Below are 52,637 nucleotides of genomic sequence, written 5' to 3' on the forward strand. Positions count from 1 at the left end.
TTTGTCAAAACACCCTGGTCCCAGCACGATAAAAACAAAACCCCACAAAATGGCAGCGTTTGAGAGATCTGTTGAAGTGCAAACAACTGACTTTGTTCAATCGGGCAATGAGTTGAAGTCCCACCTACACGACCTTCGCGTCCCATCGGTGGGACACGTCCCACTGGCTGAGAAACACTGGACTAGACGTGACCCCCGGGGGTCCCTCCCAACCCTCACTTTCTGTGACTCTAAGGTGCAGCAAGGGAGGTTTCAGTTGGATACTGGATATTAGGAAAAACTTTCTTGCTAGGAGGGAGGCGAAGCACTGGTACAGGTTGCCTAGAGGTGGTGGGATCTCCATCATGATCTAGTTGGGGTGATCTAGTTGGCTGGGATAATCTAGCTGGGGACGGTCCCGCTTTGAGCAGGGGGTTGGACTAGATGTGACCCCTTGAGGTCCCGTCCAACCCTAGCTGACCATGACGACTTGCCAGTGCTGTGCCCTGCTCCCCACCCAGGGACAGAGGTTGGGGGAGCTTGCTGAGCGCAGCCCGGCAGAGGAAACCTCTCCCCCTGGCTCCAGGCCACAAACGCAGCCGTCCTGAGCTGAACCCAGCCCAGCCCAGCCCGCCCCGCCCCGTGTGCGGCTCCGCGCGGGGCACGAAACACGCGCCCTCCTGCTCCGCCACCGCGGGTCCGCTCCAGTCCAGTCCTTCCCGGGGCATTTTGCCCTGCTCCAAGATGGCTGCCGCGGCTTCGCGAGGGTCTCGCGATGCTTGGTGCGGGAGTTGCGCGGCGCAGATGGCGGCGGCCGCACCATGGAGCACATCACCACGCCCAAGGTGAGGAGCCCGCGACAGCTCCTGCCCCGGCATGGGCCACGGCTCGGCCACGGCCCCGGCTCTCTCTCTCCCCTCCCTCGGCTTCAGGAGTCCCTCAGAGCTGCCCCCGTGCTCGGGGCCTTCCAGCTCTCCTCGGGGCTTCGGCCCCTGCTCCCACGCCCCGCACCAAGGCCCGGTTGAGAAGCCGGGCCGGGGCCGGGGCCGCCCCTCGCCTGCTCCACGTTTCCGAAACGTGCGCGTGTCAGCGACGCACGACACGGGCATCCCCGCGCGCTCCTGCGCCTCCCTGACAGCGCGCGTCAAAAAGGCAAATGCGCATTAACGTTACGGTTTAGAGACTTGTCTAAATCCGATTCCGGGATCCAGATTGTAGCCGTATGGGTCGAGAGGAAACGGCAATTGGGACTCATTGGCAATGAGTCCCGATTGCCTTGTCCTCTTGACCCATACGGCTACGACCTGGATTGCCTAAAGGCCCCGATTGCCTAAAGTAGATTTGATATTTCATATTTATTTTAATGAATGCCGTATTCTTGATCTCCTGCCTGACTCTCATTCATCTTCGGGTGATTTGCATCTAATGCCGGGGACTCCAGGACAACCCCCCGGAGTCCTTTCTGCGCAGGACGCTGTCCTTGCTGCTTGCTGACAGCTTACACGCGCCGTCCTTTCTAGCGGTAGCGTGCATCCTGCTTTAGAGCCAAGTTAAAGGATTGAAAGTTGGTTCGCAAGCTGGGGTAAAGCTAGCAGTGACTGGTAACTAGCTTATTTCAAGGCAAGTTAAGATCCATGCAGAATAATCAAGATTATTTCCTTATTTTTTAAAGAGGAGAGGTGTGAATAGAGTTAAAGGGTTTAACATGTATGTAGGTCCTGGCTTAGCTGTACTGTACTGTTTGCTTTGGGTTTTGGAGCTAGGCACAGACATTTCCACTTCTGGGTCACTTGCAAATGAATTCTGGTTACATCAGGTCAGGGTCCAGCTGATGATTTTGTGCTTGCTTTCACCTATTTGGAGTAAATGTACTTGCTATACAGGCCTGTCAATAGGTCTTGTAGAGGGAAGCTAAGAGATGTTGGTGGGATGAGGTAGATGCTCTTGAACTGCTGCTTCCCCTGTGGCCAGTCTGTAGGTAGGACTTGAAGCCTGTCTTACATTGGGTCACTTTGGAAGATGAACTTTCTCACAAAACATTCGAAAGATCAACATGTGTTTTCATGATTTTTTTTGGTGTTGATTGAAAATCTAATGTTTCAACAAAAACTTTCTTTAGAAGTTCTAAAAAAAAGATTTTTGGTTGAAAAGTTTGACCAGCACCTCTGGTCAGCCTGTTACAGCGTGTTAGGACTGATTCAATTTTAGATCCACATAAGTTCCAGGTAATGCTTTATGTCTTTGCTTTCACTTAAGAGTATATTTTTAAAGTCCCTCACATTTTGCTCAAAAGATTCACTTTCCAGTTTGGGGAAGTCAGTCAACTTGATGCAGCTTTCAGATATTTTCTTTGATCTGTGATGCAACAGCAAGAGGCAGTGGGGAAGTGGAAGGGAGCTCCTGATCTTTGATGTACATTTAAAGAATCCTCCTCCAAACACAACTGTTTCTCGCACTAGAAAGTGGTAGCAATCGGCAGGTAACTTAATTAGAGCAAGTAAACTCTCAGGATGGTGGATACTCTTGCAAATGTTACTGTTACCTCTCTCAGTTGCAGAAAGCGTATCCTGCCAGCCCCTTGTTCATTGATCTGGACTAGCCATTAATGTTAACGTTTTATTCTTATGTTCTATAATGTGGTGTGCAAGGATCCATTAACTACTGATGTTAGTCCTTTGGCACTTAATTCACATAGGGCTTGTTTTTATTGTACTGGTAAAGAACCATTATGAAGGTTATTGGTGTGCATTGAAACGCAGTGGGAAAGGATCATTCTGAATCTTCAGTTTCAGTTGCTTAGAATTTTACTTTCTACTGAAATTTTCAATCTTGTTTCAGGTCAGTGACTGTCTTTTACATGCATGCAAAGTTATTTCCTAACTTTTTGCCTTATTTTTTTACTCATCTGCTAATACTAAATTCTTTTATCTGCTTTGTGTCCTTTTTGAGAGAGAGATGCCTGAAGAAAAGATCTTAATTAATTTGTTTTTTCTCCATTATTATGTTGCAGGTAGAAAATGTTAAATTACTAGATCGTTATACAAACAGGAAGCCAGCAAATGGGACACTCTACCTGACAGCTACCCATCTTATCTATGTGGAAGCTTCAGCTGAAGTTCGAAAAGAAACATGGGTATGTTGTAGTGTGTGCGATTTTTTTTTTTTTTTTCAAATGCATATATAAAAATTGCTGATACTAGTTTTGTCTGTAATTGCAGGCTTTTAAATTCTGAAGACCCACTAATAGCATTTTTATAGCACTTTACTTCAAAGTGCTTTATAAAAATAGAATTCTTCACCAGGGAAATGGGTACAGAGGTAAAGTGACTCGATCAAGGTCACAAAGTGAGTCGGTGTTAGAACTAAAAATAGAATGTAGCTTGTCTGACTTTGTACTCCAAGTTTAGTACCTTGACAGCAGTTAAAAGTACTAAAGACAAAGACCTAGCAACTTGTTATTATTAGTAATAGTAATTGTGGTTTCTTTGGTTTTTATATCCAAAAAAAATAGGTGAAGGTACAGTTACAACTGTCTTCCCTTTGTAAGTAGCTCTCAAGTGCAGCAAACACGCATCTTAATTATAATTTCTTCTTATAAAATGAATTTACCTTGGGTTCTACAGAATTTTCAGCTGAAGATCTTTGAACCTTTTTTGTTTGAGTAGGTTCAGCATCTTCAGAGTTGTTGTTTTGGCTCTTTCTTAATGTAATTCATGAACTTTGGAAACGATGCACTAGTTGGTGTCATTTATACTGCTCACATATAATATTTTTCTAACCTTCCACATAAAAGTAATTTTCAGTGTCACAAATAGTTTGATCCACCATAGCTCTTATTTTCTTTCTTCATTTTTACTGTGTAAAGAAAATGCATTATCATCTCTCCCTTATTTGAATAACTCAAGTTGAATGACTGTAGTTTTTAACATGACTTGATAAAAAGTCGTTAATTAGTAGAGAACAAGCCTGTGTATTGCAAAATCTTCGTATCCAGTCTTAATCCTACAACCAGTCAGTGAAGTTTGAAAGACTTTCCCTTCCTGTTTTTCAGATTCTACATCATCATATTGCTACTGTCGAGAAGCTGCCTCTGACCACAACTGGATGTCCATTGCTTATTCACTGCAAGAACTTCCGCGTGGCACACTTTGTCATTGGACATGAACGGGACTGCCATGAAGTGTATACCTCCTTGCTTAAACTTTCACAGCCAGGTGAGTGTGAGTCTGTTTTGAAATCTGTGATTGTAATTAGCTGGCAGGTTTGTTTTTGCAGCAAGGGAAGTTATTATCAGGCTGTTGGCTTTCCTCAGTTGGGACTGGAAGGAATGATTTGAAAATGCAAACTAATTTCACTACTGCCAGCTGCTCTTTGTGCTACAGCAGTCTGCTGTGTAAAGTTCTGGCCCTTGAATAAGGCCACTGGCTTGCAAGCAAATACGTTTTGTGTAAATAAGGGTGCTGGGAAAGTCCTGAGGAAAGAATTGTCAGGTCCTGTGGAACAACTGCACAGGCTTTTGCACTCTCTAGGCATCCTGTTTTGCTTGCTACTCCAGGGCTTGCAAAACCACACTTGGAATTTCAGTCTCAACCCTTTACTTTCCTCTGGGATCCCTGAATAGCAATCTCCCATGAGAACCCCAAACAAATGAACATGTTAAATGTCATCTGTCTGCCCTAGTCTTGAATCCCTAGGATCTCTTCCATTTGTGCTCAGACTCTTGTTTTCTTGCAGAAAAGCAATCTACAGCATTTCTTCCTTGGGTTTTTCCTTCCACCTTCTTCTCAAGGCAGTTTTTCCATACTTGGGACTCTCCCTTAATGAGCTTTTCCAGCCCCTTGTTAAGGAAACCTAACTTCTATAGGGATGTCTAATAACTAACTGCCCCACTGTGAGATGAAGACATGAGGGCTAATTAAGCCAGATTCTTATTACCCCTTTCTGCATTAATGTGGTATTTATACATCCTATTATTCACTTTTGAAATGTTTGTCTGTGCTCTTTCAGAAGAACACTTCAATGATGTTGAAAAGACTGCATGATAAAATGGGGAGGGGAGGCAGGCCAAAGAAGCCTTCTGTATATGGGCAGCACCAGCAGGGACACTGCAGATGTGGATGGGCTGATTATAATTACTTTGTTTTTAAATGACTAATTTTAGTTATAAGCCAATAAGCGGGGACATTTTGATTCCGGGTATTGTTAAATTTAATCTGTGGCATCTCTATTTTTTTTTTTTTAGTTATTTTCCTAAAGAGAGGTTGATTCTCATAGTTTAATGTAATTTGGTGGTGTCTTTTTGCTAACTAGGGTGATGCATTTTGACTATATATATTTATTTAAGCAGTTATACCACTTCTTGGCCTTTCTGGCTCAAGTAATCTGTATTCAATTTCTTCCTCCCGCCTTTGTAAATTCCTTGTGATTCTTGTCAAGTGGTATTGGATAGAAACTGAAGTTCAGTTGGATTTTTTAGTTTAACTATATTAAATGTACTGAGTATGTGAGGGAAAACTTAATCAGGATATATTTTTTACACATAAAATTGTTATGTGAAACAAGTAATCATAGGGAATTAATCTCATCCTCACACTTTCTTTTTATTCATCGATTAGAAGAGGAGAGTAAGCTGTTCTGGTTTTTAACCCCCATGCAGTTTCTCATTGTCACTGAACTAGTCAGTTACACGTACAAACTGAATAAACTAAAACAGAGAAAATGTTCTCTCTGCACCTGCCGAAGAGATGTTGTCAAAGCTGGTTTAGTACTTCAGAAGACTCTGGTTCCAGTGCCCAGGCATTGGCTTTTAAAAGCTCAGTGGTTTGCCTATATCTACTTCAAGAGCAGCCGTGCTGCATGAACATCATCTTCAAAGGGTTTAAGAATTAAGCCTTACGCTTTAAGGCCTGGATGAGGCTTTCATCCTTTCAGAATTCTCTTTAAATGGGTTTCATTTTATAAAGTGAAATGTGGATTTTTTTTGCTTTTGTTACCCTGTTTTATATCCACTTAGGTGCAGACTTCTACCCTGCTTCCCCAGGAAAGTGCCCTATCCCTAGTACAGACCATCTCAAGGCATGAATTAATAAGTTGATGTTGGGTGCTCTCAGCAAGGGTGCCATTTGCAGTGGAATTATGTGGTATTGCCAGCTGTCTACTGGAAAATGAACATGGGACAGAGATTTGCTTTGTATTAGATGTCAAATAATAGTTATGACAATATGTTCAGCTGAAGTTTTGTTGACCTAGACTAATTTCAACAGCTGCATTCCCCTAACTTTTAAACTATCCAGTCTCCTCCTTTATGCAGTTTTAATTCTAATACAGCATGCAACATAGGATCATAAATAAGTTTCTGGTGTTGTGCAGAGTGCCCGTCACTGCTTATAGCTATGAAATGCTACAAGTTTACTGTAGCATCCCTATGAGTGGGGTAGCTGGAGCAATAAAGGAGGGAATTATTAGCCACTTTTCCTCTTCCAACCAGTCAGTGTCTGATTTGGTAAAGTAGAATTCAGTTATCTGGATTTATTTTCACTTTGCACTGGTAGGGATATGTAATCATGTTAACTTTATGCTCTAATGGACAATGTTTGTGTGCTTTCACTCATGAATTAGACTGAGTGCTTATTGTTACAGCAAGTGTATAAGGATTTCCTTAAGGCAAATATGAGAAAAGTCTTTAACAAACAACTTGTAAAGCAGCAGTTCTCAGTCAGGATATTGTGGCACCCAGATCCTTTGAAGGGTGCTACCACGTGTGAGGCAATAAGTAAGATGTGAGGTGCTAGTCACGTAAAACCAGCTCAGGTTTGCCCCTGCCTGGACAATCCCCAACATACTGCCCAGCCCCTGTTAGCACTGTAGTATATAAATTATTTTTTTTAAATTGGGTGACAATTACCAGGAGTTATAGAGGAGTGCCTTGTGTCCAGTGAAGGGTGCCTTTAGTCCAAAAAGGTTGAGAACCACTGAGTATGATTACTATATACCATAATCAACCAGTACTGCGTATGGAGTGATTTGCTTCTGTTTTTCGTCCCCTGGTATAATATAATGAAGTGTGTGTTTCTAAGCCTTCCAGTTACAGTACTGTTTTCCGAAGGCTTCAGCCAGTACTCATTCATTTGGGACACGTTTGCAGGATGGTGGTTTGCATAGTGACCCTAAGAAAACCTTTAAGACTAAGTGGCAAACCTCATTTTTCTGTGCAAGAATTTAAACTTTATCACTCTCTCATGGTTTAATGTTTTATTTTATTTCCACAGTGAAACCTGAAGAACTTTATGCTTTCTCTTACAACCCCAAAATGCCTAAAGATAACCGTGAAGTTGGATGGAAGATGGTTGATTTAAAAGTAGATTACCAGCGAATGGGGATTCCGAATGACTACTGGGAAATAACAGATGCTAATAAAGACTACGAGGTAATTCTGGTGCAAAGTAATTGCAGTTGGCACAGCAGTCCCTTCCTTTGTTCTGATGATGTGTGGCAACCTGGTGACCGCTACCTCGATGGTACTATGGAGGAGTGAGTCAATCAGATTTAGCTGAAGCAACAGCATCTTGTGAAATCTGATAGTGATACTGTAAAAGAACAGAGCTATGGGGTTACTTTGATTTGCTTGATCATACTGATAAAGTAGCCGATAGTCATTTTTCTAGAGAAGCCTCAAACCACTTCTCAGTCCACTAGAGAAGCCTCAGACCACTTCTGCCAGTCCTCAGGAAACTGATGTTTGTTAGCTTTCCAAAGTAAAAAGGGAATTGTGTCAACCCCCATCCCAGCATCTCTGTACTCTGGTGGGTGACTGACATGTGGAAGAAGAATGGAATAATGGTGTGTCCTGTAGGTGGTAGCAAAGGTGGTGTGGGGGAATAATAGCCAGCTGGCTAATTCTCTGTTCTACCTAGAAAAAAAGACCTCATGCCCTTGCTCTTAACAAAATGCCACTGCCATTTCCCTTCTTTGTTTCCACTCTTGAAGCAGCATAAAGCAAAAAATAGTTTAGGTTTGTAAAATATCATGTATTCAAAAATCATAACTTTCTGCTGCTTTTGATGTTGTAAAACCTTTTTTTTGGCTAAAAGGCATAGAAGACAGATCTGAGAGAGATGGAACATAATATATTACATTGTTACTCACCTTGAATCCCTTTCACATGTTCCTCTGCTACCTTGCCTTGGTACCCATCAAGGCACACAGGCCTCAGCTTTCAGAACTAAGTATTAATTTGAGACGTCTAAGTCTTTGGATTTCCATTTTGAGACCTTTTAAGGGACGCTGACATCTGAAGATGTGCACCCAGTAATTTTTGAAGCTTTAGGTCCCAGGGTGTAACTCTTACTATTTTTAAAAATTTTCTCACTTCTTTTTTTTCATTTCCTTAAGGTTTCTAGCTTTCGGCTTAACCCATAAAACCTCAAAGCCAAATGTTGAGAATAGATTTAATGTATGTGATTATACACGCTTAAGTGATTCACACCTCGTTTGAGGTGTTGAAAATTAGGTGCCAGAATAGCATTTGTTTTTGAGGATGTCAGAGATGTGTGCTGAGAGCTCATTCTAAGATGCATAGGATTCTGTAGGGAGCATTTTTATTTTCTATAATTTAAGAACAACCACTTCTTTGTATCCAGTCTTTGTTCCTACACACAAGCTGTTAATTTGCTGGAATACAAAGAGGAGATCCTACCAAAATGTGTTTGTTGTATGTAGTCTTGCTTTTTGCATGCATTGTTGCACTGTTTCATGATGTAGAAGAACAAATTGAAATCATACCACGTATTCAGGTACCACATTCATTTTATTTCATGGTTCCTGGTAAATTCTTGTTTTGCTGCTTCTGCTGAGAGATACAATTGAATCTATCAAGATAATCCATGGGTACTGTGTATAATGCTAAGAAACAAATATTTAATTTCTCTATTAATAGTAATAACTGATAAGTATTGTAATATCTGTATCTCTCTCTACTTCCTATTTAGGTTTGCAACACATATCCTCCAGAAATAGTGGTGCCTAAAGCTGCTAGTAAGGCAACTGTGCTTGGAAGTTCAAAGTTCAGAAGCAGAGGGCGGATCCCAGTGCTTTCCTACTTCTACAAACAAAATAATGTTAGTTATGTTCATTTTACTCTTTTATTTTTTGTTCTTGTTGCCCTATCAGCTTTCAAGTGGAGGAGGATTGTGCTCTATTTGGAGCAAGAGGTTGAGTGCTGCAACTCTTAGATTCTGTTCCAGTTTTCCTATTGATTTGTTCAAGGTCTTCGAGCAAGTTAGTTGAAGCAAATTGGCAGGTTATCCCAGAAGTGAGTTTGATGCAGGGTTTCCCCACCCATGGTATGTAGGTAGTAATAGTATATTTTCTAGGAAGTGCAGACTTAATTGCTTCTCATATGCCACAAGGTCCTTGTATGAAAAAAGCTATTCAAGTGTAATTAGTTTTAAACATTTAGAGGAGTTTCTGACTAAAAGACAGAGTTTTAAAAGTATTCAAAGTTTTCGGACCCTGTCTTTCCTCTGCTCCTCTTTCCCCAGCTTTCCAAAATTAAAGAATGCTTGATATGACCCTGTCCCTTAAACCTACATAAAAGCATGTGTGCTTCCTATCTTTTGAGTCTTCAAATTACCAAATTAGTTACTTTGGGCAATCTTTTACAAGTTGCATCTCAACTCGGCTAAATCTACCAAAGTCTGAACAGAAAGAAATAGCTTAGAAGAACTACCTGATTTTATATTAACTGAGAATAAGTGAATTTTAATCTCACTGAATAATAGTGTAAGTTATTAACTTTGTTTTCTCAGCAGTGTTTTTGGGGACAGAGGTTAGCAAATGCTTTTACAGTTAAATTGCTGACTCTTGGTCACTTCCTGAGGAAGTGTCCTCTGACCAAGAGATTGTATGGAGTTGTGTTGTTGGAAACAGCTGCAATTATATAATCACGTACAGTGTTCCCTCAAGTCTGGAACAGTGCTACCATGTTAAAGTCATAAAGAAGAACAGACAAAGCCACAGAAGGAAGTTGAGTAGAGGGGCAACAAGCAAATTGGTTAGGAGTCAGTTAGGAGAGGAGTGGACTTTAAGAAGGTGGTAAAGGAGGATGGGGAAGGGTGGATGGCTGTTTCCTTAGTACAATGTCCACTTCAGATTCCCAAAGCTCTTGTGAGGAGTAGATGAAAACACTGTTAGAATTATTCTTTCAGTCTCTCCATTTAATGGAAATTTTTCAATGAAACAGCAGAATCCTGGCAATATCCACATATATTGTTCCTTGATGCTATAAACATTGCTAGCTGTCTGTATTATAAACTGTGTAAATTATCTGTTTCAGGCTGCCATATGCCGCTGTAGTCAGCCCCTTTCTGGGTTCAGTGCCCGCTGTCTGGAGGATGAACAGATGCTGCAGGCGATTAGACAGGCCAACCCGGGGAGTCCGTTCATGTATGTTGTAGACACAAGGCCAAAGGTATCACTTGATATAGGATTTGTGGATGTTATTAAAGTTCATATTTGTGTTATGGCAACACAACTTTCATTGGATGCTGGTTTTCATATTTAACCTCATGAAGCATGAAGAAGCCTTTGTAAAAAGTATGTTAAAAGTATCAAGGTCAGTTCTTCCTTGCCCATGAAGCTGAATGGTGGATTTGGTATCCAGCTGCTTTTTTTGTCCTTAATGTGTCATCTGCCTTCCATTAATAAAACTGCATTCATGTTAGGAGCACATCTATTTCTGGAGTATTATGGATTATTTGAGATTATAGTTAAGTACTGTCCAAGGTTAACAACAATTTCATGGCTGAGTAGGATAGTGCATTGTTCCAGTCTGGAAGTTACACTCTGAATTTATCATTGAGATGGAAATGAGAATCTAAACTACTACTTGTACAAGACTGAAGTGCCCATATCCATATCAGCACTAACACCACTTCCTATCTATCTCCCTCCTCCCCCCAACACCAAATTCCCAGACCCATGGGGAGATTGGCCAGATCAGGCTGGCATGCGGGGTTTGTCCTTGGCTGATGTGCCGAGCCTGACCCAGCACGTTGCCCTGGACCCATCATGTGGAGTCTGACTCCAGTGCTGCATGCCAGGGTAGACCAGGTGAGCCAAGTCTGAGACCACATGCTGGCTCTGGGGTTGTGTTCTGAGTTGGACTTGGTGCAGAGCTCCAGAGCCAGTACAGGGCCCCAGACTCGGTGTGCTGGATCGGGCACTGCTTGTGTGGCCTGAATGCCAAATTAGCCCCCACTGCCCGTTTCCCCAACCGCAAATGCCTCAGACCTCAGTTACTTGCTTGCACTCCAAGGTAGCATTCCCTGCCCTCCCCTCTTCCCCCTGCCCTTCATCACCACCACTATCCCTTCAGTCCTTCCAAAAAAAAAACCCCACAGTGTGTATTATATTTAGGGGGACACGTTATACATGAGAAAAATATGGTATTTTGATGAGTGCCCCAGGGCACATGCTTTGGTTGGTGTTTCTGAGAGCTAATCCTATTGCACCATTTATCCCATAATTATCATTCACCTGGCATTTTAGTGCCCCTCGCTTGCACTTTCAGAGGTGTTCCACTGGCGTTTGTCTTGAACTGCTGTTAGTGATATGCCATGGCACAACAAAGGAGGGAATTATTAGCCACATTTCCTCTTCCAGCCAGTCAGTGTCTAACCTGGCAAAGTAGAATTCATAGATTCATAGATGCTAAGGTCGAAAGGGACCTCAACAGATCATTGAGCTCCGACCCCCCTGCCTAGGCAGCAAAGGGTGCTGGGGTTAGGTGACCCCAGTCAGATGCCTATCCAGCCTTCTCTTAAAGACCCCCAAGGTAGAAGAGAGCACCACCTCTCTTGGAAGCCCATTCCAAATTTTGGCCACCCTTACTGTGAAGAAGTTTTTCCTGATATCCAGCCTAAATCTGCTCTCTGTCAGTTTGTGACCATTGTTTCTTGTTACCCCAGGAGGCACCCTGGTGAACAGAGCATCTCCAATCCCTTACTGCATCCCCCTAATGAATTTGTAGGCAGCCACAAGATCATCTCTCAGCCTTTGATTCAGTTATCTAGATTTATTTTCACTTTGTGCTGTTAGGGATATGTAGCCATGTATATCTCCCCTCCCTCTCTCCCCCATCTGCCTGTTCTGTTTACTGGAGTTAAACTACTGTGTTTCCAAAAATCCATCATTTTGAGACTGGAAGATAAAAGTGAGCTACTCATTTGAGCATTAAAGAACTTTCAGTAGTTTTGGTAATAGCTCTGACTAATTGCTATTTGCACACTCAGCATTTTTGGTTCAAAACGGCTTCCTACATTTCAGTTGGGTACTATGTTCTTGCTGCTTTAAGTTTATCATTGCTGGGCGCTATTAAAAATCTGCAATGTTCTGCCCCCAAGGTGGCTATAGTTCGGTGACAAATTCAATGATCTCTTGGTAGGACTGTTTGTAAAATGTTTTGGAAACCTGTACTATTTCTATAGCACATGTATATTTATGGTGTTTCTGTACAGATGCTCCTACTAGATGAAGGAGCTAGGTCCATCTGTAACTAGCACTTTTACCTGATTCATTTCTCCCCAACCCCCTCCATACAGTTTTTCAGTTAAAAAGAAAATGAGTCAAACCTCTCTGTCTGATAACAGACCTGTCAATAGTAAGACCAGCATAAAAAGCTTGTCTAAAGAAGCCTGAAATTGGCATCCAGGTTTTTCATAGGCTTTTGCTTTGGGTTAACTTGCAGCTCGTGCCTATGTAATTGTAGTATAACTATTGGAAACAATTTATAAAGCAAAAAATACTTCTGTGAATGGCTTTACTTGATATTTGCTCTGGGAAATGAAAAGCGTTTCCAAGCCAGGTTTATTTATGCATTTTTTTCCATATAATTTCTGCAGTTAAATGCCATGGCCAACCGAGCCGCAGGAAAGGGATATGAAAGTGAAGATCACTATGACAAGATTCGTTTTAAGTTCATTGGCATAGAAAACATCCATGTGATGAGGAATAGTCTGCAGAAACTCCTGGAAGGTAAGTTTTTCACTTTTGGCTGCTCTGTGTAGTGCTGGTAACTGCTGCTTGATATAACAGCCTTACCCATTCTGGAATAAGTACAGTATATACAATGTGTGTACACTTTGGGGGCATGGAAAAGGAAACAGATTAGCAGAGGAATTCTTGCCTTTGTGCTCAATTTACTGAGGTGGATAAAAGTGGTCTCTTGTAAAACTAGCTGATACTAAAGTATTTTAAAAATGTCTGGCAAGAAAGAAATTCTTAATTTTATCCTAAAATTAGAATGAATATTAGTATTTAAAGATCCTACAACATATTAATCTCTTAACTGTTTATACAAATTAAAGCAAATTAAAAAAGGAATGCAGCATTTTGCCACTAGTACAGTTTATCAGTTAATTGGTGAAGTATTGAAATGTGACTAAAGTATAAGGGGTGTGTGTTTTTTTTTGTTTTTAGTTTGTGTTGTGGTTTGTGTGATATGAGACATTTACAGAGTTCTCTAGGAAGGCTGACACCTATATAGAAAGAAATGACAAATGAAAATGTGTTTGTTTGTGTGTCTGCATGCACATACAAGTACAAATCCAGACTGCTGTGTGAGGTTTTGAGCAATCAAAATTTAGGTAAGACTTTCAGGGGCCAGTGGGAACTGAGGACCTGATTCCTCTCTCATTTCTATGGTTGTAAATAGGAATAAGTCTTTTGAAGCTGATAGCTGTGCCTTGTTACAAAAGTGATGCTAGAAATGGTAATGAAAGAAGAGCATGAATATTATCATAGTACTCTGGCTGACTTATTGACAATACTCTTAGTATTATGCTGCTGGCAGGGGGTGCTTAGAAGCACTGTAAGCTGATGCTGTTAGTCCTGTTGCTCAGCCTTATAAGGCAAAGCATAGGTGCTAAGTACATGGGGCCCAAGGGCCTTGGCTCACCTTGGGAAAGGGACTGTCAGGGGCCCACACCTGAGGACAATTACATAATATTTCTATATTATTTTATATTGTACGAGTTGGATTCAGTTATGTTGAGCATGCTGGATGCAAGGTGTTGTGCTTAGGAGTGATGACTGAGGCCCTGAGCTATTACCAGGGATCCGGGTTTTCCGTTTGCTGCTGAAAAAAATGTGGCTTTTCTCCTTTAAATGAAAAAACCATGGGAAATGGTGGCCAGAGTTCTGGCCTGCAAGAGGCTGCTTGGGGCTGGAGGGAACAGGGAGGGTGACTGGCGCCAGGGGATGCCATGCAGATGTGTGCTTGCACATGCATGTGGTGGCCAAGCAGTAGTGCAGAGCGGCTCTTGCAGGTAAATCTATGGGGGTGGGGGCATGGGTGATGCAGTGGAAGGGTGGGAGGAGCTTGTCCCCCCCAAGATTTCTGTGCCGACAGCAGGGCACTGGGCTGCAGTGGGACCAGACCGTTTCTGGAGCAGGAGCTGCCTCGGTGGCTCAGTGGGTGGGACCCAGCATGGGAGGTAGAGCCATGCTGCCATGACCACCAAGGTGTCAGCGCGTGGAGTTGTCCCTGCTGCTGGCGAGCAGCACAGCGCTGTTTGTGCCCCCAGCTGCATCCTTACACACTACTGTGGGCACGTGTTCCCCATGCCCTCCACTGTGTAACCTGTGCTCCCTCCTGTCCCCTCACACATCTCCTGTGCCCATGCACCCATCCTGTGCCCCACACTGGTGGGCAGGGGACATATGTCAATCATCTTAGGCCCCCCCCAGCAAAAATAAGTAAGTGCCTATGAGTCAAAGGATAAGTACTTATATATTATTCTCATTTTGTTTTGCAGTCACTAATGTAATGGTCTAACTATGAAGTGATCAGATCACTGATGTTACAGATCAGCTGGCTTGGTAGTATCCACAATTTAGAAGTGACCTTGGGGTACAATCCAGCAATTCATGGGATGCAGAAGTTGACATGAGCAGAAGTACTGCTCCTAAAGCACCCTTTGCTGGGTGATTTATTTTGGGTTGAAGAGGCAGAATAAATGCTGCTCCTTTGCTACAAGGCCTTGACAGTAATAAAACGTCTGTCATAGTTGCTGAGGGAGAATTGCACTATAATGCTTTTCAACATAACATCTGAGCCCTTCTCAAGGTTAAGACATTATTTTCCTCTAGAAATTAGAGCTCTCCATCTTTCTCATAAGCCAGTTTCCTACAGTGATTACATGGTGGAAGTGATTGGATGTGAGCAGTGGCAGTGAAGGGCTGGAGAAAAACATAACACCTTAATCACCTGCCTTGGACTGAAGCATGCACTTTTTGAAATAAGATTTTGATTATAACGGTAGACAGCCAAAGGAGACCAGAGTTACTCCTTATTAGATCCTGGACCCTCTGCAGTCTAAAAAAATGGTTTGTACACACAATCCCTCAGGTGCAGAAAAAATTGGTGCCTATATTTCAGTATTCAGAAGAGTCACTTTAAGAAACAAAGCAAACTTCATGCTGTTATGTGGGAGAGAGTAGGAAGAGGAGAGAGATCTTGTGTGCTAGGGATTTAGTTTGTTGGCATCTCAGCTAATTCTTCTATTTCTATGTTGTCAGTGTGCGAAACAAAATCTCCCTCCATGAGTGATTTCCTTACTGGCTTAGAGAACTCAGGCTGGTTGCGGCACATTAAAGCTGTAATGGATGCTGGTGTCTTCCTTGCCAAGGTAAAACTCCCACTCCATGTGAAACTTTTAAGAACATATACACTAATATTAGTGACAGCTGTGAAAAAAATCTTGCTACAGATGTGGGTAAGGCATTAATGTTTATACAGTAATGCCAGACTGGACTCAACTATAGAAAAAGAACCTGCAGTGGCAGGGCTTAAAGTGGGTGACCTAACTGACTCTAATGCCTATCTTCCATGCTTATGCTTTCTTACGTGAATTGAAATGAACCTATCCTTGTATTCTGACAGAAACAAATGTACCTCCTATTATTTGATTTTATTTATTTCCATTTGAATAGTTAAAGAGCACGTTTGTATAAACATCTGACAGTATTGCATACTAGGTCTGTGTGAATAGGGAAGTATTCAATTTGGATTCAGATTCAGCCAGTTTGGAGGACAGTGATTCGATTCAGATCGCTGTCCTGAATCTATTCGGCCAAATCGGAGCCGAATCTTCTGAAGCCGATTCAAAGAGATTTGGTGATTCGGATCTGCCAAGAGGCAGGCACAGCTGGTCAGCTCCTCCTGCTGTGCGTGCCTCTCCCTGGGTGGGGGGAGCTGCAGGAGAAGCCCCCATGGCTGCCCTGTCTAGCCCCAGCCTAGTCCTGGCACTTAAAATAAATAAATAAATAAATAAATAAAAAAACCTGGCACTCACCAGCTGCAGGAGTGGCAGTTGGGGCCTCTGGGTGCTCGTGGCAGAGCCACCTGTGTAGTGGGGGGCATTGGGGATCCCCCGCCCCTGCTTGGCATCTGCGCTGCAGCTGCCCAATGATGTGGGTACAGCATGGCTCCACAGGATGCCATGCGCTGCCTGGAAGCTGGGGCTGAGTGATACCGGGCTCTGGGTGACTGCTGGAGCTGCCCCAGGTCTCAGATAGCGCACGGCACCCTGGCAAATTATGCTGCACCCGCATGATGCTACAGTTGCCGTGCGGGTGCCAGGTAGGGAAAAGTGATCCCCGCTGCCCCCCCAGTATCCTGTGCTGCGCAGGGCGGAGCTCTGCCATGAGACGTAAGAGGGCCCCAATCACTGCTCCTCCAGCTGGTGACTGTAGAGCTTCAAAAAAAGAAGAAAAAGCCCTGCACTTACTGGCTCTGGCAGCAGTGATCGGGGGACCTCTGAGGGTTCATAGCAGCCCCCCCCCCCCCCCCCCCCCCCCCTTGCAGTGTGGGGCAGCAGGAATCACCTATACCCCCCACCCCACTGTTGCTTGGCATCCTCACAGCAGCTGCCCCATGGCGCAGGTGCAGCAAGGCACAGCAGGACGCTGTGCGCTTTGGGAGAGCTTGGACCACTGGGGCTGAGTGCTGCCAGGCTCTGGCTGACATGTGGAGTGCCCCAGCTCTCAGCTGCGCTGTGCCCATGCCATGGGGCAGCTGCTACATGGGTGCCAAGTGGGGGCGGAGCTCTACCACAAGCCATAGACAACTCATCCAGGGGGCATGGGGGGTGGGGGGGGGGAGGTGGCTCCCTGCTCCTACATGCACCCCCAGGGGGAGGTATGGGGGGTATGTGCCCCTGCTGGATTTGTGTGCAGGGTGCGGGCAGGCTGACTACTATAGGCTCAGCGGCAGGGGTGGCCCCAGCCTCTTCCTAGTCAGGGGACTAGACCAGGACTGGGAACAGGATGGGCTCAGCTGTGCAGGGCAGATAGCAATGGTGCTGGAAGGGGGGGGTTATGGGGAATTTTGGGGTGGCTCCAGCCCCCTAAGCCCTCCCGCTAGCACTTCCCCTCTTGGGGCACTCTGCTCTGCTGCCTTATCCTCAGGAGCCCCACGCTGCAGGGTGGGCAGGGGGCATGCAGTCAGCTGGGGGGGCTCCTGAGGGAAAGGCAGCAGGGGTGGTGCTGTGGGGGGGATGTTGGAAGGCTATAGGCACCCCAAAATTCCTTGTAGGCACCCCTCCCAACGCTGTTTCCACTGCCACTAGCTCTGAGCCCAGCTGCAGCCTAGCTCCCCCCACCCCAGGAAGAGGCTGGTGCTGCCCCTGGCCCTAAGCATGCAGTAGATAACCTGCCTTCACCTTGTGCACAAATCTCAGGGGGGCAAATGTCCTGCATATATTCCCCATGGGTATGTGCAGCAGTGGGGACCTGTCTCCTCCCTCTCCACCCTGTCCCATGCCCTGGATGAGCTGCCCACAGCTCTGTCCTGCTCCCGGCCCTGGGGTCTCATTCACCACCCTAGCTAGGCAGCACTTGCCCCTGCCCCACACTCTCCCTCACCGATCTGATCCCCTCATGCCCCTTCTCCCCCACAGACTTACTGGCAGGACACTGCTTTCCAAGCTGCCTGGCTGCATTCTTGTAAATTGGCTATTGGATTGGTATCAGCCAATATGGCTGGTTAATAATTGGCTATTTGTATCAGCCAAGAAAATCTTTATCGGTGCACCCCTAGTTTCTACCCATGCAGAGGATTTGCATGAATAAAACCTATGCTCATCCACTACTCCCAGTTTATTACCCCAGCGTTGTATATTTTGCTCTGAAAACCCTTTTAAGTGAGGAACATATCTTATTTGTTCTCTAATGAGCCTGCTATGTCTTTTGCAAAAATACACTACTTACTTGAATGTAAGACAATGGTTTTCCCCCTCAAACAGCATGGGGAAAAAGCCCCGTGGTCTTATATTTGTATGCAAAGTGGAGAGGGGAGCAGGTGGCTGCTGCTGGTCTGACTGGCCTTGAGCCCCTCTTTCCACCAATTCCCCTCTGCAGCTGCTCCACCCCCTGCCCCTACTGTCAGGGGCAGCTCAGCTCTGGCTGGGGTCTCTCCCTAGCACAGAACACATGGAAATGCCTTTCCCTGCCTAGCCAATCAGTAGCGCTGAGACTGCTGCATTGTCTGCCTGGCTAGTCAGCTGTGATGAAACTGATGTGAAGGGGCAGAGACTGGGGGGAGTTTGGTACAGGGGGCAGAGGCTGTGGGGAGTGCAGGTGGCAGGGGGAAGAAGTGGGCAGGGCAGAAAGCAAGGGGACCACCTGAACCTCTTCCCCCTCCCCCAGTCCCCAAGCCAGCAATTGCTTTCCTTGCTGTAGCAGTGTGGAAGGGGGAAGGGAAGATTGAAGACAACCCTCCAATACTCAGATTCTGTACCTGCAAAATTATGAGAAACTTATAAATTTTCCAAATGTAGAATCTAATTATGGGGGTCGTCCTATATTTGAGTAAATACAATGTTATAAATCTAGGAATAGAGGAAGGGATATTAACACCCCTCCAGCCTTGTGCCACAGCTTCTGTCCGTTATTGCTTGTTCAGGCTTGGTTGTCTGAAACTTAATGAACACTTTATTGCTATCTATACACTACATAGTTAACATGCTCCCTCTAGTTCTGTCCTGTTCTATTCAATATAAGTTCTTAGAATTGTCTAACGTAGCTCCTTCCAGTATATTATTAAGTGATGTGACTACTACATTGCATGGTGGGGTAAGGAATTGTATAAGTAAGATTCTGTTTTAACTGCATCTTCAGATTGTTCCAAATCCTACGAGCATTTTTAAAGTGATTAGATCAGCAATTCCTTTAGCTTTTGTGAGTTTGTTCCACAGTCTCAGGCTGGCCTCCAAGAAAGCTACCTCCTGCACAGACAGACTTTACCCTTGCAGTATAAACGTCCATTGCGCCTGAAGTAATCGAGTTGGCTGTGGTATTCATTCTCAAGCTGTAAGTGATCATTGAGGTACTCTGGGCTCAGAAATACCACCTTCAAGAAGAGGACTGAGACTTGGAAGTCTGTTCAGTGATGCCAGGATAGAGAGCAGACAATAGATCTTAGGCACTTGACAGCCCAAGTTGCTGAAGAGGCATGCTACAGTGTTCTGTACTAGTTACAATTTCCAAAGAGCTGATGGCTTCATGCCCAGGTATGTTGTATTGCTGCAATTCAGACATCAAGTGACCTTCTTACCCTTGGATTTTGGGCAACTTTTATAAATGAATAGTAGACAGAGATGTAAGGACTGTCTTTAGCTTCAATAACTAGAATAACAAGTTGCCAAGTTGTCTTCTGTTTTATTCTCTTTGCAGGCTGTGAAAGATGAGAAAGCCAGTGTCCTAGTGCACTGCTCTGATGGATGGGATCGCACAGCTCAGGTCTGCTCACTGGCTAGCCTCTTTTTGGACCCATTTTATAGGACATGTAAAGGATTTATGGTAAGAACAGTAATGTTCCACATCTTAAAAATAAAATCAACTCTGACTAACTCATTCTTGTAGTTGTTTGGAATGTAAATAAACCCTAATTAAACACTTTAGAGTGCTTCTAGCAACTAACTTTAACAGATTCAATGACCTATAGACATGGAGTTGTTTTCCTGTAAAGTTATAATCACTCTGAATAGCATTGGCACAACAGCTAGTACATGATTTGTAATTCCCAAGTCTCTGTATTCATGTATATCCTCTAATGAGCCATCTCAGCAAGCTGCTCGCAGGTATAGGATGTGAACATGACAAAGGCTTACCAAGAGGATGGGGAGGGAGCTTGTTTTTAAAACCTACTGTGTAGCAAATTATCTTGTCTGTAGAAGTTCATATTGGGTGACATGTATTTCTGTGCGGTGGGCCAGCATAAGTTTTGTGCATCACTGAAGCCCCATTTTAAAACACTCTGCACCTGGGTGAATTGTCCATTTTTTTTTTTTTTTTAAAGAAATGAGTTGCTTTTTTGTACTAAGTGTTCACTGTCAAAATATAGCTTTGCATAGTTGGCTACATGTTGCTGCCTCCTAATAGGAGACCCATAGGGAAGCCACGGCTTTTGGCCCTTTAAGGGAAATTTAAACTCAAAACGCAGCTACCACTCGCGCAGTGTTTGCTGCTGTTGGTCTGCTGGTTTTATACAGAGCTGGATTCTGCTATGATATTCTTTTTAACATTCTGTTGCAACCTGAGAATCAACAATGGCTTGCTTGGTGTATGGGGCATGACAAGTGTTGCAGTGACAAACAATGAGATGTGATCATATTGGAAGCAAATATACTGAGATATTTTGTATTCTTTTGTTAAGAATACAAAATATTTTGCAAATCTTAAGACAGTGCCAAGAATTAGATGAGTTTAACAAAAACCCTAAACCCCACAAAATATTAACGTGAGCATTATAGCTTGCTTAACTGCCAAATAATACACGTTCTTTCTCTTGTTCTTTAAATCCCCAGATGATTGGTGACCTCTGGGCTCACTATACCGTATGTTCAGAGGTGTAGCAAGCTCCTTCAGTGCCCAAGGCAGGTGTAGGGGGTGGGGTAGAGATTATGCAGACCACTGTAGAAGAGGACAGAGTCTTACCTGTCCATGATCTCTGCTCTTATATGGTATGTTACTGCTGTAGCAGTGTGGTCTTCGGCTGCTGGCAGTGGGGGGCCAGACTCTGCACAGCAGCTGCAGCAGTTCCATGGTGCCCTGTTTACTCACCTTCCCCAGCCAGGCATGCCACTGGGTCCAGGACTGTGCCTGCTGTGGCAAAGGTTCCCCAGGAAGTGGAATGGGTGTCATTCCACTTGCCTCCAGATTCACTCCTGGGTGAGGGGCTGCTCCTACCTGGCTCGTAATGGCTAGGCAGAGCAGAGCTATTCTCATGGTAGCAAAGATGCCTGGTGGGTTTGGGGGGCATTTGATAACCTGTCGAAGATGCCATCCCCCCTGACCTGCCTCCACCCTGGGGCTGCTGCCCCATTTGCAGCCCTGCAGATACACTACTGAATATATTCTAAAAAAGATGCCTTTTAGAGCTATGATAATCAATCAAGATTAAAGCATAGATTTGTTTATTCAGCGTCTCATTATATAGCTACTTGTGAAGGAAAATACTGCTCCCAGACATGTTCCCAGGTTTAATGCAGCTTTAATCAATCCAGATATTTTTATTTTAAGTAAACATAGACAGAACCCATCCAGCATTTTTTAATGCTAATGAAAAATATGTGCAACCTATACCATGTAATACAAAAGAAAATGTAAAGAGTGTTCAGTTATTTTCTTTTTTTTAATTCTCAGTTGTGATCTACTACTCTGTCTTTTCTAATGGAAGAAGTTGTGTTGCAGAATAAATGGATGCTTTCAGCATGTATCTCAAGAGAAAAATGTTGAGGCTGTTTGGGTCTGGAATGGGTTTGTTTGGGTATTATGGGTCTGTAATATGCTTATCACAATTAATAGAGCAAAAGCACTCTCAGTATGACAGAACAAAAGATCTTAAAGAAATGCTAATCCAATTTGGAATAAATTTGTATCCCCATGGAAGTCTAATACTGTTGGTGAATTACTCCCAACCCATAAATCAAATAGCTAATAAATAGGCAGTGCATGACAGATAATACCTACCAATGTAAGCTATGAGAACTGTTAATATAATGCGTTTCATTTTTTCCAAGCAATTTAATTATTTTCTTTTGCTTTCTTTTTCTGAACGGAAGGTTCTAATAGAAAAGGATTGGATTACAGTGGGCCATAAGTTCTCACACAGGTAAAAGCAGATGACATTTTGGTTACTAATAAGGAGAAGGTTTGAAGGCAGATTGTAGCTTTCATGTGTTTAGAGTGATATTAAGTATGAAATATTAAGGTTTTAAGCAGATGTTTTGCCTGTTGTATGCATAACTGTTTGCCTTGTATACCGATAGGAGTTAAGAAAAAACCCAAACAAATGTTTTCGAAGTATTTACATACAATGTGGAAAACATTCATTTCAACCCATAAGATAAGTATTAAACAAACTATGCTCAGCGCAGAAGGATCATCAAGTAGAGAGAATAACATTTTCAGTACATTTATGGAATGCAAGTCAAATTGGTTGTTTCATTAACAAGTGCAGAGCACAGAGGCTTACTGGAACCAAACTAATAATAGGAGGAAATGGTCCAAATTGTTTTATAATAGTAAATGGTGGCAAACTGGGGCTCTGTACTGAGTTGAATTTTATTTCCTAATGATAACTTTAGTGTGCAAATAACTCCTGTTTAATCTTGAAGTCAGTCAGCCTTTTTTCTTAGAAACCACACTCTGGAAATAAAACCCATGTAGTGATCCTCATAATGTTTTCTTCCTTCAGTGATCCAAGGATGAACTTTAGCCCAAACAACCTAATTCTAAAGTCATTATTTCAGCTTCAGAAAGGACCATTTTCACCCTTGTTTTTTGCCTTGAAGGCCAAAAAAGTAAATGTGTTTTTCCCAATGTAAAGAAAAAGCTGTTCAAAACTTTGGTAAGCTCTTATTAAAGACTGACTTTACACCACTGCCTACGGAAATAGTTTTTCTAGTAGTGGCCTGTGCCTAATACTTCTGAGGAAGGTTTATCTGTCCCTTGTAATTTGTCCATCTTGTCTACAGGAGCAAAACCAATCTGCCTTGTAGTGTAGTTGAAATGGCAGGTGTGTTGGCTGGGATTGTGTCCTCTGGATCAGCTTTTTATTTTGTTAAGGAACCTTGTTGCTCTCCTTTTACTTAAGGAAAAAATAGTACTGAGCAATTCAGGTGCTCTGAGCAAGTCTGCAATGTCACAGTAAGTGGGATATAGTGGTCTCCGGCATGTGGGACTTTGATGCTGCCCTAACAGGCCCAGCTGGCCAAAGGTACTGTTCACGTAGGATTTGTGCTAAGATTTGATCAATATAAGCAATATGTCTTGAGGAACCACATTTCCTGTAGGGTAAATAACTATTTTTACTATCTTATAGTTTCATAGTTTGTAGGGTCCGAAGGGATCTTGACAGATCATCAAGTCCGACCCCCTGCAGGAAAGAGCACTGGTCAAACGACCCCAGCAAGGTGTTCATCTAGCCTCCTCTTAAAGACCCCCAGGGTAGGAGTCAGCACTACTTCTCTTGGAAGTTGGTTCCAGATCCTAGCCGCCCTGACTGTGAAGTAGCACCTCCTGATGTCTAGTCTGAATCTACCCTCTGCCAGCTTGTGACCATTATTTTTAGTCACTCCTGGTAGAGCTCGGGGGAACAGGGACTCCCCCAATGCCTGCTGGTCCCCTCTGACTAGTTTGTAACAGGCCACTAGATCCCCCCTCAGCCTTCACTTGTGGAGGCTGAACAGGTTCAGGTCCCTCAGCCTCTCCTCGTAGGGCCTGCCCTGCTGACCCCTGATCATGCGGGTGGCCCTCCTCTGGACCCTCTCAATGCTGTCCACATCTCTCCTGAAGGGCGGCATCCAGAACTGGACGCAGTACTCCAGCTGTGGCCTGACCAGTGCCTCATAGAGGGGGAGGATCACCTCCTTGGGCCTGCTCGAGATGCATCTGTGGATGCATGACAAGGTGCAGTTGGCCTTCCTGACTGTGTCCCCACACTGTCGGCCCATGTTCATTTTGGCATCAGCAATGATTCCAAGATCCTTTTCTGCCTCTGCACTGACGAGAAGGGAGTTCTTCAGCCTGTAGGTATGCTGCTAGTTCTTCCTCCCCAGGTGCAGCACCTTGCACTTGTCAGTGTTGAAACCCATCCTGTTCTCATCCGCCCACCCCTGTAATCTGTCTAGGTCCTATTGCAGCCTATTCCTCCCTTCTAGCGTGCTCACATCCCCCCACATGTTGGTGTTTTCGGCAAATTTGAACAGGGTGCTTTTTACCCCCTCGTCCAAGTCACTGATGAAGATGTTGAACAGCGTGGGTCTGAGGACTGAGCCCTGGGGGACCCCACTGCCCACATCCCTCCCGCAATGACCTCTGCTAATTCCCTCAGCACTCTGGGGTGGAGGTCGTTAGGACCAGCTGATTTAAATACGTCCAGTCCCTCCAGAAGTTCCCTGACTAGATCCTCACTAACCCTAGGCCTGGATGCGCCTCCCCTAGGGCCTGAGGGGGTCCCAGCAGATGGACTGATCTGGTCCCTGCTCAGGAAAATGGAAGCAAAGAAATCGTTAAATAGGTTAGCCTTGTCATCTGGTACGACAACCGGATTTCCTAGTGTGTCTTGCAGAGGCCCCATGTTACCGGGTACCTTCTTTTTGCCCTCTATATATTTAAAAAAGGACTTCTTGTCCTTAATCTGGGTAGCTAGTCCCAGTTCTATCTCCTCCTTGGCCTTCCTGACGGCCCCCCTGCAGCCCCGAGCAACCGAGGTATAGTCCTCCCTGGTGATGGCCCCTCCCTTCCGTTGGGTGTACGCCTCCCTTTTAGCTAGGAGATGTTCCCATATGCCTTTGGTGAGCCGTGGGCGCTTTTGTGCCCTCTTGCCCCCTTTGACCCTTGTTGGGATTACCTCCCTTTGGGCATGGAGTATCGTCTCCTTAAGAAACGACCACTCTTCTTGGACACCCGACTCCCCTCCCCTCCGGGACCTCAGTACTTCCCCAACTATTCTTCTCGTTCTATTCTTACCTCGTTGAAATCCGCCCTCCTGAAGTCCAGGGATGCTGCTTTGCTGCAGGCTTTTGCCACCTTGCGCTGGATGGTGAATTCCAGCAGGCAATGATCGCTGTCACCCAGGTGGTCGAGCACCCGCAGCCCCCTCACAAGGTCGTCACCTGTGGCCAGCACCAGATCCAACTAGACATCTCCCCTGGTGGGGCTGTGCACCTCCTGGGTTAGATGGAGGTCCTGTATCTCGGCTAGGAACCTATGTGAGCGGTCAGACCTGGCTGACTGCTCTTCCCAGCAGATGTCTGGAAAGTTCATGTCACATGATGACCACGTCTTTTGACCTAACTACCTCCGTGAGCTGACTTAAGAATTCCTGGTCCAGCTCTTCCCCTTGGTTGGGTGGTCCGCAGTAGACCCCCCACCGTTAAGTCCCTTTCCCCTCGACTCCCTTGTATTCTAACCCAGAGCACTTCAGTGTGCCCCTCATCCGACCTTGTGCTACTAGATGAGGATGTATTCCTCCTTGATGTAGAGCGCTACACCCCCACCTTTCCTCCTTGTCCTGTCCCTCCTATACTACCTATAGCCCTTGATATTCACCGCCCAGTCGTGCATTGGGTCCCACCATGTTTCTGTGAGCCCCACTATGTCTGGCTTGGTGTCAGCTAGCAGGAGGTTAAGTTCCCCAATCTGTAGAATTGTCTTTTGGTTATGACAAAAGTGTAAAGCAGTCTACCTTAAAATCATTTGATAGTTTTTTTAAAAAATATTATTATTTATTATTAATGGTGGTGATGGTGTTGCTGTTTTTGCTGACTGTTTGTAGGATGCAGCCTCGTAGCTTTTTTTCTAACTCTTTTCAGGTGTGGCCATCTGGATGGTGACCCCAAAGAAGTATCCCCTGTTTTCACTCAGTTCATTGAATGTGTCTGGCAACTCATGCAACAGTTTCCCTGTGCATTTGAATTTAATGAGCGTTACCTTCTTGAAATCCATGACCACATCTACTCCTGCCAGTTTGGGAACTTTCTTGGGACCTGTCATAAGGAGCGTGAGGATCTGAAGTGAGTTAGCAGTTTATGGAGCAACAGTCTGTAGGCCTCTTTGTGCTTTGTTAAAACTGAATTGGAAAGATAACTACAGGTTGAGGGAAACATTCTCTTGATATCTCATGTGTTTTGCAGTGTAAAAAAAAGATGTACATGCATGCACAAGAAAACAAGGAAATATTCTCAAACGTAGGAGGAAAGTGTCTCCAAAATTCTCATGTTTTAAAAGAGCGTCTGCTTAGGATTTGAAGTTGTCAATTTTAGATTTTACCTTGTCTAAATTATGACTCCCTGGGGATTGCAGTATTATTTGTTTGTAAAGTTAATGAAAGGAACTTTGGAAATGGATAATTCTCTTACCCAGTCCTACCAAGTCTTGCATAGGGTAATTTAGAATTATGCTACTACACTATTTAACTTTTTAAGTGATTTTTCTGATTGACAGAATCTTTGAGAAGACCCATTCCCTGTGGCCATTCCTCTTACAGAAGAAGCAAGAGTTCAGGAATCCTCTCTATAAGGGATTTACAGTTTACAAAGAGCTTCAGCCAAACACACTACCTTTCAGTTTCCAGTAAGTAACTGGAGGATGGAAGAATCGGGGATCACTCTTGTATGGGTGTAGAGATGGGCATCTCCCTTGTATGCCCTTTATCCTGTTTGAGATGCTTTTTACCAATAAGTGCCTCATGCCTCAACTGTTAAATGAAGCTAAGGATTGATAGGTAGATATGAAATAAGTACAAGCATTGTTTTAAAACTATTTGTTATCAATCAAGCTTCTTAGTGTTATAGAAAAATGGGAATTAAAATATGCAAATTGACTCCCCCAAATTTCTTGTCATGTTAAGTTTTGACAATAATACTAGAGAGAGAGAGAGAAGTAATTGTTAAATATAATGCTCCCTCCTCCCTCTCCCCCCACCCTTTTTAAATTGGGGGTATGCATATCTTAAGCTAGACTAATACATGCTTTTATGAGTGGCATTCATGCTTATGAGCATGAAGTGGTAGCAGTTAGAGTTGAAATAATTGTCACAACTAATGGACTTCTTTATACTGTTTTGTATTTGCTTTCTTAGGGCACTCCACTTGGACTAGTCTATTTCATTTTAGGTTTATCAGTCACAAGTGCTTAATACTGTTTGAGATCCATGGATGAAAAATGTGTTTTTAAGCATTAAGTAAAATACTTTGCAGTTCAAAGTACTTTACAACAGAGGGTACAGGCAGGAAAATATAAGACTTGCAGATTAAGTGAAATTGTAAGAGCTCACAGTAAAAATCAGCTAAAGAACAAATGTGACTGGTTTCATCTGTGCCATATTTGGCACAGGGCAGGAATATTTAAATCCTTGATTTTTTTCACTGAATTCTTAAATTTATGGAAACCTGTCTGTTACTAAAACGTTTTATAAAACCTCAGTTGTGGACTTCAATCTGGAGCTTTAACTAGTTGAAAATCTTTTCTCTTCATTTGAAGAATATATTGACTCTTGTTTGTTTGTTTTTATCCTGTTCAGCAGGTCTTCTAATTTTCTTTCTCTTGTTCTCGAGGTTCTGGTGTGGCATGTATAACCGCTTCGACAAAGGGATGCATCCAAAGCAATCTGTGTTAGACCAACTCCTCAGTTGTGTGAGCCAGAAGATGAAACTGGAAGACAATGCAACAGAGCTGGAAAATGTAAGTTCTGCAGGTGATAACAAAAAAGTAAAAAAAAAAAAAAAAGCCGTGATGTCTCATTAAATGTTCCTGAGATAGAAAGGAGAATCTTGAGAGGAGGAGTTGTTTCAGGAAGAAAACTGAATTCTCCCTCTCCCTCCTGGGGTTGACCCAAAACGTTTAAATTTTTCTCACATAAACACCGTGCCAAAGAACAGTTATTCACACAGCTCTAATATTTGGGTAATTAGTTTACTTTGGCATATATTTGGTTCCTTGAGAGCTGTTAGAAAGACTACGTCTTGGTGCAGGGTCAAAAGAGTACATGAGTATTATAAATGGGGTGGGGTGAGCCTGTGTTGTCCAGAGGCTTCTGTTTAACAACAGACTTGATATATGTTGGTGAGACTATACGGGGGAAGCCAGAATTGCTAATACTCATGCACTAAATGAGTACCAAGTATTTGCAACTCAAGGGTAGCTAATTGATCTCTTCCAACCAGTAGTGCTGAAAGGAAATTTTCAGTGTAAAATGTTTGTTTGTAATTTAATCAACTTCCCCAGAGATGGGGAGAAAGACCTATAGCACAACTTAAAGGATGTAGATCTGTTGTTTGGCTTTTAAGAATTGTAGTTTCTCCTTTTCTCTCCCATCTCTCAAAAAGAGCAGTTGTGGATTTTCATTGCAATTGGACAAGTTTCTGCTTATGATTTCTTTTTGTATAACTACAACTGGGCATCTAAAAATAGACTGGTGAAAAGGACTATTAAGTCCTTTGCTAGTGTGGCCTGAACTCTGGAAATTGGAGCTTTGTTTCACTAAACACATTTTTAAGAGGAAAAGTTGCCGATATTTGTTTATAAATGTTGGGTGCGGATTATGCAGTGCTGTGCTCAAGATACTAGCACAAGGCCATTTATACCAGGACCTTATCATTAGGAGGCCTTATCTTTTTGTTCGTCATTTTCTCTGATTCCTTTCTCTTGCTACAGAAGCTGCCATTCTTAGATGGTCCCTTGCCAAATGAAGCATGTTCCTTATCTAAAATTGTGAATGCTACAGTTGAATCTTCAAAAACACCAATGCTCAATACTCCCCAGGATTATGAAGGTGAACCACCAGCTCTATTGACCAATGGTACCACAGTTGGGGAACTTGATGTCACATCCCAGGTGGACCAAAAGAACAAAGAAAATCTTGCTCATCACCAGGACCTTTCTGGCCTCAGTAACACTGCTGGGGTTATAGATTCGGAAACTGAGGAGAAGCTGCAGCCCCAGTGATCAGCTCTAGTATCATGAACCATGGGAGTAAGGCCTGCAAGATCTGTGCCCTACTGGGAACTTAGCTTCCTCAGCCATTTACAGTTAAATGTGAACGTGTATGTTTGGAGGGGCTGTTTGTGAGTTGTGTGAGTGGCCTAGAAAAGAGATTTTGTCTTCAGCTTGGCTGCATTAGCACAGGTTAGTTGATAAATGTGCATGCAGAGCTGCCCCAAAGGCAAGAAAGCTATCTCAATTTACATGGTAAACCTCACTTTTCAGTGGATATATGGCCCCCTCTCCCACTCTTAGAAATGACCTTCCATTACTCCTATTTCAGAGTTTAAAAGACGCTTTTGGTCATTTTTATATGGAGAGTTAAAAACCAAACTGTAACTGGAGCTGGAGAGACAAAGTCTGTTGTTAAATGGAAGTGAAAGACTGTAAATGCCATTTTAGTTCATTCTCAAACCTGAGTAAGCTAAAAAGGCTTTTCTTAGCTCTTCAAAGATGCTCTGCATGGAATCCCACCCTGCTGCAGAAGCTGGTTCTTTTTTGTTCCCTATGCACATTTGTAAGGAGCTGTGCCTTTTATATGGAGACCATCTTAATGTCTAACCATGGCAATGTCATAATGTTTTATTCCTGTAATGTGTATCAATAGTACTTGGCATCCTTTATAGTTTTAAAAATACTGACTAGCTTTTGTATCTCTTGTTGCTGTCCACTTCCCCAAGAACTCAGATGGTTGTGTGAGTTGTCAGTCTCATGGCTGAAACCTTCCAAGAATACTCATTTCTCTATTCTCCAGCTAGTGTTTTTGAGTGATCAGATGAAGGTGGTAAGTCCCAAGGAGTCTATAGAACATGCATTTAATATTTTTTTTCCTACTCAAATCCTAGGAGTAAGAAACCAAAAAGAAAGGAAATAGTTTAAATTTATACTAGAGCTTCCGCTTCAGTTTTTATTTTGCCTAGAAAGGTTAATGGAGCAAGAGGTTGACTTAGCCACATTTAATTTTAAGATTTAAAGACATTCTCAAACCCGTAGGGAAACGATGATAATAAATGCAATATATTTTGCTTAAAATTGAAAACTAATGATTGCTTCATCACATCTTGAGTGACAGTAGAGAATGTCTTATGTCTATTGCCCTGAATCTTAAAACATTCCTGCAGATCCATTTGACACTAGCTTTTCTTTCAGGTCGTGACAGGCAAACTCATTTTTCCCTCCTTTCAAAAACGTTCTGTTAATTTCAGTAAGGGAAGTAGGTGCTCAGTCTGAGATCGTATGCTCTTTCAGGATCATGCTCTTACTACACAAATATGCATGTGACAGTTCCTGATCTGATGAAGCCAGAGTTAAGACCTTTGTGCTAATTCTTAATGGCTCATTTTAGTGCATTGTGTTCAAGCAGACAGAATTCTAAGGAGATTTTTGGCTTGGGTCATTGAAAATTGCATGGAAATGAACAACAGATCTCTGGCATTCGGCTTCTAGGTTGAGATATGGACTCACTGTGGTGTTTGCCACATTACTTGTGTTCCTTGAATCTCACTTGAACTTTGAACAAAACGGGAAAAAGAAAAGGCTTGAAATAAGTAGATTTTATTGGAAGAGAACTTTCTTCTTGGCTTCTCAGAGGAAAAACCTTGGAGCAGCTATTCCTCAGGCAGGATATTCTGGGTGATTTCCCTATATAAACATGCTTACTCTGTACTAAGAATGCCTTGTCCACTTTTCTGCTTTCACTGGTTCAAATGTTTGGGTTTCTATTAGATAGTGTCCTCTGATCTTAAAACCCATTTTTTTTTTTAGAATTTTACAAAATCTAATAAAAACAGATAGAAATGGTTTCAGGTTTTTTTTAAAAAAAGTGTTCCACTGCAGTATTGTAAAACAGAATGAACAGTCGTCATTCTTTTGCACATAAACTTGACTAAGATGGTTTTAGTGTTCAAGCTGAGCACTAAAGGGAGAGCAGAGGGAGGGAAAGTGGAGTAGTTAAACAACAAAAATATTGAGAAGTTGCCTCGCTCTGGTTTTATGCTGATAATGCTCTTTTTTGAGTATCTGACTTCCACTTAAGGTAGAAAAATATTCTCTCATTGAAGGGATTGAAGCATCTGGACTACAAAGATGGATGCTGGAGAAGGGATAATATAGTTGCCTTTCTTGCAATCAGAAGACAAGCCTCTCTTTATGTTAGTGGATTTTTAAACTTTTTAAGCGAGCAGGGTTTTCGTTTGGTTTTTTTATTTTTTAATATAGACTTTTAAACATAAAATTATTTCTATTCAGGATATAAGAGGGAGATAACTGCTTAGTATCTGAATGATATCTAAATATGTTTAATAAGTGCATCAAATACAGCTACTAATAGTGAAAGGATCTATTATGGAGAAAAAGTAGTGCTGTTACTTAAGTTATGGTACACCAAAAAAGACTCTGCCATTCAAATGATTGTGTATTTAATGTTACAGTTTTAGGTTAATGATTCTGTATAATGTATACATCTAAATTCATTACAGTTACAGAAAGGGATCCTGGATCTCAGGAGTTGCAAATCCACTCTTAACTCCATCTGCTGTTAAAGAGAAAAGAAAGACCTCCGTTAAACTCCTAAAATAACTAAACTTGTCTACAAGCCTTTTTTTCCTCATTCTGGCCACATTGACATAAATTACCAGACATACAAGGGACCACACCTTCAATTAAAATTCATTGGTCTGAGTTCATATAAGGCTCGAATGTATCTTTAGATTTCCCTGGAAAAGTGTGGTATGGAGAGAAATTCTTTCCCCTGTCTCGCCTCACCCAAAAGTTTCACACACATACTTTTAGTTGTTTGAGGGAGCAAGTGAAGTCCAGTGTTACTTTGTGTACTAGACTCTGTGCAGGTCATTTTGAAATCAAGAACTTTTACATTGAAAAGGAGGCCAATTAAGGCACTTTTCAGGACCGGTCATTTTGAACTTTTTTGTTCTTGTATGTGTTCTTTAAGGAGAGCTATGTACAGTGCTTTATCTTTAATTTTCACTCACTACTGATGGATTTAGACTTGCTGTTAATATTTATATAAGAATAGTTTGCAAAATGTTTATACCAATAATGTTACCTTGTCTTTGAAAATGTTACCTTGTCTTTGAAATCACCCGTAGATTTGTTTTAAAAAATATATGATAACTTTCCTGTTCATAGACTGATACAACACTCGGACATCTCCGCAAATTCATTGTATTCTTGAATCTTCCCTGGCATGTGGGCCTGGAAGGATTACTCTGAGTGCTGACAGTTGTGCTGGGCATTCAGTAATCTTGTTTTTTTTTTTTTACTTCAGTAATGAAACCATGCATGGCTGTAAACATTGAAATATAAAACCTAGGGAAAAAAGGGTCCAAGACAACAGCTAAAGCTGCCACTTTAAATCCTTTAGGTTTTGTGGGTGTGCACAGCTGCAATATGTTTCAGACCTCATTTTGTGTTGGTCTGTTAAATAAGCAGGCCTGAGAAGGAGTCCCAAAACTTCTAAGGGAACTCTGCAGTTTTTGCTATCAAAAGACCAACTCATTAAATGCTGCTCATTTTTGAGGAGGAGAGGATTTTCTGTGTTTCAAGACCAAAAACAAAAAGCAGATCAAAGCACTGAGGCATGTCATGCAGATTCTGATCAACTAGGATTGGCTTCCTGCTGTGTTTTTCTGCCAGACTGTACAAATATATGTTCAGTTTATAGTATAATGTCTTGCCTGCTGATAGTAGTGAACAATTTGGGTATTCAGTCAGTAATAACAGAAGGAAATCTAAAAACTGTTACTGAGCAATTGTCTTATACCACCATCTTCTAGGAGAAGAGTTACTTTAACTTGTAGTTTCCCCTAGTCAGTGACCTGAATGTTGTTAAGTCGGGAGTACAGTCCATGTGACAGGTTACTTTCCATTTTGATTTTAATAACTAGGCGGAAATGACATGTTACCATAGACAGATTTTTTTGTTTGTACAAACATCTGTCTGTTTTCTCTTCTGAAAGGTTTTTTTTTTTGTCTTTAATTAACAGTGCTAATGGCTGCAAATATAATTGGTCTTCCCCATCCTACAAAACTGGTATAATGTTACAATGCTTGTGGGTATCTGTGTAAAATGTCTTTTATTTCATAAGGAAACAACTGTGTTAGAAGTTGGAGTGGAAGAGATGTTTATATGGCTTTATTTTTTTTCATTTTTTAAAGTACAATATAAGCTTCATAATGCTGGAATTTTTAAATTATGTTTCACTTTGCAATTATTTTCCACAGTGAAAGTAGAGTCAGTGGTATCTTTTTCATTGTTTGAGAGGAGTAAGAGCAATGTTTAACTTGCTTATAGCTGCTGTATTTTTCCATTGGCCCTTTTTTAGGGTAAGGAAACACTGTTTATTAAAAATCTTTACTTGTGTGTTCTGTAGCCATGGTGGTATTTCTGCTCTTAAGAAAACCCATCCATTTAAAGTGCTGAAGTGAAGCATCTTCCTAGGAGGAACATGGTGGTTAGGATACTTTCTGGTTTCACTATTAGGCCACCCTCAATGAGGTAGGAAAAAAGATGGGTAGTAAGTTGGTACAAAAGTTGGTGGTTGTGGGGGTGGGAAGGAGTTGAGGTCTAACTTGAGAATGTGCAGAGTGCATGGTTTCCTCCGTGTCTAATGGCTTTCCACTGGGAAGACGCTTCAAGATTAGAATCTGTTTAAGTAAGACACCTTCTTGCATTCAAACTGACATTAGGCCACAGAGACAGATACACACCCTTCTGAGGTGTCTAGCATCTCTAATTTTGCTTGAAGCAGTGGTCATTAGGTACTGACCATGTCTGATGAGACACTGCACCTTGCATGAAGCAATTCTTAAGGAACATGGTAGTTCGTATAATGATCAGAGTAATTATTGCAGTTTATATTCAGATATCGAACAAAACTTCCACTGAAGTGTTAGTACCTGTTCATGTAGTACAGCCCATCCCTCCCCAAGCCTAATTGCTTGACACTAACGGTATACTGTCATTTTCATACAGAAATCATACCAAATATGTACTATACAATTCCTTTTTTTTCTCCACCCTAACTTTGCATTGCATTGTCGAATTATCTTTGCATAGAAGTGACAAATGCAAATATGAATCTGGAAGCAGAACCGTGTTTACATTCTGTTCCAATAGCGCGCAGCACATACTGCGTTTGGGTTCCTGTGGGAAACGTCCATTCTGAATGTATTAGCCTTTAATTAAAACAAGCTCTTATACATCATTTGATTAACATAAGCAGATTCTCACAACAGGCTATGTTAAAATCCTTGGTTTCCTGTATATCTTTAGCACTAATGATATCCAGCTTACTGCCAGTTGCACTCGGTAAATTATGTTTAAGCATCCTGTTGTCTTCAAACTGTAAAAGCAATGCAGAAAGAGAACTGGCTGAAATGTTTGACCTTTGTCTCTTTGTGTAACATTGATTCCTGTGTGTTTATGTATATATGTGTGTCCATTCAGTGTCCTATTTGTATTCTTTGTAGCACTGGATTACACCCTCTCAAGTGAGCACAGAAAAATTTCTTAAACTATCCATGAGTCGGTCTTTGTCGGAATGTCTTTGAAATTGTGTAGTGTTCAGCTTTAAATTTTAAATGTTTTCTGCTATTTTTGGAGGTCTCTTGCAATTTTTGTTGTTACTGTACCTTGTTGATGGATAGTTGTATGAAAATGAGTGATTAAATCCCCTGTTCTGATGTTCTTAAATTTGCTGCCAGGACTGTGTACATGTAAAACAGTTGAGCTAATGCACTGCTGAAAGGGTTATTTTTTACCATGTGTAGAGGAGCACTGTGCCATTTTCTGTAAATGTGTTTGTCTCATGACATTTCATTTGTACGTATTAAATTTTATTTTTGTTTCCTACAGAAAATAAAATACTTTGCATTTCTAAGGAGAAGGCTTGTGATGGGTGTCCCTGATGGGAATTAATGGTAGATCAGACCCCCAATGAAAATTTAAAAAAATCTTAGGGTGACAGGTGAATGACAACACCTTTGTTTCCAACAGTTACCTTGCAAAGGTTACCTGTACAATATGGCCCCTTTGGATTCATGGGACTATTTGCAAAGTATATATTGCCCCATGCAAGTTGGAGGCATCCTGACATCTTTATAAATGCTGCCACATGTGTCACTTCGCTATCCCACCTATTTTGCTCTACTTTCCTCTTCTTTATTAGAAGCAAAACCCCTTTACTGATATGTTGCCTTCCTCTTTAAAGAAAAACCTTTGTTTGCTATAAAATAAAAATCTGTGCAGGAAATGGTGTTAAGAACTCAGTAATTCAAAGTCCAACTTGTCCCATCTTGAGAAATGTGCTGCTGGATCTCATAAAATTGCAACTTTTAAATGCAGTTGCAAGATCTAACAGCTTGGTTCTGGGCTCCTCTAGTTTGCCAATTCTAGTGTCACCCCAGGAATACGGAGAAGTGATTTTTATCTAGATAATTGTGTCCCTCCATTTATATAAAGCACTTGGAATTGGCATTTAACCCTGTCATAGCTACTCCCTAATAGCAAGTTCAGTGGGGGCACAAGACTTGCTTGTTTCCTGCATGGTTTTTTATCTTGCTGAGCTAAGCCAGAGCTCTATATTACAGGAATTGCTTCCTAGATACCCTGTTACCCTTGCACAAGCTTCTGTAGCTTTCTGCTACAGCCTTGCCATGTCTGTGGGTTTTCTCACACATCCATGTCTCAAACCCCTCAGTTCCTTATCTCAAGGAGTTCCTATATTTTTTTCTGAGAAAAGATTTCTGATCCTGCAAGGAGGGTAGTCTGCAACATTAGATGCCTTTTAAATCTTAAACCCTTTTTTTGCACCAGGTTAATGACCTGATGTGGCTCTATGAGCAGCTTCTCCTAAATTCTGTTTCCAGGAACTTCAGGTAGAAAATCCTCAAGACAGTTAAGTACACACCACCGCCCCCCAGCTCAGTAATCCACTCTGCAGGTTTATCTAGTGACATAACTTGAGGGAGGAAACTTTTGCAGGGTCAGATGAAATCACACCAGCACAGGGAGCCTTACAAAAGGATTAACATCTCTGTAATTTGTAGTGGGTGCTTGAAAATAAATGGTAGCAGGCAGCGAGTGCTGCTGAAAAACGGCAAGAGGGAAGATGGGAGCATATTTAAAGATAGATTTTTCGTAAGTGGAGGCTTTCGACTGACTTTTTTTCTAAAACTGAAATACTAGCCTGCAATTTATATTCTCCCTCTTATGAGAAATGCAGTTTGGACACAAGACATATCGTTGAGACTTAATTGAATTAATATTCTAAAAATATTAATTCAGTTAACTTTTGAGTACTGTTACAAAGTATAGTCTTAGATCTTGGATACTGTTTAAAACTCTCTTTTGGAACTCATTTTAGTAGATGAGATGATGGCTCAATAGTTACTTGGTTGGAGCAGCCGTTATAAAGTAAGTGTTTGGGTGAGAAGGGCTTAGTCCTTTGCAGCAGGGGTGTTCAATGTGATCTTCAAAAGGACACTAGATGCACATCTTGCTGGGGTTATTTGACCCCAGCAATCTTTCCTGCCCACAGGGAGCTGGACCTAATGAACTCATGAGGTCCCTTCCAACCCTAAACTTCTGTGAATCTGCGACCTGAAATCCCCCCTTTGCTTCATGCTCTCATACCAGCAGGCAAAAAGTGGAGTTTTTACATCACGTTTCTTAAATGGAACTGTCCTCTTGTAGGTCTTTGCCTTCTAACTGGACAGTTGCCCAGTAGTGCAGGGAAGGCCCTTGGGAACAGATGAAAATGAACAGATCAGGAATGTCCAGTTAATTTTGCTTATCAAACAAACGTTGACAAGGGAGTATGTTTTCTTCACTGATGGCGGCCCCTTTTTTGCTGTATCTGAACCCAATTAAATTTGGATCAGAATAAGATGGAGTAAAATAAATCATACCCCTTGTTTCCTGCTTTCCAGCCATGGATCCTCTAGGAGTGGTGCAAAGTTAGGTGGGTTTGGTTTTTTTATCTCCATTTTACAGATGGCAAAACCGAAGCACAGAAAGGAAGCGACTTGTCCAAGGACATGCAGTGATCAGCATCCAAACTGGAGCATGGTACTTTGGGGAACCAAAAATAAGTTCACTGCTTCAATGCAATCCAGTCACTGCATTTGCTGATTGAATGAAGAATAACATCTAAGTAAATGGGGCTCATGATCCTGAGGCCTACATACATTGACAAGTGCTTCTGATCAGTGGGCATCTGGTAGCTACCGTGTGGAACTTGAAACTGCAAATTCTTTCCAGAATGGGTAGGTGGGGATGCTAAATCCTTGGCACTTTTTAAAAATGTGATTCTTTCAGTAATCTGAAATATTCCTGACAATGTCAATTAATTTTTTTAGTTGCCTAAATTAGACTTTTCTTGTGGTTAATTGAATTGTTCACATTAATAATAAATTTGAGTCTACAAGGCTGTAATTTATGTTTCAGGGATGTTTATTGTCCCTGACAACTTCTTTGGTGTGGGTGATTGATAACTTCCCTTCATCAGTGAATATTAAACTTAACGTTGAGGAGGCACATTCCATTTTTAGCTGTTGTAGGTGTATTGTTCAAACCTCTTTAAGGCTGCCAGTGAGTCTTCTCAAAAAACCCTGCATTCACTAAAAATACTGATTAGGAAACTCAATGAGAACTGCGTAGTTGAACTTTAATTTCTAAATGAAACCTACTTTTCTATCCATGCAGAGCGCTAAATAATTCTGAGCTGGGGTAAAACTCAACATGAAAGGGCACCAGTTAAGCTAAATAGCCTACTTCTGAAGATTTCTTTTGCCTGGAGAGTATGTTAAAGTCTTATTTGACCCATTCTGTTTAATTATCCTTTAATATGGTCTCCTTACAGTGCAAGAGCCATTAATATTTCACCCCTTGCTGACAGTGTAATTGTTGCAGTGACTCAATTGAATTTGTCCAACAGATAAGAAGGCAGGAGATGTACAGAGTAAGCAAGCTGAAGCATTCTGAAGCATATGTAAAATGACAAGCTCCTCCAACGTTACATGGCAGAACATTTATATGGAAATTCTAAGTTGGTGACAAAATGTATCTGCTGATTTAAATATATAGAGGCAAATAGTTTGAATGTTTTTGTGCGGGGGCATTAGCAGGTTAAAGCTCTTACTGATGTCCTTCACTTTTTTTTTAATAGGAAAAATGCAAAACTCTCAGGCTGGGTTTGCACAGCTCAGTGAAGCTGGAATGCGTCTTACACTCATGAGTTCTTACGTTCAGGTAAAGCAGAAGCCTACCCTGAACAAGGCCTTATATTAGCTAAAACTGGTATACGTTTTTGTGTTTTTATGCCTCAATCATTTCTATCAATATGCACAGTTTTCAAGTTAAGGAGGGGTGTCAACTTGGACTTTGTGTTAATAAAAAGTGCCATTTACCAGTAAACCTTTTGCAGACAGATCAAATCTTCAGTCACCTGCCTTCAATGTTTTTGCTCCAGTGTAGTTGACTACAGCTTAGTAAATAATTCTGTTGATCAATAAAAGACTAGACCTCAGCTCCCTCTCAGCTAATATGAACAAGAAGTAGTAAAAAAACCCAAACTCTTTATCTGCTAAAGTGCAGATGTGACTGCACATATAGACCTATGGAGTAAAAGGGTGTGATTCATCTGTAGTAATTTTTCAGAGAACTGCTCTTTGAATAAATCAAGCGTGCAAATGTCATAGCCCCAAGCCTGTCCACTGTATGACATTTGACTACAGTGGTATTGTAAAATTTATCTTTTTCCATTAATTAAGGAAAGTCCCTGTGCCACAGCATGCGTGATCCAAATTAAGCTAAACAATGATAGGATGGAGAGGGAAGTTCATATCAGGTGTAGCAGACTGGGAAGGGTATAAAATGAGTTTGTAGATTTGTTCAGTTGCATTAGTTTCCTATTGACTTCAATGAAAGCAAGACAGATTCCTTTTTTTTTTTTTTGATAACATGCAAATTATCTAGTGATATTCATATAAAATATTTTCTGTGGCTGATACAGGGCTGCCAACAGCTTTTGAAAGCTATGAAGCTTAATTATGCAGATAATTTAATGCACAGAAAAATTTGCTTTTCAAGTTTAAATGTGGCAATTTGCAAGACTGTTTGGACTTCTCTGCACTTACTCTGGAAACCGGAATGTAAGAGTAATGTGATGATCTGAAAATTATGTGAATGAGAGTACCCCCCCTCCCTTTTGATAGGTCTTGATCTCCCACTAATCAGCTTTTCTTCTGCTAATTGTGTCTGCTACCCCAGAGAATTTCTCTCCTCCCCTCTGCTGTGTTTCACTATAGTGTGCCTGGGTTCCTGTGATCAGAGACCTGAGGAAGAATATCTCGCATTGGAAAGCTCATCTAACTTTATCCTGACTGCATAGTTCATCCAGTAAATGCTGTCACCCTAAGAAATCCTTGCCTTATCTGGAAATACATTTCTGGTGCTGCAGTCTACTCCAACAGTAGCTTTTTTAAGGACCTACTGCTCCTAGTTCATGGTTCTGTGGATGCTGGATAGTTTGTAAGTGAAAAACTTTTGAGTCTGCAGAATATGTGAGTCATAGTTTCTGCGATGTTTCTTAAAACTTTACTAATATGATTCTGACTCCCCTAAAACCTGCTGTACTGAAAACAAATGCAGGTTGAGGTTGAGAGGCACCCCAGATCTCATACCCTGTGCTAACTTCCCCAAAATGTCCATGGCTTGAAGCAACTTTAACAGCAAATATCTGGGCACCTGCTTTGACATGTGATTGTTATGCAGCCAATTCACAAATTAAAAGTGGAAACAAATTCAAATTGGCTTTCATAGTTCAGGCTCCTAATTAGTTTCTTCTCTGATCCATTTCTGGTGCTTTGGCCCCATTGATCCTCTGAGGATATACAGAGGTACTGAGACAACTGGAACAACTGCAAGAACAAGGGAATAATCTTCTGCAGTTTGTCTTTGGAGCCTGTTGAATTCCTTCGCTCTTGAGAATTACACATCTAGCTCCTCTTCCATGAGCTTCACTGGCAGCAGTCACTGATCTGATTCTTATGGTTGAGAACCGTGGTGCTCACAGATTTAGCCCCATGGGCCATGTGAATGGCACAGCGCTGGTCTGAGCACTTGGATTGGGACTAAGCTGCCTCTACCCAGGCCCAACACACTGGGATCAGGCCCAGGAGGCTCCCTGTGGGCAGGGGCTAGAGCTAGGGACAGAAGTTACACATAAACCAGTTTAAGTGATCAGAAACTGGTTTAAACCTGTAACAGAACAGAAGCTCAGTGTACATAAACCAGTTTCAAAATGGCTGAAACTGGTTTAAGATGAACCTGGTTGAACGTAGTATCAGACTTAACTGCGGGGAAGCGTGGGCACGCTTGAAAATACGTTGCAAGTACAAGGGGACCTAAACAGCTTGGCAAATAGGGCAGACCAGAACCAGATAAAGTTCAACATCAAGAAATGTAAAATGCTCCATCTGGGGATGAACAATCCCCTGCACACATACAGGCTTGGCAACGCCAACCTGACCAGCACGGCAAATGAAAAGGGACCTGGGGGTAATAACAGACCACAGTATGAACATGAGCCGGCAGTGCAATGCTGTAGCCAGCAGGGCTAACAATACTTTGGCATACATCAATCAACGCATCTTCAGCAAAACCAAAGAAGTGATTCTCCCACTTTACTCAGCACTGGTGAGACCGCAGCTGGAGTACTGCATCCACTTCTGGGTGCCACACTTTAACAAGGACATGGAAAAGCTTGAGAGAGTCCAGAGAAGAGCCACCCGTATGATCAGAGACTTACGCAAGAAGCCATATGAGGGAAGGCTGAGGGACTTGGGACTCTTCAGCCTGAGAAAGAGAAGGCTGAGGGGACCTGGTAGCAGCTTACCACTACATCAGAGGTGTATATAAAGGGCTCAGTGAATAATGGTTCACCAGGGCACCCTTGGAGAAAATTAGGAGTAATGGCCACAAACTCCTGGAAGACTGTTTCAGGCTCAACATTAGGAAAAACTTCTTCACGACTAGGGTGTCCAGGCTGTGAAATAAGCTCCCTTCAGAGGTGGTACAATCAGCTACCCTGGAAATCTTCAAGAGGAGACTGGACGGTCACTTTGCTGGGGTCAGCTGACCCCCAGTTATCTTTCCTGCTTGGTGCAGGAGGCTGGGCCCAATGATCTTCCCAGGTCCCTTCCAGCCTTACAGTCTAGGAATCTATGAATTAATTTATGATTTGGGGTCAAACCGGTTTATGAAACTTCTGTCCCAGACCCCTTCATGGTTCAAGTTAAATCAGAGTCTCCCAGCATGTTTTGCAGTCCTGGGCTGGGCTGGGCTGTCTGCTCCAGAGAGCACGGTTGGCCCTGTCCCTCTGCTCCCCAGCCATAGTGGTGAGGGCTGGCTGACAAGGGGGTGGGGGAGGGGGCAAGCCCGGCTGGGGATGCAGCCCAGTCTATGAGGGTGACTGCCCCCTCCCCACTCCGGCAAACCCCGGCTGGGGTCTGAGGCCAGGGAGGTGGGTTAAACATCCCTTCCCCACTCAGATTTACTGCTGGCTGCAAATCCCAAAAGCACCTGGAAGCAGGAAGAGGAAATGATGAGCAGCCCTGCAGGTTCCTACTTCTGTGATTCTGGACTGCAAATCCCAGAGACCTCGGGGGCAACAGGAAGAGGAAGCGAACACACAGCCAGCGATCCTGCTTTATTGCCCCCCAGCTTCTGGTTTGAGCCACTGCAGGCACGTGGCTGCATTTCCTGAATCAAAAGTAAATGTCTGTTTACCTGTTTCAATTTAATCTGTGCATCTTAAACTAACCTGCAAAGACTGAATCAGTTCAGCCTCAGGCTTTTTGACTGCCTGTACCTAGCCTAGATGACATTGCACCTGGGGGCTGGATCTTACCTGTGGGCTGAGTGCCCCTGGTTTAAAATAAAAATCTAGTAGATGAGATACTTTACAATACAATTAATACTTTAACAGCTCTTTGTAGCTAGTCAGGTTTTAAAATATAGATAGAACATAATGATTCTCAACCAGCATGTTCAACCCTGCAGATCGTTTTAAAGGTATTGCAGGGTTAGCACCGTTACATGTGCAAACAGGATTCACAAGATAAACCCAGGGTTTTCAAATAAGAATCTATCGTGTTAAAAACATCCTGATGTGTTGTGGTCTTTTTGAGTTCTTTGTCACAAGAGAATTGCTCTATTATTTTTATTTCATTAAAAAAGAAGAGTGAAAACTAAGCTGGCATTTTCTGAAGGGTGCCTTGAGTTTGCCAAGGGGTGTCTCAAGTCTGAAAAGGTTGAGAACCACTGAGATAGACGGATGGCCAGAAAAACAAGTGAGTCTGTGTACCACTGCCCTCTAGTGAATGAACTGCAGAATGTCACAGACAGAGGTTGACCTTAAATTTAGGTGGTAAAGAGGTTTAAGCTTTAGGATAGCAATATATTAATTCTGCCCTTGCTACCATGAAGCAAAAGGTCATTTGTCTGCCATGACCTCTGAATCATTTTTAGTCACTGCTTTTTCAGATCATTCAGTAATTTGGCCTGCATTCCTTGTTCCTAGATGAAGGTTCAGCTTTACATTTGACTGTATTTAGCAATCATTTTCTTTGCATAGACCTAACTTACCAAATGATCCAGACTGCTCTGGCTGCTCTGGACTGCTCACTATTTTTCACTCTGCTACTAGTCTTTCTATTTCCACATTATTAATGGAAATGTTGAATAGCATTGGGTATGGAACTGATCTTTGTAAAGCCTTGTTTGAAACACCCCTTTCAACTACAGTTCCTCACTGAGGGGCTGTTTCTGAGATCTGCTAGCCAGTTCTTAACCCATGTAATGTGTGTTCTGTTGATTTTGTACAGTGCTAATTTTAAAAAAAATCAGAATTGTTTACAGTAATAAGTCAAATATCTTATAAAAAGTTTATTGTCTCTTTGCTATTACCTTAATAACCAAAATGGTATTTCCCCAAGAACAAAATCAGTTGTGTGGTAGGACTGTCTTTCCATAAAAGCATATTGATTGCTACTAATTATGTTTCTAGCCTTTCCTTTTTCATCGATTGAATTCCCACATCAGCGTTGTAGTTATTTTGTGTGGATCTTGTCATGCTAGCTGGTCTATAACTCTATCATTTCGCTTGCTGTTTTTGAGTTTTAGCACAGAATTAGGTAAAATGCTGTCTCCAGATTTTCCCAGTATTCCAAGATTTATTAAAAACTAATGTTGATAGCCCAGATACCTCCTTAATTAACTGTTGGGATTTGGGAGTCTTAGTTACCTATGCTTGCTGTCCAAAAAGTATTTATCCCATGTAAATGTTTTTAATATCTTTCAGTTACTAATAGACTATAGCAAAGTACTGCTTTATTCTTACATAATATAAATGCATCATTACAAATGCAGAAGAAATACTGAATGCATTTCCTGTATCATTAATGGTTTTACCATCTCCAGTAATAAGCCTATGCCAGTGCTAGAATTTCTTTTTATTTTTTAGATACTTTAAAAATCAAACAAACCTTTTTGTAGTCTCAATCTGTCAGCCAACAGTTTTTTCCTTGATATCATTAGCTTCCCTTATCAATGTACTATGCATCATAACTTGTATTTTATCTCCTCTTTTCATTTGTATTATATTGCTTGTTTTTATTTTTAATTGCTGCCTTTACTTCATCATTGAACCAGGGATGGTTTTTACGCAGAGCTGTCTGTCTTGATTATAGAATCCTAATCTTGATAGTGGCTTCTTTATTATCTAATAAACCCTTCTTAAGTGCTCCCAATTTTTATTCAAATATTTCTGTCCACATTGTTCCACATAATTGCTTTCGCTCATGATTTCCTCAGCTTTGGAAAAAATGAAAATTTTGAAGCAATGGAATCTGCTTTACGGCACATTTAGAAATGGCAAAATTACAGGAGACCGAAGTCCAAACAATCTGCAGCAAATTGCAGATTTGATTAATTAATCATGCTTAGCATTGCCTGGCACTTCACATTCTTCAACGTGCTATATAAACTATTTTGGGTATGCTGCTGGTGAAGGGCTTAATAGACTTCCTTATCAGAGAGCCCCCAGATTTAGCTCTTGCAGTATGGGAGATCTTTCTGCTGGATAATTCAGTTTATTTCTTTTAGTATCTCATAGCACTGATAACACTACTTCACACTCAGACTATTCCTTCTTGTCTGCAAAAATGTTTAAAGGGAACTGGATAAGATAAAATGACACTTTTACCAGCTGACAGCTTTTGATAAGGCAGCCCCAAACACTACCAGTCCACCTACTTGTTTTGCTCACTATTCTGAGGCACACAGAAGCTTTTTTGCCTTACTGCAAGTTGTTTAGCTTTGTAAAATAAAAGAGGTGGTAGGTTGGGGAGGAAAGGCAAATCTGCCTGATTGTCCATAATCTGGTAACCAGGCATCACAAAACTTCGAACTCTTACACCCAGTGCATCCTGGAGTAGCCAGCAAATAGCTCAGTCTCTCCATAATTCAGGAATAAGCCAAAGTGCTGGGAATCATTAGCCATAATTCATATTTCTCTGGAGGTGAAAAAGGCCTTGGAGAAGGGGATACAGGTTGGGAGAACATCAGTTTGGGAAGAATTAGGCAAAATTTAGAGAGCACTGCAAATCCTAGAGACCAGTGTGGGTGTAATTGAGAGTAGGAAGGAAGATGCCAGCCCCAGGCAGGGAAGTGACCAGCATCACGAGTATTAGGACAAACACACGAGTGAATCTGGGTAAATGTGACTGACTTTGGATGGGGAAAAATAACATAAATGTTGTGTGCGTGTGTCTGCTCTGTCTACTACCCCACATCTCACCCCCTGGAGAAGCACCTGTCTGCTTCCCACTCTGGCTTAGACCTCCTCCCACCCCCGTCTATATATATTCATCCCAGTGGGAACTTTCCAAGAATGGAAGTAGTAAGATAAAACGCCTGTGGGGCTAAAATTAGCTTGCAAGCCCTGGCCCTTCTCCCTGCCCCTGGCATTTCAGTTGTGCTCCTGATGGCCTCCCTCTCTCCAGCCACACAGAGCTTGATACCTCGCCTCTTGGAGGAGAATTCTTCTTCTTGGAGGATTGTCTCCCTTCTGCACAAGGCGGAGGAGAATTAGCCCTGGGAGAGCAGCCTCCTGCACAGCACTGGGTGAGCGCTGGCTACCTCACAAAGGTCAGACAGCCACACAATGATAGCCAGGCAATTCTGGCAACTTCAAGGTAATTCGGCAACCTCAGCTTTCAGTTTGTGAGTATGTTTCCTGCTGTTCTAAACAGAACCTGTTAGTTTTGACCCGAGCCCCTTTTCTTTTGACTGTCAAATGAGCCGATGTTTTGCTTTAGGGGATTGTCTCAGTGTCTGGCATCAAGTGGCTATTTTGATCAGCGATCATGTGAAATACATGCTTTTTACTCTGGTGTTTACAAGGTGAAGGGAGTGTCACTATGTAGACGCTGATTCCTGGTTTTAATAATCATTACAGCCGTCCTTTACTTTCAGTATCTTCCTTTTAAGTATAGCTGTGCTTTCCTTTCAAGTCGAGACTTGCTTAAGAGAAAATAAGTTATAAGTAATGTTGTTTCTCTGTTAGGTCCAGGGCTTCATTATTTTATTGACCGTTGCTTTGGCTTTTGCTCATCCAGTTGAATAGATTCAGGCTCAATAGATTTTTGTGTACAAAACCTGCCTAACAAATTCAGAAAATCTTGCTGCTAAAATGATGTTTTAGGGACAGATACACTTCATTGCCTGTGGTAGGTGTATATATCATTTGTCTAAAGCTAGTGTGTATGTCCTTTAACATGCCTCTTTCTGTGGTAAGTGCCACTCTTATTGGAAGGGGTGTAGGTTGTAGCCATGTCGGTCTAAGACAGGGGTTGAGAAGGCCCTAGGGGGTACACATGGGCAGGCAGGGATGGAGCGCTGCCATGCACCATCCCGCACTGCTGTGCAGGCACTGCCCGCCTGGCTGGACGTGGGGGGCAGGCAAAGTTTACACATGGCGGCTGCTGCCACTCCATGTTTGGCCACGTGCCACCCCTTCACCCCTGCTTTGCATCCAGCTGCCAGGGGTACACTGATCCATAAAGGTAGAAAACCCCTGGTCTAAGGACATAGGCAGACAAGGTTCTTTGGGTAAATCCAGTATCTTTATTAGACCAACTCAAATAGCTGGAAAAATGCTTCTTAGCACTCTTATTGGAAGTGTATTTATTGGTTTCACGATGCAACTAACTAGAGGAACAGAGAATTTCAGCTTCTTCTGAAAGAATTTGACACATCTTTTAGGGGTAGGAATGGCAAGGGCTGTCCCTTGAGGTGACTTCTGTGGGAGGAGTCCCTCGATGTTTGGGGAAGGGAATGTGTCAGGAATTCCTGTAGCCCGTCCCTGCCTTCTAGCATTTCGCAGCGGGTCAGGTGCAGCCTGGGAGATTGCACATTCCTTTGGAGCATTATGTATTCTTGCAGAGGCTGGCAACCAGATCTGGACTGATCTTGCAACTCCGATTATTTGACTTCATTACAGCTTCTGTGCAAAAAGAAACAATTGGTCAGAGGTGGAGAAGATTTTCCCCATCCCCACTCTTTTCTCCTGCTGCCCTGCTTCAGGGTAGGGGAGGAAGGGCTGAGAAGGGAGATATATTGGATAGTGAGATGCCTGTATGTTTAGTACAGAAAGACCCTTCCTGCCTTTCTGAAAACCCATAATTGGATTTGTCTGTTTCCATTAGCTCCACAAGTCATTTTTCAGTATAAATGAATTGAACCAAACCTGTGACTTTTCCAGTCCCTTCCAAATTGCAAGGGAAAAAAAATGAGCAAGGTGACTGTATCTGCTCCTGAGTAAGCATCAGCAATGGGTCTGGCTCTCCAGCCTACTTGAGCATTTTCTTTAGATCTCAACGTGCTTGGGAAAGTGGCTGAACATCTTCCCATTTGACTGACGGTGTTACCTGAGGCAAGGTGAAGGGGAAGGAGACTGATTTTCATAGATGCTCAGTACTCGACCACTCTCATAAACAGCCATGGGGGCTGGGGAGTCCTGAGCATTCATGAAAAGCCAGCCTCCTTGTTCACCTTTTAGATGCCAAATTTTTGTTCATAAGTGACCTCCCCTAGTCACACCACAGGGTTGTCCTGACCCAGGTCTTGCAAATCCTAGCCCCAGCCCATATCCAGTGTCTTCTTCCTCTCACCTCAAACAATCACTGTAGAAACCATGGTTATAACTGGTGGCGAATGCCCCAGGGAATGTTGCTTTCTGAACACCTACATAGGTGTTGCTTTGAGGCCTTGTGGTCCATGCTTACACTGAAGCAACAGGCTTAGATCTTTTTAGATCTAAACCAATTGGCTTAGATCTTTTTGGTTTAGATCTTAGCAATTGGTTTAGATCTTTTTGTCCTAAAACTTCAGTTTCCTGGGATCTATCAGGTATAAGAATGAACATGTCTGCATGAGGAACAAAGGATGTAACATGATTGATGACTTCATCTTTATGTCCCTCCACTTGAGTGTGAGGAAAATGAGACTGCTTTTCTGAACGAATCCTGCTTTTGTTCCACAGATCTCATGCATTACAGCTCATGATGAAAGTCGTGCTTAGGAGACAAACAAACAATGAGTCTCATAGACGTAACCAAAATTTTCTCCATGCTCCAGCCCTGCGAAGATGAAGATGATGATGGAGAGAGGCAAGAGTTGAACCAAGCGGTGTCCCAAGATGATTACCAAACTGTAGATAAACTCTTGTGCCAAGACAGATACAAAAGATTTATCAACAGCAGAAGTGGCTGGGGTGTTCCTGGGACTCTGCTTCGCCTAGCAGCGTCTAAGGGCCACCTAAGAAGTTTAGGAGTTCTCCTGGCTCACGGAGCAGAGGTGGACAGCCTGGATGTGAAGGCACAGACTCCGCTGTTCACTGCTGTTAGTAATGGCCACCTCGACTGTGTGAAAGCCCTGCTGGAGGCAGGGGCCTGTCCTTCTGGCAGCATCTACAATAACTGTTCTCCCCTGCTCACAGCTGCTCGGGATGGAGACCTCAGTATTCTCCAGGAACTCTTAGACCATGGGGCAGAAGCTAATGTTAAATCAAGGGTCCCAGATTGGGCTGCCAATACTGCAGCTTGTTCTGGCCCTTTGTACCTCTCTGCCGTCTATGGACACCTGGAATGTTTTAAGATGCTGTTACTTTATGGAGCTGACCCCGATTACAACTGCACTGATGAGAAAATGATTGCACGCATCAAGCGGCCCAAGACACTGCTTGAAATCTGCCTGAGACATAGCTGTGGGAGTGAGTTCATAAGATTGCTCATTGATTTTGGAGCCAATGTGTACTTACCTAACATTGCAGTAGATAAGATCTCACCGAAGACTGAGGGTCTGGAACTGCTGATCAGGGAAAGAGGTAATCTGTGTGCACAGCTATCCATTTGAAAACTTTTGTATTATTCATAAATAGGGGTCTACCTCGATTGTGGGGGGACTTAACAATTTTCACAGGTTTCTTGCAGAATAAAATTCTAATTCCACAGTCATTTCACGGAGGCCCCACCCCTTGGTGCTGGTTGGCAGAGAGGCCCTGCTCTTCGGCACTGATTGGCAGGGAGGTCCTGGGGGGAGGAGGGATGATAGGGCAGCTGTCATATTGTCTGATGCCCTGTCAGCCAGCTCTTTCCCCTCCAGGCAGCAAGGACTGCTGGCTCCCACTGGGGAGCCAGCATTTTATTTTGATTAAGTTTTTTTGTTCATTTAGTAGATTTCATGGACAATTCCAGATTTCATGGTTTCCATGAAATCCGTGAAGCTGCAAATTAAATAGGTCCCTACCCATAAACTACTTGACAATGATCATTTTTTATTCATCTCCCCCAACAAACCAATTGCCATCAATTTGGAAAAGGGTTTGCAGTAATTTGTTCCCCCTAAAATTTCAGTTGGGTGCCATATTCTTTACTCCCTGTCTTAAACCCTGGGAAAGTGTTGTTGTGCTATTAACTGTGACATTTACTCCAGCTGATATTGCTGTCAGTGCAGGTTACATAGGACACAAATCATCAACTCCTAACATTCCCACAGTGGGATGTTAACTAATGAGCCTACAGTCACTTTTCCACAAGGCACCTCTCCTTTCAGGACTATTTAGCTCCTTTCCTTTCTTCTCCCACTAAAATACTCAGCTCACAGGGTATGTATCAGGCCTGAGTCAAGGCTACCTTCCTTTCCTCTACAAGTGTAGCTTGGTCAGGAAATCTCAGTTGCTTCCGCCCAAGTTTGTTGACTGCAAGAGTTGTTACAGCCATGGGGGATGAAGATGAGGGACAAAATAGGAGTGACTGTCCAAGTGCTCCAATGTGATCAGGATTCAAATCAATGAATTCTCAGGGACCTCCTTCCCCTACCCCTTACTGGCAAGAGTCAAAGTAAAAGCAAAGTTACGTTGGCTTGAGGTTAATAAAAATTCTTGCGTAGGGACAGTGAACGCTTAATCTTTCAGAAGCTGATACAGCAGAATGTAGGGTAAAGAAGGAGAGCAGATAAACCTAGTAACTTCATCCCATGGGTGTTCTCTTCAAAGGTATAATTCACCATTGATGCAGCTCCTCCACACTTAGTAACTGTGGGAACATGAGCGTTTATAGTGCTCAGCTGTCATTGCCAACGAAACCTCTAGCCTTGTTCTCAGTAGGTTTAGGTGACCACAGCCTTGTTCTCAGTAGGTTTAGGTGACCACAGCCTTGTTCTCAGTAGGTTTAGGTGGCACAATGATGACCAATGTCTACTGATGTTTTCATCTCCAGCAAAGATGTAGTTGTACCAGTGAAACAATGGGAAATGTCCCAAAAAGTGCCTAGGTAGGTACAGCTCCCATGACACACCTAAGGCTAAGCTTATCATTTAACATGTACAGTACCCTGGCCATAGGAAGGACCTTGTCTTGTGCCTCTTATATGCTTTCTGCACTGACAGAAAAGCTGGAATTTGAAAATCTGTGTCAAAAAAGTGGTTTGCTGAATAAGCAAATTATTCTGTAGGTAGTGACATGGATGTGCTGCAAGTTCGTGACGGGCTGAAGGCTCACTGAGTTCACAGATGTGTGATGAAGGTTATAAGGGTGAGAAGACACAGCTAAAGGTTGTTTCTCAGCAGCACTCAAATTCTGGCCATCTATGCAGAATGCCATCATCATTGTCACCGATGATCAGACCGTCCGCAGATTATCATTCAAAGCACAGAGCCAGGCCGCTGGCATTATGCAATCTGAACCATGCAGACCCATCTGCTTTCAGGAACGCTACTGTGAGATTGTGTCTAATGTCATGCCCATTGACACAGTCTCCAGGTGGCAGGCTGCACGATGATGCAATTTATTCATTAAAAAGGTTGCAGTAGCCAGACACCTTGCAGCTGGCAGAAAGCCAAAGTGTGTGCATATTGCAGTGTACCAAGAGCATTTGTGCATGAGAGAAACAAACTGGGTTATCCGTGGAGTACTAATGCTCTCTTTGCTTATGGAGGTGCATGAGGTTTGGAGGTTTTGTGTCCAGAAAGCTTGTGGTGATTCCTCAGTCTTTGTTTGTCATCTTTTTCCTCTACAGCTCATCCCAAATCCCTGATGTCTCAGGCTAGGTTGGCTGTCAGGAAGCTTCTGAAACGTGCCAGGAGAGCCCGAGCCATAGATCAGCTGGAGATTCCACCTGTGCTAGTGAACTACCTCAAGCACCGATAGTAAGCGGGGATCAGAGTAATACCCTGGAAGAGTTACAAAGCTCAAGACCAAAGCCTTGCATAATGTGTTGACCACCTGGCTAAGATGATGTTACAGAATAGCAATTATATGTGTATTGCTGCCATCTATTGCTCATCTGTGCTGTCTGCATTTGCTTGCGTTAGACCTCTGAAAGGCATGTTCGCCATTTTGAAAACAAACCACATAAAAGGTATTGAGGACAGAAGCTGAAGGAAAAAGAACGAGCTCCCTCAGTGTGCTGAAAGGCCCAGCGTGTGGTGTTAGAAAAGAATCAGGTTTAATTGCTTTAGATCATCTTGGTTTTCTACCCTCATATTTTAGTACTTTGACCTCTTCCTATTAGTGACTGTTAAGTGGAGACAGAGTCCATAGGGCTGTGGCAGAACAAAGCAAAATCTGAAGGAGAAAAACAAAGAAAAGAAAAGGGCTGGTTTTCCCTCCTGCCTTTAACCAGGAAAGGAAAGATGGTACAATAGGGTAAAGAGTACAGTAGTTGATCTTTCCTCTGGAGTGTGACCTTAGATGAATGTAATTATTTAATGGTCTTATTTTACTTTTGAAAATCAGTTTCCTGGGAAGTTGTACTGTTGCTTATCATGCTCTCTCAGCTGGAATTAGAAGCTGCAATCAGACTTGTGATTTACATAAGGTGTGTGAATTTTGGAACTGATAAAAGTTGTCAGTCTGGAGCCCTCCATGTTAGCTACAAACAGTAAATGGGTAAGGTGGTTGGAGAAGAGCAGTACTCGCCTCTTGCCCTTCTTCACAAAGCATAACTTATTTCTTAGCAAGTCCCAGGAGAAGAAGGCATATCAGTCTCCACAGCCTATTCTCTGTGGCCCCTGCTAGGACTGAGAGGGACAAGAACAAGACTACCTGATGCTACCCATTAGTAGTTGGCCTGAGACCATCTGCTCATTTGTTGGAAGATCCTTCAGGCAATGACCATATTGTCTCCACTATTTTGTACAGCACCAAGGGAGTGATGGATACAGGAATACCCATCTATATAGCAGCCATTCAATGGTAACAGCTTCCAGTCAAGGGCTGGATCTGAAATGGTGACTTGAACAAAAATCTGCATATTCTATAATGGATCTCTTGAGCCTTTCTGTCCCTATATGTTTAAAAGTTAAAACACACTGGCAGGAGTATAAACAAATGGGTTCAGGTGGGATGAAGGGGACAGGAGCTTCTCCTAATCTGTTGCATGCTTCTGATTTTACAGTTTAAAAAAGGCATATCCTAGTCCTAATTAATCAGTTCTGGCTTGTTTGATAACTACTGTTTAATTGTTAACTGGAGAGACTTGCTGCCTTCTGGTGTCATATGAAAGTATGAATTTGGTACAATATCAATGGAAACTTGACTCTGTCTGTTAGCTGTTTCTTAACTGTTAATATCTTGGTTCATAAATATGTAAAAAAGCATGATGTGCTTTATTCTCTAGAAAAGGACTGACAACAGTCCATCTGATGGTAAGCAAAAAACATCTGAGCCTGGGATTCCTTCTACCCCATTTCTAATTGACTTTGATTAAGTACAATATTTGACTTGGATCCTTAAACTGAGTTAGTTAAAACTTTGACAAGGCCTTAGATGCAGTTTGTTCCCTGATCAAACTTCTCTGCAAGCTGTATAATTTCTAATCTAATTTTAATGGCTGAGTAATAAGCTGCTGGAAAAGAAATTTATGAATAACATCCCTGATCCCTGATCCTCCTCAGAGGTGCCAACAGACCTAGTGCACCACCCTAGCGCACCATGACTCACAGGAACATTTAGAGTATGTGGGGCTGG

At 42.5% G+C, this 52,637-nt stretch overlaps 2 protein-coding genes across 2 annotated transcripts; both read left to right on the forward strand.

Moving 5' to 3' along the window:
• Window positions 1-758: 758 nt before the first annotated feature.
• MTMR8 (myotubularin related protein 8) lies at window positions 759-34,931 on the forward strand. Its single transcript, XM_006270108.4, has 14 exons — window positions 759-824; window positions 2,990-3,112; window positions 4,031-4,193; window positions 7,248-7,405; window positions 8,967-9,095; window positions 10,313-10,447; window positions 12,879-13,011; window positions 15,556-15,665; window positions 19,711-19,836; window positions 22,101-22,150; window positions 25,857-26,057; window positions 26,488-26,616; window positions 27,600-27,726; window positions 28,699-34,931. The coding sequence occupies exons 1-14, from the start codon at window positions 801-803 to the stop codon at window positions 28,987-28,989; spliced, it is 1,899 nt and encodes a 632-aa protein (XP_006270170.1). The 5' UTR covers window positions 759-800; the 3' UTR covers window positions 28,990-34,931.
• A 12,734-nt stretch (window positions 34,932-47,665) lies between these two features.
• On the forward strand, window positions 47,666-52,178 carry ASB12 (ankyrin repeat and SOCS box containing 12). The gene is given in 3 exon segments (XM_019487947.2): window positions 47,666-47,702; window positions 47,704-48,494; window positions 50,686-52,178. Coding segments are annotated over 3 exon segments (954 nt in total). The 5' UTR covers window positions 47,666-47,670; the 3' UTR covers window positions 50,817-52,178.
• Window positions 52,179-52,637: the final 459 nt, after the last annotated feature.

This window comes from Alligator mississippiensis, chromosome 8 (assembly GCF_030867095.1).
Source record: "Alligator mississippiensis isolate rAllMis1 chromosome 8, rAllMis1, whole genome shotgun sequence".
In the NCBI taxonomy this organism is placed as follows: Eukaryota; Metazoa; Chordata; order Crocodylia; family Alligatoridae; genus Alligator; species Alligator mississippiensis.

Bases quoted from the DNA above. Each gene is read 5' to 3' on its own strand.
- MTMR8 (XM_006270108.4), top strand. From the start codon at position 801: ATGGAGCACATCACCACGCCCAAG. The intron at 10,448-12,878 runs GTATCACTTGAT...TAATTTCTGCAG, and splicing joins TTGTAGACACAAGGCCAAAG to TTAAATGCCATGGCCAACCG. The intron at 19,837-22,100 runs GTAAGAACAGTA...TCTGAACGGAAG, and splicing joins GGACATGTAAAGGATTTATG to GTTCTAATAGAAAAGGATTG.